The sequence below is a fragment of the Asterias rubens genome, chromosome 22 (genome assembly GCF_902459465.1).
Source record: "Asterias rubens chromosome 22, eAstRub1.3, whole genome shotgun sequence".
Taxonomy (NCBI): domain Eukaryota; kingdom Metazoa; phylum Echinodermata; class Asteroidea; order Forcipulatida; family Asteriidae; genus Asterias; species Asterias rubens.
This window is the reverse complement of record NC_047083.1, coordinates 3,535,755-3,607,843: the sequence shown is the minus strand read 5'-3', so window position 1 is coordinate 3,607,843 and position 72,089 is coordinate 3,535,755. Positions and strand designations below refer to the sequence as shown.

The following is a 72,089-nucleotide window of genomic DNA, read 5'->3' as shown; positions in this document are numbered from 1 at the left end:
ATATAATTAACAGGGCGCCCTCTAACAACTTTTTTAGATGATTAATATTGCGAAGCACAGTATTGAGCAAGTTCGGGTGGAGGGCAACTTCGTTCCCAGGGATGATGGATCTCGCCGCGCCATTCTTTTTACCAGCATGCCTTGCTCGATCATAGAGACGTACGCAGAGCTAGCGGGTGATACGGCGCGCTGCCCATGGTAACGAGGTCGGATGGAGGGGTGGCAAAAAGACACGACCGTGAGACCGACTAGACTGTACCACAAACCATACAGCACAAGGAGATTGACTTTGGGTGCGTTCGTTTAGCTTCCCTGGGTCGACCCCGGTGTGTGGCGGTTTTTTTCCCAGGACGAACGTGGGTAATTATCTGCACACGTTCGTCCTGGAAAAAAAAAAACCGCCACACACCGGGGCTGACCCAGGGAAGCTTAACGAACGCATGCCCTTTAAAGAACCATACACTGGATCATGATCGACTATGGTCACTACTAGAGCTTTACGTCAAAGTTTCTGGTCAAGTCATTAATGGTCATATCGCATTACATGACAATTTAAAGGCAGTGGACACTATTGGTAATTACTCACAATAATTATCAGTATGAAACCTCACTTGGTAATGAGTAATGGGGAGAGGTTGATAATATAAAACATTGTGAGAAACGGCTCCCTCTGAAGTGACGTAGTTTTCGGGAATGGAGTAATTTTCAACGAATTTGATTTCGAGACCTTAGATTTAGAATTTGAGATCTCGAAACCGAGCATCTGAAAGCACACAACTACGTGTGACAAAGGTGTTTTTTTCTTTGCTTAGTTATCTCGCAACTCCGACGACCAATTGAGCTCAAATTTCCATAGGTTTGTTATGCATTATGTTGAGGTACACAGAGTGAGAAGACTGGTCTTTGACAATTACCACTAGTGTCTTCTGTCTTTCAATAGACAAAACTTTGTGCTCAAAAGAGATCGTGCTAAATGTCCTCAACCGTAAAATGTAACTACTGAAGGATCGTGCTCAATTTCTAAAATTCGCGCAAATATTCCCTTTTAACACTCAAAATAAATCTATAGTTTCCACAGAAGGGACAAGGGAAGCACAGTTTTCTCGCCAAGGGGTGAACAGTTCGAGACAATTGCCAAAACCATTCCGATTGATCAACATGTTTGAGTAATATCTCCGGAGTCAAGTGCCACGGTAACTGCAAATAATGAAAGAAACGATCAAAGAGCTAGATGCAATGACATGACTTTCATCGCAGGAAATATTACCCGAAAACAAGTCTTTTATTAAAAGATGGACTATTGAGTGGTCTGGAAATGCTTAGGGTGGTTTCTATCGGATCACTTATTTTGAATCAATATATATCTGTAAAAAAGTTAAACACTGTCCCTTCTTTTACAATCTACTCACGATTCAAAGGTGCAGTAGATTGTATGATTGTCACCCTTTTTCCTTGACTAAGTACTCGAATTCATGCATCTGAAAGCACACAACTTGTGTGACAAGGGTGTTTTTTTTCTTCCATTATTATCTCGATGATCTTCGATGACCGATTGAGCTCAAATTTTCACAGGTTTGTTATTTTATGCATATGTTGAGATACACCACGTGAGAAGACTGGTCTTTGTGAAAATATTGCCAAAGGTTTCCAGTGCATTTAAATTACATACATTTTCCTTTATTCACAGTGAGTATAGGGATTCATGTCATGGCTAAAAACGTTTACAAAATTGATCGAAACCAACCCTCGGAACAAAACTAAAAATTTAACAGTTACGCACAAGAGGCAAGGAAAGAACTACACAGAAAGTGACAAAATAAGTTAATTTATGTTGGCTCTTTTGTATACATAATACTCATGTTTTTAAGTTAAGTTTAAATTATAAGTGGTGATGTTAGATTTCTTATAATATGCCAATGCAAATACATTGTAACAAGCCTTGCACTTGCTTGTCTTTACCACTCGGCCAATAAAGTCATTTCGGTTGGCGTTGTGCTTATTGGACGTAACTGATTGAATTACCTCTCGCCATAAACTGATACTCCCAAGGCGCGTCATTCCCGCAACCTGCCTTTAATAATTTCCAAACTTTCCCCGCCTCGTGTTATCGTCCGGTTTCAAGCTGGACAGGTTTTCGCCCTGGGGGTGCCCGTTACTCATAGGAACTGGTCGAAACCATTCCCGCAATTATACCCCGGGCATTTTTTTGTAACCGAACTGTTCAAATTGTTATACCTGATATAATTCGATCATAAATCAAACGGAATACAAGTATTGATTTGTATCCCGTGGACGTAACTTTGGATGGAAACCATTTTGGCCAAGACGCTGACAAATTGTGGAAAAGAAAATGGTCAATGATGCAAAAGCCCTTAGGTACGCTCGCTGATTATTAAAGGGTTGGGTACTTTTTGTAGGACACAAAACACAATGTCCATTGTAATATTTACTATAAGCTCACACAGTTTAAAAATAACGATGGTAGAAAGCTTGACTAAAGTTATTACTTGCTGAGGTGCTGCAGTTTTAAGAAACAAGTCAATAAAAAAAATCGCCCCTAGACATAGACATATGACACATTACAACTACGCCGGCCATTTTGTTTTGTACGTCCATAATCGAGGCTTTGTAATGGACTATGTGCAGTTTAGTCTAGCGTCCTATGTTCTCTCGCTTACCAGGGGTTTTCTTAATTCTATCAACCGAGTTTGGAAAACTATGGAAAGCTATAAAAGCAAAACAAAAACAGATGACCATAGTTTGTAGAAGTGTTACACAAAATAATATTCAACAATATGTTGAAGTTGTTTATAGGCAGTGGACACTATTGGTAATTATTCAAAATAATTATTAGCATTAAACCTTTACTTGGTAACGAGTAATGGGGAGGGGGTTGAGAGTAAAACATTGTGAGAAACGGCTCCGAGACAGAAGCAATTTTCCACTAATTTGATTTCGAGACCTCAGATTTAGAAACTGACAGCACACAACTTCGTGTGACAAGGGTATTTTTTCTTTCACATTTTTTTTATTATCTCGCAACTTCGATGACCCATAAATTGAGCTCACATTTTAACAGGTTTGTTATTTCATGCATATATGTTGAGATACACCAAATGAGAAGACTGGTCTTTGACAATTACCAATAGTGTCCAGACGTGTCTTTAAACAAACCAACAACGTAAGAGACAGGCCAACTCATGAATCTTTATACAAAATGTATAATTTTGTAACAATTTTGTTTGACACGATTGATAGCGAACATTCGGCCGGCCGTGCCAACCAGCGCACTTTGCTTTGTATCAAGAATGGAAAGGTCTTTGTTCTTTGCCCGAACATCTGACGTCACACTTCGAGGCTCATGAATTACTCCAGAGACCTGCCTCCAGACCGGCGTGTACTTTCACCTTTGACCTACATTTATTTCGCAGAGAGATACTGCGGACGTGACAGCAGTGTACTGTTTGGGCAATCTATGGAAAGCTCGGTGATGACTGCACGTTTATCAATTATATCACTGTAGCCAATGGAATCACTGGATCTGAGAAGCAGGGACCTGTTGCGGATATAAAGACAGGGGCCCAGTCTAGTTTGTACTGTGCACTGATGAATAACAGCGCCCTCTCGCGTGTAGGTCAAAATAAGATTTGCCAATGGGAGACTTTCTGGGACGATAGAGGGCAGCAGACTTACCGGGTAAATCCATTGTTCTCAGAATTATGCGCATGTTCAGAACTATGTAAACAATGGAAATTTACCCGGTATGTCTGCTGCCACCTAGCGTTGGAAAGTCTCCTATTGGCCATTCAGTGACGGCGCTGTAATAACATTTCCTATTACGGTTTATGGCTTAATTCGACCTAGCTTTATTATTGTATGGATATCTCCTCCCAATCAAAATGAACGTGTTCACTTTCAAAGCATGGCCGGACGTTTTGACTTGTTAAAGGCAACTATCGAAGACCAGTCTTCTCACTTCGAGTATCTCAACATAATACTCAAAATAATAAACCTGTGAAAATTTGAGCTTAATTGGTCGTCGAAGTTGCGAGATAAAAACGAGAGAAATAAACACCCTTGTCACACGAATTAGTGTGCTTTCAGACGGAACGTCACAATCTTATTCTGAGTTCTCGAAATAAATTACTTCTTTCTTGAAAACTCGTCACTTTAGAGGGAGCCGTTTCTATACTATCAACCTCTCCCCGTTGCTCGTTACCAAGTAATGTTTTATGCTGATAGTTATTTTGAGTAATTACCAATAGTGTCCACTGCCTTTAACTTGTTGTGCACAAAACTGATTTTATTTACATTCAGCCACATTACTTCGAAGTAAAATGTTTCTCAAAACTGATGTTATGATATCGAAACCCAGTTTTTGTTATTTACATTAATTTTAAGTGCACACCTTGACTATTACATTATAAAATGCATTTGTGAGTGAAAAACCCTGGGTTTAAATGTCATGACATCGTTCTAATTTAAAAGTAGAGCATCCTCAGTACGAGGGCCACATTTTCTTGCACAATCGACTTGAATTAAAACGTTGATTGTCGTGAGTAATATATGACGTGATATTTAGCTCAAAGACATTGGACACTTGTGGTATTGTCTAAGACCAGTCTTCTCACTTGGTGTATCTCAACATATGCATGAAATAACAAACCTGTGAAAATTTGAGCTCAATTGGTCATCGAAGTTGCAATATAATAACGAAAGAAAAAACATCCTTGTCACACAAGTAGTGTGATTTCAGATGCCTGATTTCGAGATCTCAAAGTTTAATTCTGACGCCTCGAAATCAAATTCGTGGAAAGTTACTTCTTTCTCGAAAACTCAAACTTCAGAGGGAGCTGTTTCTCACAATGTTTTATACTATCAACAGCTCCCCATTACTCGTAACCAAGTAAGTTTCATGCTACAAATTATTTTGAGTAATTACTAATAATGTCCACTGCATTTAAGTTTAGTTACACATTGCAAGTATTAAATAAATATAAACCCAACCATCTGGTGAAAACGGTGTACTTTAGTTTTCGAGTTGTTGCGAAACTTAATCTAAGATGGAGCTATTCCCGTAATGCAAATTAATGAGGTTTTATTTTTAGCCCCAAAACGCTCAATACGAAAGCATTGTGCCACTAGATCGCAACAGCGAATTTACGCAGTGCAACACTGCAAAACAATATTGGCTATCGTGGTGTGTGGCATCCTATGAATAATTACAGAGACCTGTCATCACTACAGGTAAATTGGAAAATAAATCAGAACGATTTGTCTTTGAAATGGTTGCAATGAAAGCAATCTATTCCACACTTCATCTCCCGCTGCTAAACACTTCACGTAGCGTAATGACATGAAACTTCAAGGGGGCCCAGTTACAAAACAAGTAACAAGTCGATTTGTTTGACACAAAATAAACACTTTTACGCTGCGATTCATCTTAATTTAGGTACAAAAACGCGAAGCAAACGAAGGTCATGTTTGATTTATTTGCCGTTCTCGCTATTATATAAGAACACTTTCAGCGTCGTTTTCATCATTAGAAACTCATCCGTGCGAGCTAGACGTGACTGCAACGGACACGAACGCACGTACTGTTTGTGGTAGTTTACCGTCAATGACACACTTATGAGACAATTAACGGGTTCTTAAAGGCACTGGTCATGTTTTGCATTGTCAAAGACAAAAAGTATTCTCACTTGGTTTATCCCAACATAATTATATGCAACAAACCTGTGAATTTTTGTTTTCAAATAGGCATCGAATTTGCAAGAGAATAATGAAATAAAAACACCCTTGTTGCATCACTTTTTGTGCTTTCATATGCTTAATAAAAGGCTTCAGCTGAAGTCTTTTATTATTTGAGACACAAATTACAGCTTTATCAGAAACTACGTCACTTCAGAGGGAGCCGTTTCTCACAATGTTTACAGCTCCCCATTACTCGTTACAAAGTAAGTGTGTGTGCCAAGAACTAGTTTGAGTAATAACCAATAGTGTCCAGTGCGTTTAACTGAGTGTGAAATATTTCAACCTTGTAGTCAACTCATCTTGTCGACCTAAACGGTTGCATGTATGAAGGAGTGACGTTCTTTGAAGTTCTGGCGAGAAGGTAATTTGCAGGGCTGATGTAAATGTTTAAAGATGAATTGGTGCAAGACTGCAATAGGCAATCTAAGGTCCTATTTTCAGAACTAATATTCGATAACTCTTATTTAAGGCTTTGGGATTTGTTGAGGGAAATAATAAGAGGAGGGGGGGGGGGGGGGCGACGCACCACAAACCAAGCAAAAAAACAAAAACCAAAACATCCAGACGAAGATGGCTGGAGTACATTTAGGTACAGGTGAGTTTAAGTTACCATGTATAGGGCTGCACAAACAACATCAAGCAAGAGTGGGCTACATTTAGGTTTGGTTTTAGGCCAAAACTAGTTCCGCGCGAGAAGGCCAAGGCTATGTTACAATGCTGGGGCTACATTTAGTCACAGTCTAGATGAAGTACGTGTTGGGGCTACATTAAGGTCGGGTGTTAGCGCAACATATAACCCCAGGCTATGGGTACAATATTGGGGCTACATTTAATCCCAGAGGTATAATGTTGGAATACATTAAGGACTAGTGTTAGGGCTTAATTTATTCCCGGGCTAGATACAATGTTAGGTCTACATATCGTAGACCCAGGCTATGTACAGTGTTGGGGCAACATAGAGGCTTGGTGTATGGGCTACATTTAGCACGTACAAGGTGGGGCTACATTTAGGTCCAAGCTACATTTACGCAGTACATATGTGGTATTATAGCTACGCTCATTTCGGGCTACACTAAATAGGTGGTTATGTACACACATACTTAATTTCTTTTGTTACATAAATTTGTTGTGTTGTTACTGATATTTTGAGATGATTTATACCTTTGAAAATTCAGTTCCACGTCTGGAATCATAAGACAAAGTTAACCACAAATATCACATTTGCACTGATTCATACCATTTTACGTTTTGGTAACAGGAAGTTTTCCACCTACGTCACAGCATACACTTTAACCAGTCCAACCACTCCACATTAAAGTTCATTCACCCCCTTGTCGAATCCAATCAATTAAGACCGTACTCTCCTTGCGAGTTAGTCCCAAATACCCATAGGCGAATCTTCCCCCACTCATCTGTGTCGCCATCCTACGGTAAACTCAACATAACGGAATTATCCTTAATAGCAATGGATACCAGTGAATTTAAAGGCACTGGACACCTTTGGTAATTGTCAAAGAGCAGTCTTCTCATTTGGTGTATCTTAGAAAATGCATAAAATCACAAATCTGTGAAAATTCTGACTCAATTGGTCGTCGAACATGCGAGAGAATAATGGAAGAAAAAAACAAACTTCCGCACAAGTTGTGTGCTTTCAGATGCCTTGAATTCGAGACCTCAGCTCAAGGTCTCTTATTCTTTTCAAATATTGTAGTGAGAAATTACTACGTTGCGAGGGAACCGTTTCTCCATTGCTCGTTACCAAGTAAGTTTTTATGATGACACCTATTCTGAGTAATTACCAATAGTGTCCAGTGCCTTTAACATAGGCGCGCATGGTAAAGTGGCGGCCGCACCTGTGAAGGCTGCAACTACAAACTATCCAAGATGGCGTCGAGCTGGAGGGTAAGGTTTACATAAGTGGTTTAGCCAGCTACGGTCGGGCGCTGTGAGCTCGAGAGACAATAATTATTATTTAGGCAACATCTGTGGTTTGGGTTCATCAACCGAATACATGGCCAAATGTAAAACAGCTTGTCGAAGACTAGTTTTAAAGGCAGTGGACACTATTGGTAATTACTCAAAATAATTATCAGCAAAAAACCTCACTTGGTAATGAGTAATGGGAAGAGGTTGGCGGTATAAAACATTGTGAGAAACGGCTCCCTCTGCAGTGACGTAGTTTTCGAGAAAGAAGTAATTTTCCACGAATTTGATTTCGAGACCTCAAGTTTAGAATTTGAGGTCTCGAAATCAAGCATTTGAAAGCACACAACTTCGTGTGACAAGGGTTATTTTTTTCTTAAATCATTATTATCTCGCAACTTTGATGACCGATTGAGCTCAAATTTTCACAGGTTTGTTATTTTATGCATATGTTGAGATACACCAAGTGAAAAGAATGGTCTTTGACAGTTACCAATAGTGTCCGATGGATTTAACGACCAAAATAGCAACATTTAAAGGGCTTGGGACACTGCCTTTAAAGGCACTGACGATATTGTTAATTATATTTTCAGATGTCAAAATAATTTGTAGCATAAAAACTTACTTGGTAACAAGCAACTGAGAGCTGTTGCTTTGTTAACAACATTGTGAGAAAAGGCAAATTTTGAGGTCCCGAAATCAAGCATCTGAAAGCACACAACTTCGTGTGACAAGGGTGTTTTTTCCCTTCCATTATTATCTCGCAACTTAAACGAGAAATTGAGTTAAATGTTCACAAGTTTGTTATTTTATGCATCTGTTGAGACACACCAAGTGAGAAGACTGGTCTTTGACAATTACTATGAGTGTCCAAATCTTTAAACGTGCATGAGATTTATCAAAATAAGTGTGTTGAGTTCAGTCTTAAATGCGTCCAGTGAAGTTGAAGCACTGATGGGGACGAGAAGGTGGTTCCAGAAAGAAGAGTGTAATATTTGATGAAGTTTGCACAGGCATAGTTGGCTCTGTAATGTGTGTCGATTGTAACCACACCTTTTGTGTCCAATTTACCTTACTCGATCAACCGAATCAATAACAACAGACAATCGTCATAGGAAAATTAATGTTCCCCTTTTTCTTCATCAAAATACAATATAATGTAGTCATGTTATACCAATGACTTCACACACTTAAGTTTCCATTTCATGCGAATTGCAGAATAAATTGAAAGAAGGTCATTAAAAAAAAATGCATTTATTTTCATCAAACATAATAACTCGAAGTTAAATATTATAAGCATTTATATTATGTGTTTGAACATTTTAAGACCCTTGACAGCACGTACTTCCTAATTATTTGATCATTAGAAAAAAGTGAATTACTTCAAGTGTCTTCACATTAGACATCCTAGTAAAACACGGGGTCAAGCTCTAAAAAGAAATTGAGTTGTTATTGCATTAGCAACTACTAGATAAAAATCAAGGCAAATAATGTGTAAAATGGCATGACATTTATTTCAAGTTTAGAACAGAGACCTCTCAAGGATGTTACATCCTGATGTTGTCAGAGAGATTTCGGAGATTGCCTCTGTCTGTCGAGTAGTTTTAAGACAACAATGCCAAGTTGTCGTCAATCATTCATCCATTCGATTGTCGGTTCCCTGTTTGTAGTTTGAATCGGGCAACAGTTAGGAACTTTTTATATGTTTGTTGGAGTGCTACATGCTACTGTTGCTAGCGGTTAGGCTACACACTTAGTATATGAATGTCCAATATTTAGTATCCAATATCGATGTACAAGGTAGACAGTGAATGTCCAAACATACGTGAATGTTCAAAGTCCAATAATAATGTACTATGTAGACATTCACTTTACAAACCTATTTGAATGTCCAATGTCCAATATTGATGTACAAGGTAGCCTGTACAAACATATTATGGTAATGTCCAATAGCCCAATATATAAAAAGCAACATCGATATTCGCTGTACAACATGAATGTCCAATATCCAATATCAAGCACAGATATATTCCTTACTCTAGCCCCAACTCCAGCTCCAACACTTTTAACATAAGGGAAAGGGGTGATCTTGATTGGCCAAAAATGGTCACGGGTTGGTAAGAGCACAACAAGGTGTCAAAATGGAACAAGGCTGGAGAACAGAAAAAAAGGAGCTCCCATAATTCAAACGTAGCTCGAAAGCTCCTTGCAGGAAAATAACTTGTGTAACCAAAGAGGAGGCAATTAAAAACCAATTAAAGGAACACAATTGGAAACCAAATGATGGACAAACAAATTAGAAAAGTAAGACAGAGTAAATTTACATTTTCTAAACCTATGTGCGGCTTTGTCACACACGCGTATTAATTGAATCCCACTAAAAAATCGATTTACATGTGATCGCTACTCTTCGTGTAAGTATCTGCTAAATTGATTTACGTCACAGGCAAGCCTGGTTTGATTAGCAGCTGATCAAGAGTCTTTCAGTGCCATTTGTTTCCAGTGTGTACGGCTTTTATTAATTAATTGAAATTATTATTCAGGAAATTAAGTGAGCATCAATAAAGGGAGAAGGTTCATTTGATTGATGATGATGTCGTGTGAATGATTAACGAGCTATTATATTCAGCACATGAGGGAGCTTGGGGAAAATTTCATCGAATCTTTTCAAACCAACAGAATTTGTTTTGGTAGTTTTTTTAGGGGTTCATGGAATTCCAGTTTATGTTTAAAGGGAAGGTACACGTTTGGCAATTACCCGTAGGTCCAGTGTGTTGTGTCGTGTTAATGCACATTAAATAACGCAGTAACACTTATCGCTTTTTTTGTTAATGCACGAATCCATGGCCAGCTTAACGCATACACACACTGACTCAAGGCCACCCAGGTATCCTCTTTTCAACATTTTTTGCCGATTTTCAACAATGGTGTTCTATATCATAGAGCTAAAAGCCAAACCCCCGTGGCACTTTGATAACCTGAGGGATAAAGCCCGGTCCATACTTCCTGCGAATGCGATTGCAAAGCGAATCTTGACGTCACAAATTCGCAACGAACAATTCGCAGCAGTTGCCCTCTGCTCTACTCCCTTGCGATAATCGCTGCGAAAGGAGGGTGTGACGTCAAATTCACGTCAAATTCGCTTCGCCCTCGCATTCGCAGGAAGTATGAACCGGGCTTATACACAGTGCCATTTTATCGCCACCTGACCTAAATTTCATAAAGGGTCTTTTGATAGTAACATTCCAAGGCACTCCTCACGGCTTTATTGTAAAAAGGAGGGTATTATATCTTTGTTAATTACTCAAGAACTTATAATAGTCTTTTGAAATGTTTCTCCGATTGTGTTTTCCAAGTATGCGGATTATTCTTCATTAAACGTGGACCAAACTGCTACATTAACAATATCATAAAAGCGCTAACACTTTTTGAAATGAATTATATGGGATTTTACAAATTGGTTTGGTATACGAGCCATTCATTGCAAATGAGAGTTAATTGACCCCACGTTTCGACCCTAGCAAACTGTAAGAATTTTTGCAAAACAGCAGTTTCAAAAAACAAAATAGTTCAACTTAAACCACTAATTTTCCACACACTTATGTGGGCCGTATAGAGCACGATACGTTGTCTCAGATAATATTTATAATGTATGTTCTTGTATGTTTATTAATATTGTTATTACTAATATAATCGGCACATTTGAATATTGGAATATACGCTATACAATGACTACATTATCATTACGGTTATAATATACAATGCTCTATTTTAACAGAAATCTAATTCGTACCTTATGCGCACCCTGCAACGATTCCACGGCTTACACGTCGGGTCCCCTGGCTGATTTTCCCCCATCATCAGGCATGAGAGATGAGCCGGAAGGGTCTCAAAAAGGGCACCATACCATTTACGGAGGGGAGAAGCAACTTCTCCAGAAGAAGGGGGATGTATACACCTTCTGCACAATAAGGAATAAAACATAAAATGATTTATAAAAAAAAAACATTTAAAGGGTGTATGTACTTTTTGTAGGACAAAAAACACAATGTCCACAGATTTACACTAAACTTACACAGTTTGAAGATAATGATAGTAGAAAGCTTCCCTGAAAATATTACGTGCTGAGGTGCTGTAGTTTTTGGGTAATGAGTAAAACAATGTTATGAAAAACATTTTCTTATCATGAGACCAAAATTATTTTAAGCATTTGCAAACGTATTTTCATTACATTGTTTTTTACTCATTTCTCGAAAACTACAGCACCTCAGTAAGTAATATTTGAAGGGAAGCTTTCCACTTTCATTATCTTCAAACCCTGTAAGTTTAATGTAAATCTATGGGCATTTTGAACAAATCCTTTAAAGACAGGGGATAGTAATGGTTGTCAGAGACAAGTATTCTGACTTGGTGTGTCCGAACATGGGCAGGAAATAACAAACATGTGAACACTTTAATTGGGCTCAATTTGTCATCGACTCGAAGTTGCAAGAAATTAATCAAAGATAATATTATTATTATTATTATTATTATTATTATTATTTTATTTGCCATAACAGTACAAAGCAAAATACAAGACAGTATACCCCGAGATGGGCAAGGGACATCAAAAGCAAATACATACTGTGATCCATGGATATGTTGCCCCACATCTGGGGTACACAATACAATTAATATAGATTTAACATAATATAGTACACAAAGCAATAATAAAAGCAGATAATTATACACCCTTGTTGTAAGCATGCGTGACAATGGACAGTACAAAAGTTACAAACTTTCATTAAAAAGAATGACGTGTCTTCCACAAGCCCTGGTCATACAAAAACTAAATGTTATTAAAAAAAGAATACTTACAATGTTATTACAAAATATTTTGATAACATTTTTTTTATCAAAAACAACCACCCCACAAGGCAAGCAGACAACAACGTGACAATAAAACAACAAGCAAACAAACTCACTCCCAATACACAAGCAAACAACGCATAAAGCAAAAAAGTGAAGTAAACAAACAAACAAACAAACAAACAAACAAACAAACAAACAAACAAACAAACAAACAAACAAACAAACAAACAAACAAACAAACAAACAAACAAACAAACAAACAAACAAACAAACAAACAAACAAACAAACAAACAAACAAACAAACAAACAGGTATCCTAACAAACAAACAAACAAACACACATCCAAGCAAACGACCCAAGCCAAAACAATCAAGCCCAACACAAACCAAACATAGCCCAGAGAAGATAAACAAGCAGGAAGACGGAAAGACTTCTGCATTTTTTAATGGACACCGCAAGGTGAGACAAACACAGGAATGATAACAAATGAATCACACTGCCAAAAAATGTCAAAGAAATTGACACCTCTTTTGGTTCAGCCCCTAATCCACTAATCCGTCCCCGATCCCAAGAGGGATAAGCTTCTTATCTCATATCGGTTAAGCAATTCGAATGAGCTTAAGTATGGATCCAAAGTGGCTGCCTTATCCATCGGCGTGTGCCTAGCCTAGGAATTGGCGTTCAGCTCCGCGCCCTTCTTTCAGGCACACACAGTACCCTTTTCCAATTTTAACAAAAGGGAATAAAAAAGCAATTTGGATCCTGACGAAACCAATATGGCATTACTTTCACATTTTGATTGCAGGAAGTACCTCCCTTGGGATGTTTCCCATTCCCATGCAGAGTTTTAACCAAGTTCCAATGATGACTTACTAATATGAATAGTAGAAAACCAAATAAACTTTCGCATTCAATCGTCTGGCAGAAAATAGTTTGGCCTGACGTTTCGATCCTAGCAGAGTCTGTCTCGAAGACTTAATGACAACACGACAAGCATGATCATTTTAATAAATGCAAATACTAAATCGTTTGCAGTACCCGCTGCTAAACATAGGATTTGAACTGCCACTAGCCACCGATCTCGGTGGTCTATAGTTGGTATGACACTGCTCTAGAATTGCAAAGGTCGTGGGTTCGAATCTCACCCAAGCAATACTAATATGCATGTGATTTGTCCACAGAACTCGGGTAAGTTGAGTATACAGTGCTAACACATATCGGTGATGGGTAAAAAACAAAACGAATAAACATGAACTTGTAACTCAATTGTCTTAAAACACAAATTCGCACACTAATTGCCATCACTCTTGCTCTGGTGTTTTTGTTCGTTGTACATCCTTCCTCCACGCACACAGGACGAGTTATTGTAAAATAAAGACTTGACTTTATTAATATTCATAAGGCTTTTAAAACACTTTAAGCCTAAAAGCAGCTGTCGTTACATTAGTTCATCATTTACATATAAATCACTGCATGCAAAGCGGCGCAAATGACACCACTTCATTTTTATACAGATCATTGCATAAATGAATACTAATGAGCCGACAGACGTTCACTCTACGCAGTGCGCATGTGTACTTCATTTATCACCACCGAGTTGCCCGTCTAATAATAGATACACCGAACTGATTGGCACATTTACGGCAAGCAGTTATACATCTGAGCTTCTAACACAAACGCTGGCAAACTGACGGGTAAGTAAAATGGTTTTCTGGTAGCGAACTTCCATATTTTTGTTTCATTTGGAGTAATTTACTGAAAGGTATTTTAAATTGTTTGACTATGGTCAAGCAGTTCAGAGCAAAGAAGGGCCCGAGTGGATATTTTTTAAATCAGAGTTTTGGGTTCGAATCCTGGTGATGACGCTTGTGTGATAAACAATGCTTCTTAAAGACACTGTACACTATCGGTAATTGTCAAAGACCAGTCTTTTCACTTGGTGTATCTCAACATAATATGCATAAAGTAACAAATCTGAAAGAAAAAACACCCTTGTCACACGAAGTTGTGTGCTTTCAGATGCTTGATTTCGATACCTAAAATTCTAAATGTGAGGTCTCGAAATCAAGTTCGTGGAAAATTACTTCTTTCTCGATCGAAAACTACGTCACTTCAGAGGGAGCCAGTTCTCACAATGTTTTATACTATCAACGGCTCCCCATTACTCGTTACCAAAATGAGGTTTTAGGCTTATAATTATGTTGAGTATTGGTAATTACCAATATTGTCCACTGCCTTATACCAGTTGTGTGTCGCCTTTTTGCTATAAGGAGTTTTAAAGGTGGTTTGGTTTTGGGTTTTAGATCACTCATTCCAGGGCAGAGATTTTATTGTGTTTTGAAGATTTAATTTCCAACTTTACCTTTTCAGTGCATTTTACATGAGTGCCCTGATCATTGGGCCAATGGCATTCCTTTAATCTTTCTCAGCTCCCCGAGGAGTATACAGCCATGAGCTGTCGTTTTGGGCTAGTGGCATTTCGATACACAATATCAATCGCAGGTAGCCATTTATACCCCTGGGTGGAGAGCAGCATTTATAGCAAGGTAAAGAACAAATGGCCGGGATTTGAACCCCAAACTCCGATGACTTTAGCATGAGTTCGATGCTCTAAACCGCGCTGCCACGACACAATATAGACTTGACTTTGAAAAACAAGTTAGAAAGGCGCTCAGTGGCGCTCAAGGCGATTCAACGTTCATTTGTTCCCTGCGTGGGACTATAAATACGTTCGAATTATGAGACCAATAGTCCTGCAGCACCATGTTATGGTTTACAAGGTGCTGTGGCGCAATATGCAGACAATCAAACTAGGAACACCAGGCGAACCCCTTCACTTTTCGATAAGTGCACTGGGTTCTTTTATGTGCGTTTACACAATACACGGGACCAAAGGCTTTACGTCTCATCCGAAGGACGAAGCCAAATATGTAACGCATTTATAAGCATATCAATCACAAGAACCATCTCAGCCCTCGCAGGTGCCCATTTACCTCTCGGAGAGAAGCTTATATGGTTAAAGTGTCTTGCTAAAGGACACAAGTGTCACGACTGGGACTCGAACCCACTGCTGATCAGAAACACTCTTAGAGCTCGAGTCCGGTGCTCTTAACCGCTTTATAGGTCACGACACGCCGTATGTTCTACACATATCGTTTGAAATGACAAATCTGCAAATGGCCATAGCCCGACCGTGTTCCAATTTCACTCCCATCATCTAAGGCACAAGTCCACCACCTGCCGTACTATAACAGGCTGCGCAAAGGTCGCTATGTTCAAATTGTGCTATGTCAAAGCGCGCGATTGTGTTCCTTTCACTAATTAATACACAGTATTATAGGAACCCCAGATTCACGCAATGTTTGAAAATGCGCAAGACTTACATTGGCTTTGATAGAAATATTGACTGTTTCGAGTGCTATGGTTAAACCTATATAAGACATCCGGAGTGTTCTCATGAGTGGTTTTAATTCCCGATTCGAAGCCTTTGTACTAGACCGCTCTGGGGATCACCAAAAGTAGAGTAAAAACAGTCAATATCATTTGTTTTATATCACATTGAAATTAGACTAGCTACTCCACTCTGCCTATATATAGGTATTACCCAGTTTCTACGGGCTTGTACGCGTGACCTTCTTAAAGGGAGGGAAGATACGTTTGGGCTCAAAGGGAGACTTTGAAACGCTAGGTGGCAGCAGACTTACCAGGTAAATTTCCATTGTTTACGTAGTTCTGAGCGTGCGCACATAACCGAGAACAATGGATTTTACCTGGTCAGTCTGCTGCCACCAAGCGTCCAAAAAGTCTCCCATTGGTGAACAAATTTTCAAGAGAATAATGAAAGAACAAAAAAACACCCTTGTTGCATATTATGTGTGCTTTCAAATAAGGGAATAACCTCTATACTAAAAAACTACTCTCTAAATGCAAAAGAGTGAAAAGGCACTCTTTGAAGAGCCATAATTTATGAGGGACAACTCTTTTTCGAGTGGTCTTCCACTATTTTAGATTGAAGTTTGCAACGTTTTGGGTGATTTTTCACTCTGTCCTGGAGTGAATTCCTTTTAAAAGAGTGAAATAACCACCACTCTTTTTAAAGCCATTATACACTTTCGGTAAACAGTATTGTCCAAGTCCCACACTTAGTGTATCACAACTTATATATAAAATAACAATCCTGTGGAAATTTAGGCTCAATCGGACATCGGAGTCGGGAGAAAATAACGGGAAAACCCACTCCTGTTTTCGCGCGTTTCGCCGTGTCATGACATGTGTTTATAACAAATCCGTAATTCTCGCTAACGAGAATTTATATTGTTTTACCGTTTTCTCAAAAAGTAAAGCATTTCATGGACACATATTTCAAGAGAAGTCTTTCACCATTACCTTCTGTAAACCCTGTAAATTATTTGTAAATCTGTGAACTTTTTTTTTTCTGTACCGAAAGGGTCCAATGGCTTTTAAGAGCCATTTAGAAGGGGCAACTCTTTATGTAAAGAGTGGTGTTTTTCACTCTTTTACATCTAGAGAGTAAATTACTTCAGAGGAGCCAATTCTCTATAAACAGCTCTCCATTGCTCGTTACCAAGTTAGTTTTTATGCCATCTTGAGTAATTACCAATAGTGACAGTGCCTTTAAACACCGTGGCCAAGTGGTTAGACTGCCGAGCTTGCAATCACCATGGTTGTGGGTTCGAATCCCCCAGCTAACTGCTGATTTCACAATGACTTTATAATAAATATTGCCATCTAGTTATTGAATCACAATTTCTTGATTCGTGCAATTTATTATCATAGACATTAAAACAACGTTTATGAGAGGGAGATTGGCTATTGCCAGCTTGGTGTTTGTATCCCCCTCTTGTGGGAGTTTGCCGAATTCCCTTGACGGAAGATTATCTATAAATATAGTGATGTTTAACTATTAGCGCATGCAGCTGCGACGGCTGTTACGTAATCAAACTTCACTTCAATTTGCAGAAAAATATTTACTCATCATTTCTTTGATCATGTTAAACGAAAGTCAATAAAGCCTTCACGCGCCCTCTTCAATTTGCACCGCGCCATTTTTAACACGTAAACGGTCGTTGATTTTTCAAGTGATTACATTTTATGTTATCCCTTTTGCAGAGCACAGCGAGGTGGCTGTGGGGTTTGTGGAGAGCGCAATTGGAGTAGATATACGGCGCTGAGCTACCGGTGAGAGAGCTAGTTGTTGGCGCAGGACCCCTGAATGACACATTTGCTATGATGATGAAGTGTATAGGAAGCAAAAGGAGTTTACCTCACGGAAGCTTTTAACAATTTTCTGCCAAGTTGAGTTTTTCAGAATTGAACTGTTCAATCAATAGTGCTTGGATCGCGACAACTCCTACACAATTCCAACCGGATCGCTCTATTCTACGACAATACGACCATCCTGTCGGTATCAACATCATGCGAACAAGGAACTAGGAACTGGTAAAGAAGATTATTAGGATTTAGATCTCATAATAGCACCATTATCGTCTGTCGGTATAAACATCATGCGAACAAGGAACTAGGAACTGGTAAGAAGTCTTTTGAGGATTTTAAAAGATCTCATAATAACACCATTATCATCTGTCGATATAAACATCATGCGAACAAGGAACTAGGAACTGGGAGAATTTTTTTACAATTGAGATATCGAAAACGTCGAATCTCGTGACCGATGACCACCATTCATCTGTCGACTGTATGAGTACATCATACACCTTACTGTCGGTATAAACATCATGTGAATATCAATAAAGTCAGTGTATTGGAGCGACTGACAGCATACAAATCCTTATTGAGAACTATGGTTGAAGAATTACGTTATTTAAAAGATATCGGGTGAGCAACTTCACGTATACCCTAGAAAACGCACTGCGTAAAAATGCAAGCTCTTGTCGATGGAGAAAGTGTTTTGTGTTACTCGTAAATTTAGTTGGCTGGTGTTGCTTTTTAAAAACGCAGGAAAAGTTGCATGGATATCGCCATGATGTAAAGCTGTGCTGGTGTTTGCGGCACACAACTTAAAGCTACTATTGATTCATACATAGCAACATAAGTTTAGGCTTCAAAGACGCCATCATGCATTGCTAGCCCAAGTCGAATTCATTTGACAAAAGATTGCCTTGGAGGAGTGATCAACAATATACCTCCTTTATGACAGTCTACATACACAGCTGTTAAGTAAACATGGCAAATACAACAGAAGTCGTGACTATTACAATGGAAGTGTTTACATGTGTTAACGACAGTAGTGGTATGTGCGATAACAGTACCGAGACACCAGACGGTGACGTCACGACTTTAACTGGATGGGATATAGCGTTACGTGTTCTGTACGCGCTCATCGGCTCTTCGGGAATCCTCGGAAATGGACTCGTGTGTTTTGTGTTTATCAGCAAACGCAAATCATTCAGCTCCATTACGAATCTATTGATTTTGAATCAATCCATGATTGATTTCTTCGATTCGATCGTTTTTCTGCTGATTCGCTTCGGGCCGGTCGTCTTGTCCGACGAAGTAAGTGCTTGGGATGAATTCGTTTGCCGCTTTTGGCTGTCCGAATATTTAATGTGGGTTTTATTCATCGCGTCGACTGTGAACTTGGTGTTCGTCTCGCTGGAGCGATACCTGGCGATATGCCACCCAGTAAAACACAGGAATTTCTTGACAAAACGATTGGCTAAGCTCGGCATGGCGCTAGTGTGGTTGATCGGCCTGACTTATCAGTCATACTGGCCGGCCATACAGTTCTACACTCTGGGGACGTGCTACCCAAGCTGGCCGAGTGTTATCCTACAGCGAACTATGGGTGTTGTGCTCTTCCTGTGTGAGTTCTTACTCCCTCTGTCTGTGATGACGTTCTCCTACGTCAAAATCATCATCGCGCTAAGCGGGCGTGGTAAGATGAACTGTAAAACTACGAACACCTTTCAGAAGGCGAAGAAGAATGTCACTACTACCCTTTGCCTCGTCTTCATGTCTTACGTAATCTGCTGGACACCGACCGAATTCACTTTCTTGCTCTTCAACCTTGGACGGGACTATGACTTCTCTAGCACCACACACCAGATCGTCACGCTACTTGTCCTATGCAATATGTGCGTAAACCCCTTCATCTACGCCTTCAAATATGACCATTTCAAGAAACACGCCAAAGCGATGTTTTGTAGATGTTGCCGTGGCAACAGAGTGGATGTTGAGAACTCATTAGCAACACTGGAACCACCGGCTGTGTCATCCCACGTACCCTGAACTTTGACCTTTGATAGGTTAGCTGATCTAGGGGTCAACGAAACCTGACCTCCTTCCAAACTTATTAAAACTCATTATTTTGATGCCTAACTTTCACAGACAACGAAATTAATTGAACCTTTTGGTAATAATAGTGTTTCCCTTCTTGTGTGTTTTGTGATTTTCCAGAGCAATTTATCTGACAATCTTTACAGAATTGTTTTTTGCTAACAAAGCAGTTGCTCCCAGTGTAAGCACTTTATGCAATCCACCATCCATTACATACATACACTGACAAGTTTGAGATCGATCAGCCGAAAAAAAAGTGAAAAACAGAGACATTTTGTGACATCGATTAATTGTTTTTATAAAACACTTCTCATCAAATATGACCGTTCGGACAGAAATATTTCAAGGGATGCTTTCTACTAATATCATCATTAGATCGTGTTAGTTTTATGTAAACCTGTGATCTTTCAGACGAGTTTTTTTCTTCTTACCAATTCTGTAATAACTATTCCTTTAACTTGACCGTCAGTATATCTGTTCATGGTATTTCATCATCCAGGGTGTTTATTACTTTGTGAAATCGATCCTTGACATCGACGCCCAGAACAGTGGCGTGAGTTCGCAACAACCCTTAAGGGACCGGCATACTGCCCCTTAGACACAGGGACCGACACTGCTGTCGGTTTGCACACCCCTTAAATATTCATCTACGAGAACCAGTTTAATTAAAAAGGTCAACCAAACTAAATGAAACATTAATTTCTATATTTTTATGTGGATCAACATTTTAAATCGATACCTTAATATTTGTTCAGCGTACGTGAGACAACATAGCAACGGAGAAACAAGTTATTTAAAACCCCCCAAACGCATGCGTTAAGAGGATAATTTATGCACAAATCCATAAAATTATAAGCATTATTAACAATTTTTACCATAGTTCGCGTGACCTTCGAAACTATTTAGTTATTTACAGCTTTTGTTCATCCAGGGTATTATTAAAGTCGATTTCAATTGGTCAACGCATACACTACCACATTGTTAATTCACAATACTTGCATAATTAACTATTATGGCATACCAGCTGTAAGGTATAAATTGTACTCTATGTATGAGTTTCCCAACAATTTAATACATCTTATTTACTTCTTGACATTGAGCTATTTTCTAAGATTATTTGAGTCATTTAGCGTTACCCAGTAATGCTGCTCTCACACTGTGGCGAATATTCTTGCGAATATGAATAATGATTTGAAATTCGCAAATAATTCGCCCAAAAAATTGCGATTGGATAGTGAATATTTTTGTGGTCGACCCTCGACCTCTCCTTACCAAAATTTTACGAATATTGTTTTGATACGCACGCTTTACCGACGTTACCAATGGCTTACCAATGCTTACTAAAACGACGGCACATTACCGTCTTCACAACATTTGTTGAAATTTAGGAAGCGCTTCGTATTGCCCCTCTCACACTGTGGCGAAGATGAATATTTGAATTACGCGGTGAATCCGTCCACAAATGGCGTTGATAGTGATTTTTTTTCAATCAATCAATCAAAGGTCATTTGTAGAGCGCCAAAATCAGTTTATTCTACGGCACTGAGGCACAGTTGAATGGTCAGTAAGCCTGCTGGAACAGGTGAGCTTTAAGGAGTGTCTTGAATGAGGTGAGTGATCTGGCATTTCTGATCTGTGTAGGAAGCTTATTCCACATGTTGGGGCCATATACAGAGAATGATCTCTCTGCAAAAGTAGAATAGCGAGTTCTTGGCACAACAAAAAGGGAGCATGAGGTAGTTGAACGAAGATGTCTTTATTGACATCTTAACTCGAGCATGACCATGATACATCCAGGAGCTTGCTTATGGTACGCTTTATACATCAGGATCATAACATGATTTCATAAAGCACTAACTTTCATCTTGAGGAATTGGGATGGATGTCATTTAGAGTTAAGACTAGTCTTCTCTCGAGTTATAACTCATCCTAGAACCAGGTAGTCTCTAATATCCCATAGAACTATTCCTAAGTCCCCTCGACACCTTTGGTAATTGTCTAAGACCAGTGTTCTCACTTGGTATATCCAAGCATAAATGAAATAACTTATCTGTGAAAGTTTTATTCGGCATCTAAAAGCAGACAAATTTGTGCAACAAGAGTGTTTTTTTCTTTTACTATTTTCTTGCAACTTCGATGACCAATTGATCTGAGTTCAAATTTTCACCGAGTTGTTACTTTATGTATACTGTTGTGATACACCCAGTGGAAATAATGGTCTTTGACAATACATGTATTACAAAAGGTGTCAGTGCCTTTAAATCTTTTTGTGTGCTTTATGTACAACATCTATGTGACAAGACACACTAACGGACTCATACATGCCTGTGGTATATAAACGCTGAAAATTGCCTAACAAAACCAAAGTAAACTGAAGGATCTAAATTAAGTATGTAAATATTTATCGACGTGAGAGTTGTTTGTTTATGACCACAGAACTTAAAATTAATGTTGGTACAGGAGTGACGTAGTTCTTGTTTTATAATTACATATACCAAAATTAATGCTTGTTTCTAATGATATTATCGGGCATAATAAATTTGATGTCTGAGAGGGGACAAAATGTATCATATCTTATATCTTGTCTGATATTAATATGTGTATGATTGACTATTGCTTTTGAACACAAAACGTATTGGTAATTACTCAAAATACTTTTTAGCTTATAAACTTATTTGGTAACGAGTAATGGAGAGCTATTGATAGCATAAAACATTGTGAGAAACGGCTCCATCTGAAGCAACGTATTCTTAAGTAATTTCCTCGAATTTTGATTTCGAGACCTCAGATTTAGATTTTGAGGACTCGAAATCAAGCATCTGAAAGCACACAACTTCGTGTGACAAGGGCTTTTTTTCTTTCATTATTATCTCACAACTTCGATGGCTGATTGAGTTCAAATTTGCATATCAGGCTAATTGTTATTTTATGCATATGTTGAGATACACCAAGCGAGAAGACTGGTCTTTGACAATCACCAATAGTGTCCAGTGTCTTTAAGGGTAGTTACGAAAAATCATCAGAATTAAAACTATAAAAGCTGGTTCTACCGCCCACCCGCCCTCGGCTGCTGTCTGAGGGTTAACAGTGCATCAAATCGACTCGCGTCAAGCTCACGAAGTTAGCAAAGCAACATTAAATATATGCTTACCAGAAAAATTACTTTTATTAGGAAAATATTGAGTCATACGTACCATTTTCAACTAAAATCTTGCTTAGTCTTCGCTTAGCATTAATCATTTTTCAGCATTCTTGTTCAAGCAGCTCCCATGTGAAACTTGACCCAGTTCTGTTACCCAAAAGCAGATGGTGCACTTTCACTAGAGCTGTCAATCGGATAGGTTCATTTTAGAATAACTGAGGCTGAACTTTGGAATGCACTTCCTAAAAAAAGGGAAAAATAAAAACGTCGAGAAGTCACAATCACTCCATTGCATCAGCAAAATGTAAACAAACTTGTTCGTGCTTGCGTACCCAACCACTTAAAATGTTTTTATTTCGTACTTGTGAAAACCGGCACCTTTGAAAGTTGATTTTACGCTATGTTTGTTTGCTTGGTTTTATTGACAGGAAAGTGCACATTGCGATAATTTCCTTTATCGTCGTTACTATTATTTATATATAGATTTTTTATCTTGTTATCGAATTTTGTAGAGGAGCTGTAATGTGTTATTTTTTTCAGTGGAAAAAAAAACCCTCAGAGTTAGAGTTTAAGGTCACGAAATCAAGCATCTGAAAGCACACAACTTTGCGTGACAATTTGTGTTTTTTCTTTCATTATTATCTTGCGACTTCGACGACCAATTGAGCTCCAGTTTTCACAGGTTTGTTATTTTATGCAAATGTTTGTGTACACCAACTGTGAAGACTAGTCTTTGACAATTACCAATAGTGTCCACTCTCTTTAACTACACAACCAGACAGGGGTCCCATCTCTAAAAGGACAACCACTGCATATTGCGTTAATCCTATCCCACTCCACCGGACAAACAATTTACCTGATTGTAAATTTATCCCCAAATTTAAATGTTTATCTTATGAAATTGCATCAGCTTTTCATTTGCCGCACCAACAATATTATTGTGGTTTCCCAAACATCCCAGCCACGCTGATTAAAAAAAAAAATCAAAACACGGGATTCGTTCGCCCTGGGGGAAACGACGCGTTTAACGGCGACACTGTTTCGCACACATCGTCGCAGTTCAGAATTTAATGTAACTTGACAATGCTGTTCTTTCCGATTGCGTAAGCATTTCAAAAATACCGAACTCTCTGTGGGATAATATAATATCTGATGTTGTCCCAGCTTCTGCAGTGGTTAACATTTAGTGGTTAAGGTGAAGGTTGGAGGCTACGTATCAGACTAGTTTGTTTATTCCCTAAGTGCTTCAGCCTACTTTTTATAAAAACGACAGCTACGCCCATCCCTAAATCGGCAACCGCTTTTAATACACTTATAGTGCAGATACTGGATTTGGAAAATTACATTGATGTGGATAGGCCTTTATGATTGTGATTTAAAGGCAGGTACTTTCGGTAATATTGTTTATTTCTTAGTTATCTCGCAACTTCGACGACCAATTGAGCTCAAACTTTCACGGGTTTGTTATTTTATGCATAATGTCGAGATACACCGAGTGAGAAGACTGGTCTTTGACATTTACCAATAGTGTCCAGGATCTTTAAACTTGCGCTGTCTTATCTCTTGCTAGATTTTTATAGACTTTGCATTGTTGAAAAACAGACCGCGCTGGTTAGCATGGACAGCCGAAATTTAACAAAACATCGATTGTGTTAACCTGAACTGTGATCAAATTAAACATTTTTTGATTGGACGATGACAAGAGCAAGCTAGTCACTCACTCAGCGGTGTAGGGTAGTAAACAGAAGTCTCCTCGATCCACTAAGCGAAAGTACCAGTTCCACCCATGAGTAGTGGTTTGAAAACAGGGCAGTTCTTTTAAGAACTGAGAATTCTCCCAAAGTCCGAAAATCTGCTATGCGGTAGTAGAACATAAAGCAAGACAGTTCTCCAAGGAACATACTGTCAAGTAGATATATCACACATAAAGCAAATAACTATATATTCTGCAAACTAAAAAACAAACACATGATCGGTTGCTTCGTATTCAACACCATTGCCTTTCAAATTGTTTATCAAGCTTCATCAAACTGTTGGACAAAAGATAGCTCCGTAATATTAGTATCCCTCAGAGTTTTAAATTATCAGATAATTTGCATGCTTGATTTGGATAATTTCTTTACAGCGGAGTCGATGAGGCAGGATGCCGGAAGATCTATACGACCGGGAGCCCGCGGCATACGCAGTGAAGATGTGGTCTGGTCATACAACCCGAGAACCCGGAGGATGAAACGGTGCCGTTGTCAGATGCAATTGTGTCCGCCATGCAATACTGTCCGCTCCGGACACTTTTGCATATGCAATCGTGTCCGGGCTATGCAAAAACCGTCCGGTGGACATGTACATGATACATGACTGCATGCATCATGAATATTCAGGTATTTTATGATTGCAGTGAATTCCCAACGGCCGAACATTTTCCATGTCATTAATGACATGCACTTAGTAGCTCGTAAAAAGATGCCGAGTGTTCCGTCGGCGACCAAGGGCGTTTAATTTACTGCAAGGACGGTTTTGCACGGGGGCGGACACAACTGCATAGAGGACACAATTGCATGCGACCACCGGCACCCGACCCCTCCCCCCCCCCCCCCCCCCCAATATGGCAAACTGTGTACAAAATTCTTCTGGTAGCGCCCTCTTTTGAATCACCTCTCTCTAGCCCATGTGAATTTCCCATACGGGGGGACAGAATTTTTGGAGGACAGAAATCCCTGGGACCCCGGTCGCGATTTTTGTTCTTTCCCAAACGACATTGCAATATTTTTTTCCCCCTGTCGCTGTGATTGGCTTTTTCCGTCAGATTACGTCATAATGAAGTTGGCCTGCTCTTTTTTTTTATCAAATCCTTGCCATGTCTTTTGGGAACAAAAAATTATGTAAAGAAAAGGAAAGTTCAAAAGACAAACACTTTTGAATGTCCCACGGACAATACACAAAACACATGAAACATGTTGTTGTACATGATGGCTGTTGGACGTGATACAATGTTTCGCATTAATCCCCCGAATCTGAAGGCTGTATAACTATCTTAAATCGATGACAACAAACTTCTTCATTAACAGTGGGAGTCGTGTCATGGCAAAACAAACTTGGTCTACAAAATGTATCAAAACGCTTTAATGGCAAAACTCCTGAACATAAAAAACTAATATACATTTCGTACCTTTAATGCATCATTATAATTAGGTTGGTAAATACAAAGCTATTCTTTTCTCAATCTATAAAAAGCACTTCTTTTTGTTTTTCGATTAAACAAAGTCTCTATTTGCTCCCCCTCAAAGACGTCGAACAAAGGCGCAATTCCCAGCCTCTTAAAAGCAAGCCACAAGGCCGAACAGAAACGGAGTCCTCACTCACCGTTTAACAACTAATGGACCACTAATTGTTTGCAATTCCTTAAAAAAGAAAAACAGGATTAAAGACACTGGACACTATTAGTAATTGTCAAAGACCAGTCTTCTCACTTGGTGTATCTCAATATTTGCATAAAAGAACAAACCTGTGAAAATTTGAGCTCAATTGGTCGTCGAAGTTGCCTTGTCACACGAAGCTGTGTGCCTTTAGATGGTTGATTTCGAGACCTCAAATTCTATATGAGGTCTCGAAATCAAATTCGTGGTTACTTCTTTCTCGAAAACTATGTCACTTCAGAGGGAGCTGTTTCTCACAATGTTTTATACTATCAAACTCTCCCCTTTACTCGTAACCGAGTAAGGTTTTATGCTAATAATTATTTTGAGTGATTACCGATAGTGTCCACTGCCTTTAAAGCAAAACACTTCAGATTTAGAAGACGATACTGAATTTGTAGTGTAAGCTTTCATGTGGGAAAGATTTCCGGGAAGAAAAAAACAAGAACATTCCACCCATTAGCAGAACTAACAATGAATTACGAATTGCATTATTATAAAGTATACAAACTGGATAGCTTTACAAAACGTAGGCTACGTCATATTCTTCAGCCTGATATCGTTTTGGCATTATTTTGTCAAAATTTCCCAACACAATACAAACTCAAGTTAGGAGAAAAACATTGTGACAGACATTCAAAATTACAATAATTGGTATCTGTTTTGTAAACCAATAGTGGTCTTTTTAAAATGTAGGCGTGCACTTTGGTTTTGGTGACTATTATAGACAATATTCATAAATACCTCAGACAGTTTCGCTATTCCTATTGGTGGAGAACGCGTCACGTTGGTGTGTATAAACCTTTGTCTATGACCGGTAAAAAGTGTTAATTCATGGGCGTGACACGCAACCTTGCACCTGTTCTTATAAGACAGTTTCTTCATTCCTATTGGTCGAGAGCAACGGCTGAAACAGTTGTGCCACATCACGCGATACGCGCGACGCGCACAGAATTCCCTTATAAGGAGTTGTTTACCCCAGGGCGGCGGAGGGCTTTACCATTTCATAGCTGGAGGGGTGTTGTGTTGAAAGAAATCATTTAACAATTATAGTTTTGCATTTATTTTACTTTTTGACCAAAAAGTGATGATGTTTTTGACCGAAAAGGTATTTATGAATGGGAATCAAAGTGTGTTGAATCGGTTCTCAACTAGTAGTTTAAACCCGCCGAGGCCTGGTTCTTTATAACTTACCTCGGCTTCGTCTCGGTAAAATTATCAAGAACCTTGCCTCGTTGGGATTAAACCACTAGTTGAAAACCTCTTCACCACACATTGATTCCCTTATTTAAAGGCACTGGACACTAATGGTAATTACTCAAAATATTTGTTAGCTTAAAAAAACTTACTGAGTAGCGAGGAGTAGGGAGCTGTTGATAGTATGAAATATGGCAAGAAACGGCTCCGGATCTCTCTGAAGTAACGTAGTTTGTGAGAAAGAAACAATTTTTCACTAAAATATTTGAATTGAATTCGAGACCTCATCACCTCACCATGCATGCAATGCTTAAAATTCCATGTTTTATTTATGGTTAAACACTTACAGTATTATATGGGGCTTGTTGCTCGGTGAACCGTGTTCACTTCCATTCACGATTGCAGCTATATACTTCGAAATACACCATACAGCAAGACACCATACAACAAGAAAAGAGAGCGCCTGGCATAACAAGCTTGGCAGTCAGCTTGGCTTAGTGGTTTTTGTCCCGGCCGTTCACCTCTGTGGACCCCGGTTCGACACCCGGACCGGAGCCTTGCATGTGGATTGGGTTTTTCAGTCCCTGACTGACTGCATGGGTTTTCACATTAAAGGGGGTTGCCTCCCAGCAGGTCTACAATTGTTATATCTTCATTGTTTTCTCCATAAAAAGTTGGTGTGATATTTCCATTTTGGATGCTTTGCCGACTAATACTTCAGTTCAGATCTAGAATTAGGAGACGCGAGCTGTGTTCTCAAGATTTCTACACACATGCGATGCAAGTATACCGACTGTGGTGTTGAGCAGTCAATGGTGTGTTGCACCAAAACTTTCAATAAGCTATTGTGATTATGCAACAGGGCGTTCATTTTAAACGCTGGTGGTTTCTTGAAGGCACTGGACACCTTTGGTACATGTAAATTGTTGAAGACCATTATTCTCACTTTGTTGGGTGCATCCAAACAAATGCAAACAATTAAACTGGGAATTTGGACCCAAAATTGTTCATAGAAGTCTCCAGGTATAATTGAAAGAAAAACACCCTTGTCGCACAAAACTTGTGTGCGTTCAGCAATTCAGATGCCCAATAGAAAGACCTCAGGCCCGAGTCTTTTAATATTAAGTGAGAAACCCTTTCTCAAAAACTATGATACTTCACAGGGAGCCGTTTCTCACAATGTTGTTTACTGTCAATGCTCCACATTGCTCGTTATCAAGTAATTTTTTATGCCAACACTTATTTTGAGTAATTACATAACAATGTCCCGTGCTTTTAAAGGCAGTGGACATATATTGGTAATTATTCAAGATAAATATTAGCATAAAACCTTACTTGGTAACGAGTAATGGGGAGAGGTTGATGGTATAAAACATTGTGAGAAACGGCTCCCTCTGAAGTGCCATAGTTTTCAAGCAAGAAGTAGTTTTCCACGAATTTGATTTCGGGACCTCAGATTTAGAACTTGAGGTCTCGAAATTTAAAACGTACACAACGTTTTTTTCTTTCATTATTATCTCGCAAGTTCGATGACCGATTAAGCTCAAATTTTCACAGGTTTGTTATTTCATGCATATGTTGAGATACGCCAACTATGAAGGCTAGTCTTTGACAATTACCAATAGTGTCCACAGCCTTTAAAATTACTTTTGCAGTGAAGTAAGCCATTGGTAAAACATAAAAACTCACACTTGAACACATCTCGCCATCCAATGTGGTAAATATATGCTTCAATAACACAATTACGAAATCTAGGGCCAAGAAATAACAACCATAACGGGAAATCTTTAGTATTAAAATCAGGCAAATGGAATTTAGAGTGGAATTTGCTGACCGAGTTTTAGACTGGTCACTGCTTGCCGACGGAGATGACACATTCTGACATTATTATTACTAGGGCAGATGAGCAAAAGTACGGCGGGGTGGAGGTCGTGTCCTTAAAGGGCATTGGACACTATTGGCAACTACTCAAAATAATTACTCAATATTGTATTAGCATAAAACCTTATTTGATTAACGGTAATGGGCAGAGGTTGAAAGTATAAAACATTGTTATTTTGTGCATATGTTGAGATACACCTCAAATTCTAAACTTGAGGTCTCGTAACCAAATTCGTGGAAAACTACTTCTTTCTCTAAAACTATGTCACTTCAGGGAGAGCCGTTTCTACCAAGGTTTTATACCATTAACCACTCCCCATTACTCGTCACCAAGTAAGCTTTTATGCTAATAGTTATTTTGAGTAATTACCAATAGTGTCCACTGCCTTTCCTCCCCACCAATCCCGCATAACTCAAGGCACTGGACACCTTTGGTAAAAGACCAGTATTTTCACTCGGTGTATGCCAACATAATAACAAATCTTTGGAAATGTTGACCCAATTGGTCATCGAAGTTGCAAGAGAATAATACAAGAAAAAGCACCGTTGTTTCACAATTAATTTGTGTTCTTTCAGACGCCTATTAAAATGACTCAGGCCCGAAGTCCACACTGTGAGTGAACAATTTCCCTTTTCTGAAAAAAATTCCCCTTTCTCAAAAAAATACGTTACTTTAGAGGGAGACGTTTCTCACAATGTTTTATACTATCAACAGCTCCCAATTACTCGTTACACAAGCATGGTATTAAGTTTAAAATTATTTTGAGCAATTACCAACTGCCTGCAAAGTAATCCTATCACAATTTCCCCCCCCCCACCAAAAAAAAATAAATAAATAAAAAATGAAGGAGACAGGATACACCTCAGAAACTTTGTTTTTTTTCATGACTGTTTATAATTTCATATGACCTGTACTGACTCACTTATATTTAAATTTGAAAACCTCTAAACGTTTAATACAAGGCAGTTTTTTAAACAGACGAGGAAGCAGGTATGACCCAATAATCAAATTGTCAAGAACTATGATAAATAAATAATAATTTATTGTGAATACCATACCATACCATACGATCCTCTCCAACAGTTTTTGCTTTCAAACACAACCTCAAAACTTATTTATTCGAGTGTATTATAATTGCTATTGTTTTGTGTGTAAAGCGCATTGATCATGTGTTTGGACATGAGCTATAGAAGAGCTGGTTTTATTTATTTATTATAATAAAGACATGCATTACAAAAATGCACAAAATAAGAAAAATGCTAGATTTATGAAACATTTCAACACTTTCTATAGCTACTATAAATAATACAAACTAAACTTCACAAAGCACTAAGGTTCTGGTTAGCACATTTTTTTCGTCCAATCGATTTCAAACTTCTACAGTTTTGTCAGTTTATATATATGGTGGATTACATAAAATGCTTACACTGCCAGCAACTTTTTTGCTAGCAAAACCAATTCTGTAATGTTCCTTTAATTGGATCATGCACACACCAGCAGGGCTGCTATGACTACCCCACGTAGATAAACTGCTCATCCATTAATTCCAAGAACCCAATAAATTCAACGTAAACAGACCAACTTCTTGAAAATTATGTGTACTTACCGAGTTTTTATGGCCAAACTCAGAAATTTGTGAATGGAGCTTTTCGAACTGCAGACTAGGGGTTTATTTATTGATGCCTTTACAGACTAAAAAAAATATGAAGCTACTAAGACATCTTATCTCAACCCTCAACCACACCTTCTTTCCCAACCCCTCCCTCAACCCCTTCCGCTCTACACAAGCCCTTGTCCTTTACTGACTAGGGGTTTATTTATTGATGCCTTTACAAACTAAACAAAATAAGAAGCTAGCTGAGACATCTTATCCTTAGGTGCCTTCCCCCCTCGACCACGCCCTCTTCCCCTACCCCTCCCTCTACCCCTTCCCCTCCCACCACGCCCGCCCCTTCCTCCGCGGCGGATGCTGGCATGTTTGGCTTCGATTAACGGAAGAAGTACTGGATCACAGAACATGCATCCTGAGTGATGTGTCTCGTTGTTTGCTAACGGTGTCTTGGACTGGAGGACAAAATAAACACCAAAGAGAAAGACATTATTAAAAGTAACAGTTTTTGTTGTCCCTTTTAACTCAATACGGGATTTTCTGAGTTTCCTACAAAAACTCAGAAACTATAATAAATAATAATAGTTATATCAACAATCTTATATAGCACACGCATCTACCAAACAAGGTACACAAGGCGCTGAGTATATACAAACTTTCAGAAAGATAGGTTATTGCAATGATGAATGTTGAGACCCAATTCTTGACAAGGAATTACATGGAGATAACATGTGTTAGTTGTCAAATAAAAAGGATGTTTTATTCTGGCCTCTTTCTTTAATGGACCTTTCCTGTCATGTGATCCCTGGCAATAGGGCAGTTGAAAGTGGTGTGGCTTCAGATTGGCACCTCGAAAGTTCCCAAAAGCTGTACAGGTCTACGGGTGCAATGTTTGCTTTTATCTGGTTTTTGAAAATTAAAAGTTTGCAGCAGTTTGGTGTAAAAACATGTATCACATCTAGTGGTTAGCAAGGTGCTGCGGCACAATATGCAGCCATTTTGGCGCCCCCTTCTCTTTTTCTTTTGATAAAGGCACTAGTTTCCTTCAAGTGCGTTACACAACACATGGGACATACGGCTTTGCGCCCCATCTGAAGGACGCAGCAATTATGGTTAAGTGTCTTGCTAATACCCCCATAACACCGGGCTCGTTCCCACCGAGTTCTGAATAATGTAGTCTTGGTGCAAGACGTTGCTACTTACACTATCACTAAACTATCGCGACCCCTGCTCGTCGCGCCTATTACTATCGTCTTGCACCGAGACTAAAGTTTTCAGAACACAGTGAGAAAGAGGTTGGTGTGATGGGGGTAACACAAGTGTCACGACCGCGACTTGAACCCACACTCTGCTCTCAAACAGAAACACCAGAGCTCGAGTCCGTTGATCTGCTCGGACACGACACGCCATCTCTTGGCCAATTAGTACTAAGTGCTTCTAATCTGAAGGTTTCTTAGTTTGTTTATCGAGAAGGTATTAACAATAACAAGAGGATCAAGATGGAACTTATCTCCCTGCTCATTTAATCACAACGTGCTTAAATGCTTCGTCAGGGTTAAAATTAGAAATGTTTTCAATGGTGTTCAAGGACAACTCTTAAATAAAACATGTTTAAGCTTCAATATTTGTGTAGTTCGCAGGACAGCACCCTTTTCTTCTCTGCAATCCATTCAGGACATTTTATTAAGTTATCGTCCCCCAAAACTACAAGAACAATTATCAGACACTTAAAATGCAGTACTGCTAATTCATTTAGCGTCGCTGGAGGGCATTTTAAATGTAGATAATCGGTAATTTAATTATGACGCTTTGCTTTTATGTGCGGGAGAGGCCCGGAAGCTTTAATTGTTTCTATTCAATGTTGTCTCACATGAATACTAAAAAAAAAAAAATCGTTGAATCGAACATTGACAATTCAAAAATGTTTACAAAATAGTGAACACAGTCTTCCACAAGCATTAGGGATTTTTTTGTGTTAGTAGAGACATCAAGTTACAGGAGCCTTAAAGGGGCATTAAAGGCAGAGTATACTTTTGGTTATTGTCAAAAACATTTTTTTAAGCTTAAAGCCATTATACACTTTCGGTACAGAAAAGAAAAACAAAGTTCACAGATTTACAAATTACTTACAGGGTTTACAGAAGGTAATGGTGAAAGACTTCTCTTGAAATATTATTCCATGAAATGCTTTACTTTTTGAGAAAACATTCAAACAATATCAATTATTGATAGCAAGAATTACAGATTTATTTTAAACACATGTCATGACACGGCGAAACGTGCGGAAACAAGAGTGGGTTTTTCCGTTATTTTTTCCCGACTCCGGCGACCGATTGAGCCTTAATTTTCACAGGTTTGTTATTTTATATATAATGTATAAGTTGTGATACACGAAGTGTGGGACTTGGACAATACTGTTTACCGAAAGTGTAATGGCTTTAATTAAAGGGTATATATGTACTTTTTCCTAACAAAAAACGAAATGTCCACAGATTTACATTAAACTTACACACCTTGAAGATTATGATAGAAGAAAGCTTCCCTTGAAATAATTTGTGTCTCAGTTTTAGCATGATTGTAAAAAGTATTAACCAGTTATGCTATGGTTTGGGTATAATATCATAACAGGTTAAGGGGATTTTACATGCTAAAATAATGTTGGTCTCATGAGACCAAAATTATTTTGTGACTTGTTTTACTCATTTCTCAAAAACTACACAACCTTAGTTAGTAATATTCAAAGGGAAGCTTTCCACTATCATTATCTTCAAACCCTGTAAGTTTAATGTAAATCTGTGGAAATTTTGAAAAAGTACCCGAATCCTTTAAAGGCAGTGGACACTACTGGTAATTACTCAAAATAATTATTAGCACAAAACCTTACTTGGTAACGAGTAATGGGGGAGAGGGTGATAGTATAAAACATTGTGAGAAATGGCTCCCTCTGAAGTAATGCAGTTTTCGAGAGAGAAGTAATTTTCCACGCATTTGATTTAGAGACCTCATATTTAGAAATTGAGGTCTCGAAATCAAGCGTCTGAAAGCACACAACTTCGTGTGACAGGGGTGATTTTTCTTTCAATAATATCTCGCAACTTCGACAACCAATTGAGCTCAAAACTGCACAGGTTTGTTATTTTATGCATGTTGAGATACACACAGTGAGAAGACTGGTCTTTGACAATTACCAATAGTGTCCATTGTCTTTAATCTAACAGCCTCATACTTGTTATTTTGGATTACTAATAGTTTAACTATTTTCCCTCCGTCCTCTGTGCTTATTATTTTGTTGAGCCATGCCATAATTTTGGTCTCAGAAGACAAAAGCTATTTTAGCCAGTAAAACGTACCCAAAACGTTTACAGTCTATTATATTAGGCACTATTGTCTTTACACCACACCGCTGAAACCTTTTACTTAAAGCCATTATACACTTTCGGAACAGAAAAACAAATAAAAGTTCACAGATTTACAAATAACTTACAGGGTTTACAGAAGGTCATGGTGAAAGACTTCTCTTGAAATATTATTCCATGAAATGCTTTACTTTTTGAGAAAACATTAAAACAACTTGTCAATTCTCGTTGTCGAGAATTACGGATTTATTTTCAACACATGTCATGACACGGCGAAACGTGCAGAGACAAGAGTGGGTTTTCCCACTATTTTCTCCCGACTCTGATGACCGATTGAGCCTAAACTTTCACAGGTTTGTTATTTTATATATAAGTTGTGGTACACGAAGTGTGGGCCTTTGGACATCACTGTTCACCGAAAGTGTCCAATGGCTTTAAAAACCCAACATAAAACAAAACTTGCACATCCACTGGACAGCTTTGGGGATCGAACATCAACGGAAACAACCCATCACATTACCCAACACTTGAACGAGTCTGACAGAAACACACCTGTGAAACAATTAACTACATCACCCTCACTAGAGCAACTCCACCATGTTCAAATGTGATTGCTTTAGGTAGCCAAGTTTCCTTAATCAATCGTAATTAAATTTATATTTTTTTCAGAAATCTGTGAGAATCCAACACACCCTCCAGGTGCACAGGGCATATTGAGTTATATTTGATGCGTTGTCTAAATTGTAACGAGGGAATGAGTGATGTAATGGCAGATGCTGGATTAAATTTCCGCTTGTCTCATTTGTGTAGGTGTTTAGTTTTGTTTTTTAAATTCACTAGACACTAATGGTGAATACTACAAATAATTGTTAGCATAGAACAACTTACTTGGTAATGAATAATAGAGAGCTGTTGATGTCAGCAAAACATTGTGACAAACGGATCCTTCTTAAATTTCAGAAAGTGGTAACTTCTCACTCAAATATTAAAATACTTCAAGCCTTAAGCTTTTTATGAGGCATCTTATCTTATGAGGCATCTTATTTCTCTTGCGACTTTGATGACCAATCAAGTCCGAATTTTCATATATTTGTTATTTATTATGTTCGGATACACCAAGAGGGAATACTGGTCTTTGACAGTTACCAAACGTGTCCAGTGCCTTTTAAAGCCATTGGACACTTTTTTCGGAACAGAAAAAAAAAAGTTCACAGTTTTACAAATAACCTACATGGTTTACAGAAGGTAATGGTGAAGGACTTCTCTTGAAATATTATTCCATGAAATGCTTTACTTTTTGAGAAAACATTAAAACAATTATCAATTCTCGATATTGAGAACTACAGATTTGTTTTAAATACATGTTCATGACACGGCAAAATCGGCGTAAAACAAGGGTGGGTTTATCCCATTATCTACTTGCCAGGTAGAATTTGCTCTTTAGAGAACTGTCTTGCTTTATATTTGGTTTGCAGTAACACCATGTGTGTATCTACTTGCCAGGTAGAGTTTGTTCTTAGAGAACTGTCTTGCTTAATTCTACTACCATAGTAGATTGTTCTGGTGTTTGGGAGACTTCTCAGTTCAGCTTATAATTATGATCGTAATTAACTGTACTACCGCGGGTCAATTCTTGGTTGGTCTCAACGTTTCGACTAGGTTGCTCTAGTCATCGTCAGGAGACAATGTGCTTACGAAAATGTTAAGAAAAACCTACACTTACACGCACATACATGTACCTTCAAACATTGCCAAGTCAGAAATAGGAACATTATAGTCAGGGCCCAATTTCATAGAGCTGCTAAGCACAAAATTTGCCTTTCGCATGAAACTTTTTTGTCGATAAAAACAGGATTACCAACCAAATTTCCGTGTGATTTTCAGGATAAGCAAAGTAATTTGCAACAAATGGAAATTTGGTTGGTAATCCTGTTTTTATTTCATGCTAAGCAAATTTGTGTGCCTAGCAGCTCTATGAAATTGGGCCCAGATGGGCACCTAACAAAATATTTTAATGAATTCAGGCATTTGTTACATCCAGAAAATTAAGATCATGGCTATAAGTTTTTATGAAGGACAGTTTCGTTACCAAATTCACATCATATTTTTAAGTTGCATTTAAAGACACTGGACACTATTGGTAATTGTCAATGACCAGTCTTCTCACTTGGTGTATCTCAACATATGCATAGAATACTAAACCTGTGAAAATTTGAGCTCGATTGGTCTTCGAAGTTGCGAGATAACTATGAAAGGAAAAACACCCTTGTCACACGAAGTTGTGTGCTTTCAGATGCTTAGTTTTGAGACTTCAAAATCTAATTCTGAGGTCTCTAAATCAAATTTGCGGAAAATGAATTCTTTCACAAAAACTACGCTACTTCAGAGGGAGCCCTTTCTCACAATGTGTTATCAGGGCTGTATGCTTCGTTTTTGAAAGGGCAAGGGCACCAAGGCATTTTCTTCTGTGTAAAGGGCTCCCTATGATGAAATTGCAAATTTGTACTGGAGCATTTCACGGGCACCAAGGCAATGACCAGGGGACACGGAGGCAATCGCCTTCGTTGCCTCCGTGAAGTATCAGGCCTGTGTTATACTGTCAGCCTCTCCCCATTACTCGTTACCAAGTAAGGTTTTATGCTAATACTTATTTTGAGTGATTATCAATAGTGTCCACTGCCTTTCAGTTGCATTTAATATTACAAGATATTCAGAAATAGGGACTGTCGCTGTTTTTGACATTGGAGTTCTCCAAAATAGGGACAGTCTCTAGAAAATAGGGACAGTCTCTAGAAAATAGGGACAGCGGGAAGATGTGCATGCAGCAAGAAGAGCATATTGAAGTTTCGTGGCCAAGCAGTAAAGAGCAACAAATTCAAACTCTGGTGTTTCTGATCAGCAGAGTGTTGGTTCGAATCCCCAGCCATGACACTTGTGTCCTTTTAAGCAATACACTTAACCATTGCTTCGTCCTTCAGATGGGACGTAAAGCCGTTGGTCCCATGTGTTGTGTAAAGCATGTAAAAGAACCCAGTGCACTTATCGAAAAAGAGAAGGGGGTCCACCCCGGTGTTCCTGGCTGTGGCTGCTGTATGCGCCGTAGCACCTTGTAAACCCTTATAAGGTGCTAAATAATTGGGTCTCAGAATCCATCACTGCAATAACCTGTCTTTCTGAAAGTTTGTATAAGTTTGAGTACCTTGTCTGGTCGATACGTGCGCTGCATGTATATTAGACTCCGGTTTTATTATTATTATTATATTATCGGACTGATTGCCAGGTCAATAATTACAGGAACAAGAGAAGCATGGCAGCTCCCTTACCTTATTGAAGTCGACGTTGAGTATTGATGCTTCGCACGTCTCACAACGGTTCTTGTCAACTGTTATTCGATGAGCATCTTCAAATATATTCATGATCACATTGCACCTGAAACAAAAAAGGAGCAAAACAATTTATCGGAAATGTTCATCGGGCTTTTTTTTTTTTTAAGGTGTGGTACAAAGACTGATTTTTGTCAACTTAATGCTGTGTGAGACCTTTTCCGATTAAAATTTGTTGCATCAGGGATAAAGAATACAATATTTTTTTACCCGCACACCTTAAGGTACTTGACAAATTTCGTAATCACTTGAAATTAATTTTAGCATAAAAACTTACTTACTTTCACAAATTCTGTGAAAAAAAAAAAAAAAAAATCCACAAATCACTTGGGTGGGATTTGAACCCAACACCTTTGCATTGCTAGAGAAGATGTCTTACAACTAGACCAACGAGCGAGCCCGATGACTGGAGGCAGTTCAAGTTCCGAGCAGCAGTTATCGATTAAACAGATGTTACTTTTTGCATCAGGGATATAGAATATAATTTGTTTTTACCCATACGATGTGCATTGGACAAGTTTGGTAATTTCTATGAAAAATATATATTACCATAAAAACTTGCTTGGTATCAAGCAACAGAGAGCTGTTGATAGTATGCAAAAAAACACACTGTGAAAACGGCTCCCTCTGAAGTAACATATTCGAGAAAGAGGTAATTTCTCACTAAATGGTTGACTTCTGCAAGCACACATATTGTTGTAAAAAGGGTGTTTTTTCTTTCATTATGTTTCGAGCAACTTTGTGCTAGTTGAGCCCAGATTGTCACAGTTTCGTTATTTTATGCATAATGTTTGGATACACCAACCATGCCAACCGAGAATACTGGTCTTTGACTGTTACCAAACATGGCCAGTGCTTTTAAGCAATGTTTACTCAGTACTTTCTCAAATTCTGTGAGCATTGCTTTAGATTAGTCACCCTTACAAAAAAATCAGAACACATAACGCCCATCATTCGCTCTCTTCATTGGCTTCCAATTCACCAACGCATCCACTTCAAAATTCTTCTTCTTGTGTATAAAGCTGTTCATAATTTGGCTCCGGTATATCTCCAAGACCTCATAGCCCTTCAGTCTTCTTCACCTTCGCTCTTCTTCAATAGCTCATTTCCGGCTTTCCCCGGGACCCCGCACCATGAAACGCTATGGCGATCGGGCCTTTTCAGTCATAGCTCCAACACTTTGCAACAAGCCACCCACCCACATTCAAGCAGCTCCTTCATTGGACACTTTCAAATCTCAACTTAAAACCCATCTGTTTTGTCAATCTGGTTATAGCGCTTAGAAACATCCATATTTAGCGCTCTATAAATGTTGTAATTATTATTATTATTATTATTATTATTATTATTATTATTATTATGTAAAGGAAATCGTAAGTCTTAAAAGGAGTTTTGAAAAAAACATCCTAAAAACAAGTAACAAAAAAACAAACTTACTTATTGCAAGCGAGTCTCCACTTTGGCGCTGATGAGGGATCTAGTACCATGACTCCGTTCTCACACTCAATGCACTGAGCCACGCCCAGTTTGATGATTGAATGGGAACAGGTTGGATGAGTGCATTCGTTGCACCCCATCCCTTTCCTCATCTCAGGGAACGGGGGGTTGCTGAAGCAATACGGGCAGACTGGGTAACTCTGGAATGGGCGAAAGATACAGAAATAAAACAGTTTGGTTACTTCAGGAATAGATATTTGCGCACTTGTATACATAACAAAACAAAAATTGTGGTAAAAAATAAAAGTACCAGTATGTAAGTTTTGTGAATTTGTTGTATAAGAAGGCCAAAATGAATTTCCCATCTGGGATAATATAGTGAATTGAATTGAATATTGGGAGGAAGTAAGTGCTTGTTCAACTCATTTTGATTTTGGTCTTTAAAGGTTATTGGACACTATTGGTAACTGTCAAAGACCAGTCTTCTCACTTGCTGTATCTCAACGTATGCATAAAATAACAAACCTGTGAAAATTTGAGCTCAATTGGTCATCGAAGTTGCGTGCTTTCAGATGCTTGATTTCGAGACCTCAAAATCTAAGTCGGAGGTCTCAAAATCAAATTCGTGGAAAATTACTTCTTTCTAAAAAACTACATTACAACAGAGGGAGCCGTTTCTCACAATGTGTTGTACTATCAACAGTTCCCCATTACTAGTTACCGAGTAATTTTTGTATGCTGATAATTATTTTGAGTAACTACCAATAGTGTCCACTGCCTTTAATTTTGAGGGTGTTTTATTTCTGGGGCTTGAGTCGGAACTGTATTTCTTACCTTTCCTTTTGGTCCTGAAGACCACATTACAAGCTCAAAGTCATCAAGTGGGCACGTGATCTCCTTGTAAAGCTTGATGGTTCCATTCTGGGGTAGAGTGTAAGTTTCCTCACATTGTGCGCAATGGAGACGACAAGGCTTGGCCGAGATGTACTTCATGAACCGATGACACTTACCACATCTGTAGGATAGAAAAAAACATAAATCATAATGATAATAATAATCATAATCTGGATGTTGCAGTCATTGGGTGCATTCGTTTAGCTTCCCTGGGTGTATATGGGTATATTGGTTGTGGGGGGGGGGGGGGGTGGTGGGGTGAGTGGGAAGGGGGTTGCAAAAGGACATCATCTGTACCTTGAAAGTGGCTTTCCGGTAGCGGCCAACGGAGAGAACGACACCTCAAACAGTTCATCCATTCCCTGAATCTGCTCCACAAAATACTGAAACTTCCTAGTGAAGATGTCCAGAGTGTGGCGTAGCACCACGTGGTAGTCGATCTTCCCGTGAGCTATCAGGTTTAGCTGCTCTTCAACGTTCGAGCGCATCGTCGGCAAAGACAAGTCCGCATCGATCTAAAAAAATCAAATACGTCAATACATTTAGGGTGTCATGGCTGAGTGGTTTAGAGCAGAGCATCGAATTCAAGTTCTGATGAGAAACAGAAGGAGATCAGAGCATACTGATCGAAATGTCGAGTTGAAACCAAAGGTTATTTTCAGAGCCACCCCAACTCATTTAGAGATCATCGTTACATGATTTTATCGCAAACCTTACTATATCCTATTTCTACAATGCAGAGTTTCAAATCCTACTCAAGTTCCGATGGTTCGGAGTGTGGGTTTGGGTCCAGGTCGTGACACTTGTGTCCTTGAGCAAGTTACTTTACTACAATTGCTTCTCTTTCACCCATGGGGTGACAGGTCTTTTTCTTCAGCTGCGCCACGCATCTGGAACTCTCAACCACTTAATCTTAGATCTTGTCTTTGTACCACAAAATTCAAATCTCTTTTTAAAACTTATCTTATGTCACAGGTTTTCAAGGATTAATTTTGTTGTGTCTGTTTTTCTTTGTTTTTGTTTTGTTTTTGGTTTTACTGCGCCTTGAACACCCAGCAGGGTGGATATGTGCGCATTACAAGTCTTATTATTATTATTATTATTTATTACCCATGGGTATAAACGGGTACCTGCAAAGGTAGAGGGTAGAGGTTAGGGGCGACCTTTAAAAAGAAGTGGGTGGGGACGCTACACTTGTTTTTATTTTATTTGATAGGTTACCTTTTGGTATCCATGAATGAGCACAATACCCAGCCTGGTGGGTACCAGTCGTCGTCCACTCTCCACCTTAACGTAGTTACGTTGGCAGATGTTCTCAATGTGTACCGGTATGCTGGCGTCGGTCCCTATACCATGTTTCTCCATCAATGTAATCAATTCACTCTCTGTAAGGTAGTCTGGTGGACTAGTCTGTCGCTCCACGAGCTTAGCCTGAAATAAGCGTGAAAGACATCTTAATTTGGTTGAAAGCTTTTTTGCGTACTTTGTACGGCACTAAGATAATGATGAAAGAAGGCTTCCTTTAAAAAAATATTTGCTGAGGTGCTGTAGTTTTTGAGAAACGAGTCATTGATGTTTCTAATACAATTTTCGACTCATAAGACGAAAAGCATTTTTTGCTCGCACAAGGAGTACCCAAAACTTTTAAGTGTAGCCCTCACCTTGAAGCGGCTATTTGGCTAAAAAAAAATAAAAAAAATAAAAATAATAATAATAATAATAAAAAACAATAACACACACTACCCCAAGGCTCCAGAGCAGGATCCAGTTTCACCACGCATCACCGAGCTCCATTTCCCGCCTCTATTTCCCGCCTTCGTGCATCACCAAGCTAATCTGCCTCCACAATACTTAAGCAGCATGCAGCATCATCAGAGTCCAGCTTTCTCCAGAAGACGATCAGAGCATACTGATCGAAACGTCAAGTTGAAACCAACGGTTCTTTCAAAACCACCCCAATTCTTTAGAGATAGTCATTACATGGTGTTACCTCAAACCTTGCCATATCAAATTTCCACCATGCAAAGTTTCAAATCCTACTTAATAATAAGTTACCTCGTTGAGGGTGCAAACATCTCCTGTTTGAACCACAGGAAGTGTCTCCATCGTGTTCATTGCTTGCCATTTCATGAACGTCGTATATCCAGGATCGATAACCGTCTTCCCCGTACAAGAAAACTTCTCTTCGTTGATCAGGAAAGTAATGGTCTTCTGGAGATACTTGCAGTCATAACTGATCTAAATAACAAATAATGATGTAGGACAACGCCTGAAGTATTAAGTTTCTGCTCCGTTTCGTATACTTATAGGCACTGGACACTATTGGTAATTACTCCAAATAATTGTTAGCATAAAACCTTACTTGGTAATGAATAATGGAGAGCTGTTGGTAGTATAAAACATTGTGAGAAACGGCTCCCTCTGTGAAGTAATGTAGATTTCGAGAAAGAAGTAGTTTCTAAGTATAATATTTGAATTGATTTCAAGACCTCACACGTGACGTCTCGAAATCAAGCATCTGAAAGCACACAACTTCGTGTGACAAGGGTGTTTTTTCTTCCATTATCATCTCGCAACTTTGATGACCAATTGAGTTAAAATTTGTAAAGGTTTGTTATTTTGTGCATATAATGAGATACACCAAGTGAGAAGACTGGTCTTTGACAATTATTAAAGGTGTCCAGTGTCTTGAACTAAATATCACATAGAATACAGAGCCCTCTTGTCATGCTTGTGACACTACTTACCGTAGCAATAAAATGTAAGACGATATATTCGTACAGTCTCCACGCCTCCCCTCCGATCTCGCTCTCGGTTGCGCTTCTCATAGGTGTTATGGGAGGATGGTCCCCTGCGTCGTTCCCTTTCCTCGGTCGATTGATACCTTTGTTGAGTAGATCCCTGATCTCAGAGTTCCATGGGCCAGAGAGTTGCTGTTTAAGAGTTCCGCTGAAAAATATCAAAGTTAAGACCTTTCAAAGCTATCACCATCTCATACCCTTCAATGAACATTTCAGTGACTGGCTTTAAAGGCACTGGACACTATTGGTAATTACTCAAAACAATTGTTAGCATAAAAACTTACTTGGTAACGAGCAATGGAAAGCTGTTGATAGTATAAAACATTGTGAGAAATTGCTCTCTCTGAAGTAATGTAGTTTTTTGAGAAAGAAGTAAGTTCTCACTAAAATGATTGAATTTGTTTCAGAATGCAAGTGATAGAACAGGATTTTTCTAGACAATGTCACAATGCGGGCAGTGTTATTTTGGAGGCGTTGAAGTCGGGAAATCTGGTTGTTAGGAAGACTGTAGAGAAGTTCATTGCCATTGTCAAGACGAGAAGTAACAGATGTTTTTAAATAAAATTGCCTTCATCAACACTTACCTGAGATCAAAGTTTTCCGGGTAGTGCGTTGTTTCAGTACGTGGATAGCTGATGTAACCTTGAATATACAACCTCTCGGCAATCTGCATTGCGTGATGGGGACTCATACCTAACGAGGCGCTCGCAACACGCATCAACTCTACCGTGTTCAGTGCTTGAGGGCGCTGTTTAACCTTCTCCTTTTGTGTGACACCAGTTACCCTGAAATAGACAGAGTGTTTAAGGGTTGTTAAGATTTTCTCGTAGAAAAGAAGTGTTTTAAAGAACAACATAACACATGATAAATTTCTCAGATGAATTTGATCCTCTCACATACATCACTAGTCTCATCTCACGAAAGCTGCCTTCTTCATCCATGAGCCTTCGATCAACAATCATCTTCAAGTCTCCAATGGCCCACGCCTGAATACCCGCTATGGTGATAGAGCATTCTCAGAGGCTGCACCAACCTGCTGGAACAAGCTCCCTCTTCACATCTGTGACTCATCCTCGATCAGCTCATCCAAGACTCATTTAAAAACACATCTTTTCAAACTCAAAGTTAGAATAAACTGTAACTAACATGCTACAGTTCTCGTTTGAGGGAGTCTGGCACTGAAAAGAGCCAGTTTGGTATTGACGTTTCGAACAGTAACTCTTCTTGTCTTCAGGAGTCAAGACCAAACCAGCTCTTTTCAGAGCCAACACTCCCTCAGAGCCAACCCCCCCCCCCTAAAAAGAGAATTATTACATGGTTGTAAACGCAAGTTTACTAGTTATTTATAGTTTAAGGCCTTTTCACACTACCTCCATTTCGAACCGCGTTGAAACCTACCCAGGGGTCGATTTCACAAAGAGTTAGGACTAGTCCTAACTTAGGACTAGTCCTAACTTAGGACTAGTCCTAGGAGATATACACATTGCATGGATAGTCCTTAGTTAGTAACTGCTCCTAACTCAAGATAAGACTAGTCCTAACTCTTTGTGATCTCCACCCCCCCGGTCCTCTCCTGTTCAGCCTTCTTCTTTTTTTTTGGACACGGATCAGAGATAAGCAACATTCACACTGGTCTTTGCATGAACCGGCTAACGGTTCACGCCGAAAATGCAATTTCGATACGGATTGAGATTTTCAACCCTAGTCCCTGCCAGGGTTGATTTCTATCCGGCTAGAGCATGCTACCCGGAATGGAGGCAGATTGAAATTTTTACAGTGTCAAACGGGTTGAACAAAATCTCACGTTCGGAAACCGGTTCCGACCCTTGAGATTTTGGACGGTGTGAAAAGGCCTTTATTCTCATCCTTCACACCAAGCAAAGCTTTAAACATCCCCAACATCAAAGTGTTTCTAATTAATTTTTAAAAATCTTACTTTGCGTCTTTTTGTCCCTTGACCAGGTTCAGGAACATCTGTGCGATATCTCGATCAAACATCCTAACTCTGTCCCAATCCAGAGTCAGATTCCTACCACTTGGATGGGCAACCTGAACATAATCAAATCAAAACGATCTTTAAGAAAAGAAACATTCTGGCGAACTTCATATCAGGGGACAAGAAACACATTTTCGGGACTGTTGTGTGAAGATTTACTTTTTTAATATGGTGCTTCCACAAACCTCACCTGATTAAACTCCCACTGTGCAAATTTTCAAATCCTACTTATAATAGGGAGTTCTCGTTTTTCGTGATGGTTCTGCGACGGTAAAGATGACATTTGGCGTCGTCTGCGCATGCCTCAGGGTTGAGGCAGTGGTCCCTCAATTTCTACGACAGAACTTGGGATGAGTCTGTGCTAAGCTGAAACGACAATGTTTGGCTGAAAACTACTAACCGTCGCAGAACCATCTGTCGTCGAAAAAATTAAAACTCTGTAATGAAAGTCTTGTACCCTACCTCGGTATGAATGATCCAGAACGGCTCTGGCTTGAACTCCTGTATTTTATCATGACGATTGACGCACAGACCCAAGGTAGGAGTTTGGCACGGACCGAATGAGATAAGAGTACTGTCTAAATCTCCGTATTTACCCTGAGGATCAAAGAAATAAAGATTGAGTGACATTACCGCTGTGTTGAAACTAGCCTCTCCTCAAGGCATTTGTGGCAATCTTTTTAGCCATTGAACACTTTCTGAACAGAACAAAAATTAAAAGTTCACAGATTTGCAAATAACTTACAGGGTTTACAGAAGGTAATGGTGAAAGACTTCCCTTGAAATATTATTACATGAAATGCTTTACTTTTTGAGAAAACAATTATCAATGCTCGATATCGAGAATAACAGATTTATTTTAAACACATGTCATAACACGGCCAATACATGCGGAAACAAGGGTGTGTTTTACCGTTATTTTCTCCCAATTCCGATGACCGATTGAGCCTAAATCTGTTACAAGTTTGTTATTTTATATCAACCAATAAACATTTATTTAAGTTGTGAAACACAAATGTGGGCATTTGGACAACACTGTTTACTGATGTTGTGCGATTGCTTTAAATTGAGAAATCGCCTTAGATCACTGGAAATTTCATCTATTGCGATAAAGGTACATGTAGATGTTAAAGGCATGTACACTCATCAAAGTCTCCTTCTTTTTTTGAAAAGGAGGAGGGTTAGGGTTAGGGTTAGGGGTGCTGATAGGTTGGATCTGTGTAAACTTTTGTGTGGGTCTTTGAAAGGCAGACAAGGCCGGACCGCCGCTTCAAATTGAGGGCTACTCTTAACTGATTGGGCTGTCAACCCAATCAACTGCCACAAAATATTTAAAGGTTTTGCATTTTGACCTTGCTAGTGTCTAAAAGGCATTTTTTGAACTTCTTCAGTGCTCGCTTTTTATTTGCGTTTTGGGCCTAAAATGTCAGGCTATTTGATACTTTAAAAAAAACGTGTAAGAGAAAACAAAGTCATGCCTCAAACAGTCGCAACTAACTATTATTTCCAAAGATGCATTGCGGCATATTTATAGCAGTTGTGGCGGCAGCAGCACACGTAACCAGCTAGTTGACAAATGGTGGTCGCAATTCGACTAAGCAATTAACAGTCTGAACTTCGACACTAGTCCCACAGTCTTAATCACAATTTATTTTATCTCAAAGAATCTCTTCATTCTAGAAAATTAATAAGTCCATACCTGGAAGAATTTGGTTTGGTATCTGGTGAAGGCGCAACCAATCCGAAGGTCCAATTCCTGCCTGGCGTCGACGGACAACGCCTCGTTCTTGTTTGGTTCGACAAGTCTGTCCATTGCTCCCCTAACGTCAGTATCGGTGATGGCACTAAAACGAGCTCGGAATACAGTCTGTTGTAAAACAAACAAACAAAAATTCAAAGTAATTACGGATTCATGTCAAGGCCAAAAACTTGATCTACTAAAAAGGTATTGATCCTGTAAGTGCGACAAGATACAATTACATTCAGAAGCACTGTAGTACGTGTACTTTCCAGAGTCCTGTGAACAAAATCCAATGAATATTACTAGGGTGGGATTCAAACCCATGACCTTTGTCATTCTAGCGCAAATGTCTTACTACTAGACGACCGAGATTGCCCAATAGCTAGAGGTTGTTATGATACACATTGGTGTGTACATGTAGATGGTGTTTGGGTGAACAAAACAATATTCTTTATCCCCACTATGCCCAATGCAAATTTACCATCTACTAAAAACACACAAACGTTTACAAACTGGTGCATTTTGCTCCATATGGAAGCTCAGAGGTGTCGATAATGCCTAAGCATTTTTTTGTTCTGCTTAGTGATTTGTAAGACCAGACGTTTGCTTCAAGCATCTTACCTGTTGGCTCATTGAGGTTTTATTCATGAAGGGCTGAACACAGTCTACAACCTCAAAGCAAATATTCTCCCCTTCTTTGTCACAGTCAAGCCATAAGATCAGGTAGTCCACCCCTCGACCCTGTAATGGAATAGTCCAAACACTATCAGATAAACCAAGATGGAACAATCCATGCAAAGCATAATGGGGGTGAGAGTCAACACTATATACCTCAACATGTTTACTGGCCAACAACTTATTTTACAAGAGCTGGGCAAAATTTCATCAAGCTGTTTACCGGTAAGCAAATTTTGTGCTTAATGTAGCACAAAAATATGCATTTGTAAGCATCAAGCATATTTCACCATGATTTCTCAAATAAGCAGACAAATTCTCACTGCGCATGCTTGTTCACCATGGAATTGTAATGTTATGTCACTTGTTTGCTAGATCGCCTAAATCAAAGGTTAGCCCCAAGGTGTTGATGAGGCCCAGATGAAATTAATAAGTCATTGATGGTAGGCCTCCTGAATTAAATGGGCTTTCAGAAGTGATGGGACGCTGCGGGATGTTGTGTCCCTGATGTGATGTTTTACACCATAGCAACTTGTAAACCATTAAATGGTGCTAAGGATTAGGTCTCATAATAATTCAAACAAAGTTCTACATGCCTTGCTGAAAATACTGTATGGTTACAGCACCAGCCGTTGATTTCACAAAGAGTTAGGACTCGTATTATCTCGAGTCCAGGCCTGATACTTCACGGAGGCAACGAAGGCGATTGCCTCCATGTCCCCTGGTCATTGCCTTGGTGCCCTAGAAATGCTCCAGTACAAATTTGCAATTTCTTCATAGGGTGCCCTTTACCAAGAAGAAAATGCCTTGGTGCCCTTGCTCTATCAAAAAACGAAGCATACAGCCCGGTAGGACTAACTTAGGATTAATCTTAAGGTCTGCATGCTACAGTACATATGCATGGTTGGGACTCGCCCTAAGTCATAAGATTAATCCTAAGTTAGAAAGAGTTATGTGAAATTGACGGCGGGAGCATCACTAATAATGACAGATAATGCTCGCTATAAGGCCAAGTAAAAAAAAAAAACATGTTCGCGTCCCCGCCCGCTTCCTTTTTACAGGCCGCCTCCTTTTTTATTTTATTTTTTTATGCACATTATTTTTTTATTTTTTTTTAAATAGGGTTATTTTAAATGATCTCAGCAAAAACAATCTGAATGTCTTGTCTGAATGCCTCGACTAAATTGATTCATTTATGTTTTGTGTATTTCAGCAGTAGAAAAAACATTGGATATTTGACATTTTAACAAAGAATGGCGGCCATCTTGAAATAAAAAATAAAAAATAAAAAGCCCCTCTTCCTCCTTTTTTTGAAAAACCCGGACGTGAAACATGTTTTTTTTTTACTCGGCCTAATAACAAGCCACTACTATTAATAAATGTTGTTTTACAGAGGTTCAAAAAAGTTTAAAGCCACTGGACACTATTGGTAATTGTCAAAGACCAGTCTTCATCGTTGGTGTACCCACTCAACATATGCATAAAATAACAAACCTGTGAAAATTAGAGCTCAATCAGTCGTTGAAGTTGCGAGATATTAATGAAAGAAAAAAACACCCTTAATCGCACCACGATCACACAAATTTGTTTGCTTTCAGATTCTTGATTTCAGGACCTCAAATTCTAAATCTGAAGTCTTGAAATCAGAGGGAGCTGTTTCTTCAGAGGGAACGTTTTATACTATCGACCTCTCCCCATTACTCGTTACCAAGTAAGTTTTTAGCTAATAATTATTTTGAGTAATTACCAATAGTGTCCACTGCTTTTAATCTGAGAAAGGTTTCTGCATAAAATATTTCTGCACGTTTTAGACACAAACCTCTTGCTGTAGGACTCTTGGGATCGACAACTTAGCGTTGGCTTCCTTCTGCTCAGTTGGGGCGTCAAACAACTCCGCCTATATGTACAAAAGGAAACATTGTATTAAATGCCAGACACTTAAAAACTTATTTTTGGGGTTGAAACAAGAATTGACTAGAGTGGGATTCGAACCAACGACCTCCGGATTAATGCCTGGCGCTCTACCAACTGAGCTATCTAGCCCTATATTGACGGTGTCCCTATTTTGTCAATGTCTTTGTTCGGGGGGTGCCAGTCAGAAGCCATACAACCGTTAACTTCCGTGTAGCCAAGGATCACACCCAAATTATGATACAACCTGGGAAGCGGCAGCCAGGGGATCACCTACAGGGGATGCGACTTTTTGTTTCAGATATCAATATAAACCACAAGGGAAACTGACTGGGTAAATTTTGAAAACTGATTTAACACAAACAGACAATGCAACAAAATCAATTTGGTATGGTTCTCATTCCAACCGTGTTGCAATCTGATGTATTTGGCAAGGTATGTAGATAGGGTGTACTTACCGGATCAACTCTGTCCCAGTTATTGAAACGGGAATTGAAGTCCAAGCCCATCACATGGCCACACACAGAGGTGAACTATGTACAGATGTAGAGACAAAAACACAAAGAAGATTGAACCAGTATTAGAACCTATTAACATGTCATTGACAACACACCCTTTAACTTGCTAAAACGTCTGACGACAAAATGATGTCCAATCCCATCACTGTATGTTTAAAAAGCCTTCCAAGGCATTTTCATACAGTATCATTTCTGAAGATTCTGAAGACCACATGGCCACACACAGAAGCAAAAACATGGCCACACAAAAAATGGCAAAAATATAAACACACAGAAAAAAGCAAAACAGTAAGCCTTTCAGACAGTGACACATTAACGACAACTCTTTAAATTTGCTAAAATTTCTGAGCTAGACCAATTTTAACATTCATGCGTGATGGCAAGCATGAACATAAAATGTGGAAGTGTCGTGGCCGAGAGGTTAAGAGCACCGAATTCAAACTCTGGTGTTTCTGATCAGCAGAGAGTGGGCTCGAATCCCCAGCCGTGACACTGTGTCCTTGAGCAAGACACTTAACCATTGCTTCGTCCTTCGGATGGGACGTAAAGCCGTTGGTCCCATGTGTTGTGTAACGCATGTAAAAGAACCCAGTACACTTATCGAAAAGAGAAGCGGTTTGCCCCGGTTTTCCTGGTTGCGGCTGCTTAATGCGCCGTAGCACCTTGTAAACCCTTATAAGGTGCTAAATAATTGGGTCTCAGAATTCATCACTGCAACAACCTATCTTTCTGAAAGTTTGTATATACTCAGCGCCTTGAGTACCTTGTTTGGTAGATACGTGCGCTATATAAGACTTCGATATTATTATATTATCATTATAAAATACAGAAAAGTTTCCGTAATCCCACCACACCACTTATTCATTCATAGTGGAACCGACAGTTCGCATGTAGCCTACCTCCTTACTTTAAAATGAGAGAATGCTGATCAACTACGCATGCAAACTCCTACGCACCGACTCATTCACTCACCATTCCACCTTGTACACAAGATAGAGCAAATTGCTCTATGAATGATCGCTATGTTTTCTGGAGCCTTGTACTGGATCTGGATATTATACTCCGATAAAAATGGAAACCCGCATCGCATCAGAGTTTGATGACCTGACCAATGAACTAGTGGAAATGTCTAAAGTGAGCTTTGATCACTGTCTTGAAGGCTTTGTAGTCTTTTAAGTCTAGGATATTGTGGGGGAGTCCATTTCAGTGTGGTATAGTCCATGGGAAAAAAGTGTTGGCGTAAATTGTAGTCCTGGCTTGAAGTTGCATGAGTGAGAGTGGATGGGTTCTTCTAGTAGGGCGTGTTGGTTTAGTGAGGTGGGTTTCCCAGGTTCAATCGACGAGGTTGTGAAGGATGTGAAACATCATGTTTTGCCGTTTTTATGCAAAACAAAGTGTGCAAAGTAAATAAATAGTAAGTTGTAGGCCAATTGACCCCTTTGACGCACGTCTTACGCGGCGCCTGTGCCACGCTCACCATTTTGGTGGTCAATAGGTTTACATGTAAATGCCACCACGTCGCTTAAAATGCGCATTTCACTGAAATAGCCTAACGCATTTGGTCAATACATGTATGTTACTTTTCATATTATGTTTAACACCTAACTATTAAACTTTCCATTGTTTGGAAATGTATGCCTTATTAATATTATTTAAGAAAATATTAAAATATTTATGCGCACGTTTTTTGCTATAACTTTAATTAGTAAAGTGAATTATAAAAAAGCCAAACAATAATAAGTTCAATCAAGCATTCAGCAAAAATAATGGATGTTATTATGATTTAATTTTGAATTTATAATTCCCGGTATATAGTAGACGGTTCATTTCCAAACACGTAGAAATGTACCGGGCATGATCATGATTATCGTTGTATTTAGCCCACCTTGTTGAGCTGTTTAATAGTGTTAATGGCTCCGCTTTTTTAACAACGGTCTTTACAGTGATGAGACCGATGTTAAAAGCGAAGCCATTTACAGCTCAACAAGGTGGGCTACAATACATTGTATTGCACAGCACACTGCGTTCGAGTTTGTGCATGCACAACTTTAGTTGGCGGCGGGCGCACGAGTTGATCAATTATTTGTGTTCAGGTTCATTGGCAGGCGTACTAGTTTGCATGCGTACACATACACTACATGTTGACCTGTGAGTGTTCCCAAATTGAGATATTCATTATTCCTTTTTAAATTTTATAAAAAAAATTAAAATATAATTATAAAGTGAAAATTTGATGGCAGAATTGAGAGGAAAGGAAAGGGTTCTTCTGTGTTCTAGGAATCTAAATACTTCTTCTTTAACTCTGGTATTAGTCGGCAGAATCTATCAACAATAATTAAAGAGTATATACCTTGAACTTGCACGACTCTCCCCTGAAGACTCCAATGTATTCATGCACGGAGCATACGCCATTTGACGCCTTCCTCGAATTCAGATTGCCTCGCGACAAAATTTTGGCCAAGGCATGAGCAAGTTGAGGCTTCTCAGCCACCATTAAAGCTGTTTTCATTCTGGTTTTCCCAAAATAGAGACGTCTTGCAGAAAAACTACAGGAAATTATTTCCTAACCAGCTTCTGAAACTGCGTAATAAGGTGAAACTATTCACAGTCGAAATGCTTAACACGTTGATAAATACTGCTCCATGGAAGCCGCCATATTGAATAACCGGTTGCATGGTGGGAAATACCATTCTGATTTAAATTAAGAGATTGCTCCATATGCAGACGCGTTCCTATTGGTCAGAAGTTACAGACCTTAAAAAGTAATAGTATAGCGTAATAAATATTTTGCAAACACAGGAAAATCCGTGACTGGAGAACTAGAGATAGGCCTATGAAGAAGCAATATAACAAGAATGGACCATCTTTAGAAAACATAAAATTATGCGACTGCATACAGGAATTGAATGTAAAGAATGTGAAAAAAGTGAAAAAAAATCATGGCAAAAACTTCCCTCTTCCAAAGATTTGCAGAAAAAAAACCACTTTGATTCTCCCAAGGATCCACAAACGGACAGGCTGCACTGATGGGCAGACAATTTAAGAACTGACCCCTCTAAAAAAAATCTACTGCTTTCAGGACAGGCTTACATTGAAAGCTAAAGTAAAGTAATTTTTCAAAATAAAGTAATATACTTTCAGGCCTGAAGGCGACCTTATTAGGTATCAAGCGGAAATTTAAAGCAGACAAAATTGTGCAGAATTTGTTTTACTTTTTCAACTTATGATGGTCAATTGAGTCCACATTTCAACAGATTTGTTCTTATGCATATGTTGGGATACACACCCAGTGAGAATACTTGTCTCCATGGGCCTCCAACGTGCTACAGTATATTGCTGCACGCTGAGACCAGGGCTGATTAACGGTCGATTTTGTGCTTAACGGGTGCACCTATCAAGTTTTTCATTTCATAGCCTTGCTTAAGCAAGGTTTTTTGCTTAAAACGGCGAGCCAAGCAAGCAAAAAGGGTCCTTAAAGACCCATTGCTTTAAGCACCCTGTTTAAGCGCCGGGCCCAGTTTCAAAGAGCTGCATCCCGTAACGGTCGATTTAGTGCTTTATAACGGGCGCACCTAGCAAGTTTTTCATTTCATAGCCTTGCTTAAGCACGGTTTTTTGCTTAAAACGGCGAGCCAAGCAAGCAAAAAGGGTCCTTAAAGACCCATTGCTTAAGCACCCTGTTTAAGCGCCAGGCCCAGTTTCAAAGAGCTGCATCCCGTAACGGTCGATTTTGTGCTTAACGGGCGCACCTAGCAAATTGTTCATTTCATACCCTTGCTTAAGCAAGGTTTTTTGCTTACATAGGTAAGCAAACAAAAAGGGTTCTTAAAGCCTCTATTTTGCTTAAGCACCCTGATTCACACAGCGCATAGTGCAACACTAATTGCAAACGATGTTATTGTGCCGGCACAGCGGTGATTGTACGTGTGTTTGTATGGTAGGTGTATGTAGCGAATAAACGAGTGTCTAAAATGGTTCAGAATCATGCTGTACAATGTATTATCTTCTTGTTTACTTTCAAGTTAGTGTGTAAACCTTTTGAGGGGCACTTTGAACCATTACAAATAATACATATCAGACACAGAAGGTGATGAATTTTTTTTTATCGCCACTCGAGTGCACTCCGCATTTATTTCGCCCGCCATTTTGTCAGCACCTTCTTCTTTTTCGCTTAAGCAAACGATCTAAAATGTTGCGCGCGCAGTTTGTTTACGTGCTTAAGCTATCAACCGCTGGTGAAATAGGTTTACGCTTAAGCAATTTTGTTGCTACGTTAAGCCCACATAATATTTGCTTACCGTTAAGCAGCCCTAGGCCATGCACACAGTGCAAAATACACTGCCTTCTTCTGTTTTGCTTAAGCAAACGATATAAAATCTCCGCGCGCAGATTGTTTACGTGCTTAAGCTCGTGTACGTTTAGCATGGAATCCGAATGGTTTTAAGCAATTATTTTTGCTACGTTAAGCGAAAAAATTTGCTTACCGTTAAGCAGCTCTATGAAATTGGGCCCTGGGCCCAATTTCATAGAGCTGCTTAAGCAAAATATTCTGCTTAAGCAAAATAATCCATGCTTAGTAAAATCAGAATACCGGCCAAGACTCCACTCAATTGTTATGCTAAGTAAACAATAGCTCAATACCAGTCACAAGCAAATACGGCATGACATTTTGGCCAATAACGTGTGTAAAATAAGCAAGCCATTTTTGTGCTTCATAACCAAATGTTTTGCTCAAGCAGCTCTATGAAATTGGCCCCTAAAACGGGGCCATTGTAGTTTGTAAGGACGGAGGGTGGGTGCACAAAACCCATGGACTCCCGTCAGAGCATCTAGCAATTTGTTTTGGTCTAACCTTGGTAAAATTTTAAAGTGAAAGCAATGGGAGACTTTCTGGGACGATAGAGGGCAGCAGACTTACCGGGTAAATCCATTGTTCTCAGAATTATGCGCATGTTCAGAACTACGTAAACAATGGAAATTTACCCGGTATGTCTGCTGCCACCTAGCGTTGGAAAGTCTCCTATTCATTTGCATCTGCATCGATCATAGTGATATTGAAAAACATAAACAAATTTGGGGAACAACAATTATTAAAAAGATGGATACTTCAGTTTATTAACTTCTATTCCAAATTTACAAATTATTTTTTATTGAAATGCATAGATAATTTTTATGCAATTTAATAGTAAAATAAAATAAAAAATTGGCCTATCTGATAAAACAAAATATCATAACACCAAGAGTATCACAGATATATAATTAATTTTAAACGTTTCCTTTTACTATAAAATATTTACAAATTTCAAACAATATTAAAATGTGCTTGCTTAAAAGCCAAGTTGCTTCCAAACCCTTGAAAACAGCACTTGGATTGAAATGTAAGTAGAATAACAGTTTTCTTTTTAAAGTAGTACAATTTCTGTAATTTTATTGTAATCATTTCACATCTGCATCACTATGGATGCTTAAGTTTATCCACTTCTATTCAAATATATACAAGTTGCATTGAGTTGCATAGATTAGTTTGCAATATTAGTTCCAAATAAAATACAGTAACAAAAAACAACAACATTTGTATCACAAAATATACACCTAACGGGCAACTCACAAATATCTGTTGATCCCAATACCTACCTCTGTTAACATAGCTTTATTTTATTACTTGCATAGTTCAATTTCGTTTACTAAAAAACTATTAACATTATTTCAAAAGTTATTAAAATTTCCTGTCTTAAAACAGTCAGTTCATTTGTTTTCCCCAGTTACTTCCAAACACTTGCGAAAATAGCCCTTGGTTTTCAATTTAAAAACACAATGCAACATTATAATAAAAAAAATGGTTTTAAAGTACGGGGGACATTTTGAGAACTGAGAAATTGGAATGTAGGCCCAAAACAGGGGATATTAAAATTACAAAAGCAAACAAAATACAAAACAAAATGTGGGAATTTGAAACGAGAGCTCCAAAAACTTCACTCATGACTCATGCCAAACCCTCAGCCTTCTTTTTCGTTTAGAAACATAAAACATATAACACACTTTTAAGCAGAATACGTTTTTAGTGTACAAATAAATGTTTCTAAAACAGGGGACTTTAAAAAAGCAAAAAAACAAATACAAAACAAAATGTGGGAAATTTTAAACAAAAATACAAACGAAATTCATGCCTCATGTCACACACTTTAGCTTTTCTTGTTCAATTAGAAAAAAACAAAACATAAAGCATAATTATTATACCACACTTAAGAATACATTTTAGTGTACAAATAAATTTGAGTAGCAAAATTACTCCGATTTCTTACTTCTATGAAAAACTGAAATACTTCTTTTAACAATTGCAATGGCTTTTCTATTATAATATATATATATATAATGAATAGGGTAGATGGCCTTAGCTTTCGATCCAATCCGGACCTTCTTCAGAGGCATAAAACAAGTACAAACAAATACATATCCATTTATAGAAAAAGAGAGGGGGAAAGGGATTAAGGAAAGGATCCAGAAAGAAGCGGGAAAATAACAGCCAATCAAAGTTTCTATTTCAGAAACAATATTGGTGGCTATGAACCAATAGGAGTGAAGTGGCGAGGACAAATAATAATATATATATATATATATATATAATATATATATATAATATTTAAATCTTTTCCCAAGATTATTTGATAAAAAAAAACAATAGTTGATCTTAAAAAAACACTTTACTCGCATCATTTTATTTTATGTCCAACATTGAATTACTTTGAATTCTCTGAATTCATGTATAATTCAATCAAATTGAAATATTGATGAAAAGACTTTAGAAAACAATCTTTGGTCTTCCTCTCTAAAAAACACACATATAGTTTTGTTATTCTCTCTATTTCCATGTACAAAAACAATGTTTAATACTATCAACAGCTCTTCATTGAGTTAGTTTTTATGCTAACAATAACATTGAGTAATTTGAGGTCTCGAAATCAAACTGGTGGAAAATTACTTCTCTCTCGAAAACTATGGCACTTCAGAGGGAGCCCTTTCTTACAATGTTTTATACCGTCAACCTCTCCCAATTACTGGTCACCAAGAAAGATTTTATGCTAATAATTATTTTGAGTGATTACCAATAGTATCCACTGCCTTTAAATAGCAGTCTCTTTTAACAAGTTCCTGTTGGTAATTTCTTCCAGAGACTCGGCAATCTCAGTGAGCTCACAGCTTCTCAATGCGCTAATGAGCACATTGAGAGTCGCAGCTCGGCCATGACTTCGTGTCCAACTCAGAAGAGCATCATGTTTGTGTTCGTTAACGTCAGTTGGGTTTCTTGCTACGATACATTGGATCTCGTTTTCCACATCTGTGCCCATCAGCTTGCGAAAGAGACGACGCCAATCTTTAGGGAGTAGCTTCCTCAGAACAACATCAATATGGTTTTCAATGACGCGTGTGCCTGTCACAAGGATAAATGACACATTTTTACAGTTAAAGGCATTGGACACTATTGGTAATTTCTCAAAATAATTAATAGCATAAAAACTTACTTGATAACGAGCAATGAAGAGCTGTTGATAGTATAAAACATTGTGAGAAACGGCTCCGTCTGAAGTGACGTAGATTTCGAAAAAGAAGTAATTTTGCATGAATTTGATTTTGAGACCTCAGATTTAGAATTTGAGGTCTCAAAATCAGGCATCTGAAAGCACACAACTTCGTGATGACAGGGGTGTTTTTTTCTTTCATTATTATCTCGCAACTTCGACAACCAATTGAGCTCAAATTTTCACAGGCTTGTTCTTTTATGCATAAGTTGAGACACAGCAAGTGAGAAGACTGGTCTTTGACAATTACCAATAGTGTCCACTGTCTTTAAAGACAGTGGACACTTTTTGTAATTGTCAAAGACAAGTATTCTTACTTGGTGTATCTCAACATATGCACAAAATAAAAAACCTTGGTGAAAACTACTTCAGAGGGAGCCCTTTTTACTTTCTCACTGAGAAACGGCTCCCTCTGAAGTAACGTAATTTTTGAGAAAGAGGTAACTTCTCACTCAAACATGAATGACATCAGCTGAAGTCTTTTATTATGCATCTGAAACAAGGGTATTTTTTCTTTCACTATTCTCTTTCAAATTCGATGACCAATTGAGCCCAAATTTTTACAAATTTGTTAATTAATTTTGCATATGTTGGGATTCATCAAATGCGAATACTGGTCCATGATAATTACCAAACGTGTACAGTGCCTTTGTTAAGGATAATGTTTTTTTTTTCAACACCTTGCTGATTGATAATTATATTAAATAATAATGATAACGACAAAGACTCGTAATGCGCACATATCCACCCTACTGGGTGATCAAGGTGCAGTAAAACCCCAAAACAAAACGAAAGAAAAAACACACAACAAAATTAGTCATACAAAAAGATAAGCTCTGAAGTGAAGAGTTTTGGCACAGCAGAAGGAAAATACTTGTCAACACAAGAGTGTTGTGACTTGGGTTCATTGAGGAGAAGCATGGAACTGGATCAAAGATTCCTTGAAGGAGTGTGAACTTGAACTAGTTCTGAGATAAAGGGGGAGCCTTGCCATTAAGTGCTTTGGGGACAATGGAGCCTGTGAAGTTTCAAAATGGGGAAAGTAACAGGATTTTCTAGACAGTGTCATTATGCGGGCTGCATTTGTTTTGAAACAATTATAAAGAAACATATCATGACAGTGGACAATGGAGCCTGTGAAGTTTCAGAATGGGGAAAGTAACAGGATTTTCTAGACAGTGTCATTATGTGGGCTGCATTGTTTTGAAACAATTATAAAGAAACATATCATGACAGTAAAATGTATCAGCTGAATACAGTGCTTTTATTTCCCCCTTTTTTTTTTTTTTTTTTAAATTGAATGACTTTGAGAGGTTTTTGTGGTTCCATAATTTATTTTGCAACAGAGGATAGTCATCGGCAAGAACCACAGAAATGCTTTTGAAAAAGAAAGAGGGAAAACTGACTTTAAAAAAACACGTATGTTACTCACTTCCAATGCTCCCTGTGTTTCTTGCACTGCTAAGCTGTCTTTGAAAGCACTACACATGTCAGAAAGAAGAAAACTATTTACAGTGTATGAACAGTAAAGCAATTCAAAAGGTTGTGGGTTGGAATCCCACTCGAGTGATTTGCCTATGAATTTGTTTTTTTTGTCACAGAAATCTGGAAGGTACTGAACATAATATACATGTGCCTAATATACACATCAAAGGTACTGAATATATGTGCCTAATGCACATCGCTGTCAATGTAAACAAGAAATTCTTTGTAATTTTTGATGGGTACTTTTTGTCTTATACAACTTCTATTTATAACAATGTCAAACGTTCAGTGACTGGGTTGACGTTGGGCGCTGTATAAATCTTGCTTACTATAGACCTTTACAGACCTTTTCGAAAATACCAATGCGCAAGTGCAAACTGTTGAATGAGGTGAATTGTGGGATAGCTATGGATCAAATTTGATCACCAGGTAGACCACAATACACCTAATTCCTAGCTTTACGCGCGCGCCCAAGTATTTGCCAAAAGGTCTATAGACCTTTTCGTAAATAGCGGGGCGCGCGCGTAAAGCTTGTAATTAGGTGCATTGTGGTCCAGCTGGAATCCAAATTTGATCCATATCAATCCCACAATGCACCTCATTCAACAGTCTGCGCTTGCGCATTGGTATTTGCGATAAGGTCTATGCACATGATGTCATATGAGAAGGGCGCCGTCACCTCGAGGTAAAAATGCGGCAGTTTATTTGCCAAACCTGTGCGTCGCGAATACATGCTGGGCATTTTGATAGTTTTTTCATCAGTTTACCGTTTCTTGGTGGCTGGATGACATCCATTCATAACGTCTATTATTACTATTATTATTATTATTATTATTATTATTAATATTAATATTATTACGAACCTGGTCTGACAATGGCAGGGTTACGACGAATTTGACTGGTTCCCCCAGGGGACCCGCGTTCTGGTGTTGTTGTCTGAAGGACAGCATCGCTTTAAACACAGACAACGGCTCCTTCATTGTGCCAGGTTTTAGTTCCAGATCGAACGTATGTAGGAACGGACCGAGGCAAGAACAACACCGAACAAGATGTTGATACTTGATTAACTTTAACGACCAAAAAAAAAGTACAAAGAAAAACTTATTAGACACTTGATAATATTGATAGTTCATTCCTATACGTATGTAAAGGGAGAGTCAAAAAGTTGACCGGAGATTTGTGATTTAAAAACAAAAAAACAAATGACACTCAAAACCCCAGTGAAGTACATATATTACAAAAACAAGCATTCTTTCTTGCTTATCTGTAAAACAGAAAGAAACAAATTGATTATTTCTAAGAGAAGTTATGCCTGTTTTACTGAAAGCAGTCATGTTTGAAGCTGTCCATGGAATGTTGCTTGACTGAATCCAAACATCTGAGTTAGCAAAGGGTATCAAAAAGTCATTCATTTGTTTTGTCAAGTATTCCATGGGCAGTTTGCAAAAATGAGTACATAAGGAATGATCAATTTCTTTCATTCTCTTTTCATCTAATAAGCAGGAGAGTGTTTGTTAAATATATGCTTTACGGAACTAGCTTCGATCGATACGCACTCAACATTCGGAACGCATCAGCAATACTGAACTTAATCAACGAAGCAACATCAAAAGCAAAGATGACAGCTGAAAGCACACACAACTAGGCATATGACACTCCTCTCTCAATACTCCTGGAGGGTCCTACTACTTGCTTTCAACTCGCCGTCAACTCACTTGTGCCGTCAACTCGCCGTCAACTCCTCCAATATACATTTAAAATCCACAAAAGAAGCATACAACTGTAAAGTATTAGCTAAAAGAGCATTTGTGTAAGTTTTAGGTTACATTTCGGAATACAAATTGAGCTTTTTTCTCGTAAAAAAATTATCTCGAAGCAGCAAAACCGTCGGCCGCCATCTTGCTTTTTCACATTGATTAGTCTTGGCCCAAGATGTCAAATGATTGGTACTATTTTTTTTATCAACACAAAGTCGTTTTTGCAAATGAAATTTTACCGAAAACCATGAGAAATATGTAGTTTAGCCCAGACTTAACACTTCCATGCCCTATTTCTAAATTTTGGATGTATATTTAATGAGTTGACGGCACGAAACTGAGTTGACGGCGAGTTGACGGCAAGTAGTAGGACCGCTCCTAGACAAGAAGACCCAACCTACAGAATCCTATCGTAGAGGCAGAGCACTTATGCGAGCCTATCAATAGCAACTCTTTGACGACCGGGGGGATGGTTGGTATTGGAACAAAGCAGTTTCACCAAACCACTCATACATGCTGAACAATGGAAACCAACAAAACAAGCAAAATGTACTTTGTAGCCACTGACCAATGGAAGCGCTTTGAGACACCCGTCGGGTGCGAAAAGCGCTAGTTATAAAAATTGTTTTTTTTATTATAATTTTTGTAAAAGGTACTCTTTCCCTTCCTAGGCTTACCTGTGTGCACTTGACGTGGTTTTCGTACTGTAGCTTCCATTGCCAGTCATCATTCTCAATGCCATCGATCAGCGTCACCTCCAGAGAATGATTGTCTTTGCTCTTCTTGTTGTACTCCAAGATAACTGAATGGTAATCGGACACTCGGCTACGTGGAGGATTAGCCTCTCGCTGTTATTGCTCCACCATTTTACGGCAATCCTAGAATAAAATCACAAAAAAATCTGCAGAATTAACGATAGGGATGTAATAATTCAACGTAAACACACCCACTAATAAGCGAAGAGGATTATACTTTCAGTGTTTTTTTTTGGCGAGACTCGAACATTCTTTAACAGAGCTTTCCCATTAAAGTAAATACTTCAACATCTGATGATCGTGAAAACTTACTTGGGGGAATGCAGCTGTTTACAGTATAAACTATTACGAAAAAAGAATTCTCCTTTAAGTAATGTGTTTTGGGAAAATTTTCCAAAGCAATTTTTTTTAATGATTTGGGTGGGCCAGGTTTGAAACAAAGAAAATTGACTAGAGTGGGACTTGAACCATCGACCTCGGGATTATTGACCGGCGCTCTACCAACTCAGATACCTAGCACTGTGTTGGGGGTCTCCCTTTTTTGTCAATATGTTTGTTCAGGGTTGCCAGTCAGAAGCAATGTAACGCCTAACTGCCGTGTAGCCAGGGATCACACCCAAACTACGATACAACCTGGGAAGTGGCAGCCAGGGGATCACCTTCAGGAGAGGCAACTTTAACAAAATAAATAAAAAAAATCTTCTACCTTGATTGGATCCATAATGTAAATGATCAGTTTCACCTCCTCCTTATCTCCGACTTTCAAGTGGCTGGCGTAGACGACAGTTTCAAAATGCAGAGGGTGGTTCTTGTGACATCCACTACAAGCGTATTTGGAAAAGTGTGGCGTAGAGATGTTGAAGTACCTCTCATCAACTGTGCAAGATACGCCCCTATTCATTGACTCGGACCTCCTTTGGCTGCTTCTTCCAGACTTACTCATGTGGTTCTTCAGATTAACAAAGTACCAGGGATCACTCAAAGGAACTTTACATGTAGTAGCAGGAGTGGGATTTATTTTGGTTGCAGAGGTGGGATCTGTGAAGTGGGCGCGGAAGGACCAACTGGGGTCGTAGGTCATGCAAGCTTTATGAGGAAGTCTGATCAGGACATTCTCTCTAAACTTATCGAGCCCTGGTGACTCAAACTCGACGACGGGTGTGAGACAAAGAAAATCGGGGTTACTTGCAAGTTCCGGAGCTGCCGCACTCGGGGTTAGCGATATCTTAGCTTGGATGAGTTGATGGGGATGACTGGTTGGAATAGCTCCAGGAGGGATCTCCAACACAACGTCTGAATCTTGACATCTGAGAACACCTCCTTCTGGACCAAAATGACCCATCATTACCAACCAGTAGGGTGATGTACCTTTTTAAGAAAAAGAAAAGAGTTTGTATAAGAGCACCGGACTCAAGTTCTGCAGCCGATTTCACGAAACTTTAAGCAACTGCGTAAGTCCACTTGCGCAACGTTTATGGAGCAACTTGCGCCATAAACGTTGCGCAAGTGGACTTACGCAGTTGCGTAAAGTTTTGTGAAATCGGCCCCTGGTGTTTAAGTCATTGTGATGCTGGTTTGAATCCCGGTCGTGACACTCGACTCCTTGAGCAAGACACATGTTACGTTACCATAAGCTTCTCTCCATACCAGGAGTAAAATGGGTTCCTGTGAGAGGCGGGGCAGAGATGGTTTATGTGAATGAAAGCTTGGAGCACGGTAATTTGCAACACCAGCTGTATACTAATTAAAGTATATTAAAGGGCGTTATTGGTCCGATGACCAGGGCACTAATGTCAAGCGCATTGAGACGGTTATTGAGAAATGTGCTTTATAATCATTGGTATTATTATTATTATTATTATTATTATTATTATTATTATTATTATTATTATTATTATTATTATTATTACCATTATTATAACCAAAGGGTGTCTCACAGTACCGGTACTCATTTTTAAAGGATGCATGTTCTTGTTGTATAATCTTTTAAACGCAATTCAGCCCTTGGGCTGCGATGTTTGAATTTTTAATTAACCAATCATGATAATAATAACAAGGTTATTTAGGATTTGAGGCATTGCATGGTGAGGTATCAATGTATATTTGGTTTGCGGTAACACCATGTGTGTATCTACTTGCCAGGTTGAGTTGTTCTTGGGGAACTGTCTTGCTTTATTCTACTGCCGCGGAGTAGATAATCGGAGGTTCGGGAGACTTCTCAGTTCTGAAAAGAACTGTCCTGCTTTTTAACTATTACCAGGGCGGATGGTATAGAAATTAGACTGGACTACTACTTTAGCTTATAGGATCGTAATTAACTGTACTGCCGCGGAGTCTGTTCTGAATTTGTCTCAACGTTTCGACTAGCTTGCTCTAGTCATCGTCAGGAGACAGGGTTATTATTAGCAAGGTTATTATACCTTTTAAAACAGAGACTGCTCCGTTGACGATCTCATCATGACTGTTTTCCTGGTTATAAAAAGTCTCCTGCTCTCGCTGTATCCCCAACTGACTCTCCTGATGATCCAGTGAAACTATCAAGTCCTGCGCTAGGCCTACCTCTAGCTGACATCTTGAAGACTCATATGTACGTTGAGGGTTATCGATTACTGTAACAGTCGAGTGAGATGAAATCTCCAAAGAAGACCTTGGTATCGCTCTTCCTCGTTTAGACAACCTTCAAGGAACGTTACAGAATTGGTAAGAAAACAAAATCGTGAAGATCACAGATTTACATAAAACTTACAGTCTAATGATGATGATAGTTGAAAACATCCCTTGAAATATTTCTGCCTGAAATGTCATATTTGATGAGAAATAAATAATTTAACTTTGCGTATGGAGTTTATCGCTCAATTTATCGCTCATGACCCAGATAGCCGATCGATCTCAAACTTCTACAGGTTTGTCAGTTTATGTACATTTGTGTAATATGCTGGATTACATAAAGTGAATACACTGCTAGCAACTGTTTTGTTAGCAAAAACCAATTCTGTAATGTTCCTTTATAGGGAATGTATACATTTGGTTATCACCCCTTAAAGGAACATTACAAAATTGTTTTTTGCTAACGAAACAGTTGGTGGCAGAGAGGGCAAGAACTTTATGTATTCCACTATAACATAAACTGACAAACCGGTAGAAGTTTGAGATTGATTGGCAAACTGGGTAATGATAAGAAAAAAAGTGAAAAACCGATCACACATTTTGCTTGACATCAATTCAAAACAGATGAATAAAAAGCTCACTGAGCTATAAACTCCAAACAGGAAAGTAGTTTTATTTATTTCTCATCAAATATTACATTTCAGACAGAAATATTTCAAGTGATGTTTTCTCCTATCATCAACATTAGACTGGTAAGTTTTATGTGAATCTGTGGTCTTAGACGATTGTTTTCTCTTCTTACCGAAGCAATGGTTAAGTGTCTTTTTTAAGTACACAATTAAGTGTTATGACTGGGACTTGAACCAACACTCTGCTGATTCGAAAGACCAGAGTTTGGTTGAATTCAGTGCTCTTAGCCACTCCGCCATGACACTAGTCTTCCTCTAGTAAAATTTGTTCAACCCAAATTGTTTTTAGGCTGCATACGATCCCCACCGGGAAGCTGAGATGTTTTAGCATTTAAAAAGTGAATTAAGGCCCAGTGACCAGGGGTAATAATTTTGGAAGCGCTTTGAGACGCCCTCTGGGTGTGAAAAGCGCTATATAAAAACTGGTTATTATTATTATTATACTATAAAAATATTATTGTTTAATTTTTTTTCTTTTTTTTACCTTCTGAAGATCATCGATGCTACTGCCATGAGGGTTAATAGAGTAATGCACACTATAAGAAGCAGAACAGCGAATATGTTGACATGACTGCCTTGAAGTTGTGGCTGGATAACATGGTCAACCTCATCCCCGATCTCTATCTCAGGTACACTTTTTATTGCACATCTGACTGGAGGTGGAGTTGTCATTGGAGGCGTTGTGGTGCCGCTACTTTGTGGAACTTTGACTAATAAAAGAAACAAACACAAACACAGTTTGAGAGTCTCTGCCGGTAAGAATGTACCAAGTGGTGATTCATGGGTTCATCTTCTTCTAAACAAATCGAGTAATACATTCCCATCATACCAATCCAATAAATCCAAAATATTAATTTGGTGACTCTCTCCAACAGTTCAGGCTTTAATGCTTTACTTATATTTTGTTAGAAGAAGATCTGAGAAAACCCATGAATCACACCCCCTCCCCCCCAATTTACTATATTCTTACAGGCAGAGACTGTTAAACACACCGCCACTGTTTTCACAAAGTGACGTATCATTTAAAACTTATAGGTTTGATGGTATGTCTCTCATAGGGTGTGTTCCTTTAGCTTCCCTGGGTTGACCCCGGTCTGCCCCCGATGCGTTCGAATAGATTTGACGTCATTCCAGGGGCTCAGCCGGGTCAGCCCCCAGTGCCCTGCTTGTGGAGTGGGTCACTTGGGGTGACCCGAGGAACATGACATCACCACGAGTGGGCGAGTGTGATCGTTCGATTAGCTCTTGTCAGGAGCTCACCGGAGGGAGCACAGGCGGGTTCGACCAAGGTAAGCTAATCGAACGCAGCCCTTTGTTGGGAAAATCAGCTGCAAGCACCCGAATGTCCCTAGCAACTGCATTTGTATAGCTAAGCTTCTGTCTTCCCCTGTTTCTCCTTCAATGTTTTGGTGACCAGGTGACAAGCTGAGAGACAGGTTCTTTGATGTCTCTGCGTGATGAGTACCCTGCGAGTCTGAGACGGTGCTGTTGTGTTTTAGAGGATGTGTTTTGGTTCGTTGCCATATAGGCCTACAGTTCGGTAAACAGTTTGCAGTTCTATAAAAAAAGTTAAATAAATACAATATTAATTTTGATGATGGACTACTCACAGCAAGCCCTTTTGTAAGGGTCGAAGAAGTCCTCTGGGTCGATGCATTCCGAATAACTACACACCGTGTTTCTCTTGCTAGTACAGTGCCTGAGAATTCGCACACCAGCATTGCAGATAGAGCATCTATGGCAGAAATAATATCTGCAGAAAAAAAGTAACAATTTATCTTATAATTAAATTTCATAAATACCTAAGACAGTCCATTCTGATTGGCCAAGAGGGCATCACGTGGGGGGTGTTTAAACGGATGATAACACCAGTAAAAAGTGTTTATACATGGGTGTGACAAGCGAGCTTGCTAATGTGCTTGAAGGACGGTTTAATCATTCCTATGTGATCAAAAATACATCAGTGAAATTTGTCCCAGAGGCTTCACTTTGACACATCCCTAGAACCAGTCGGCGTGCAGGTTGAAAGCTTATGAGAATAGAAGTTTCTTAGTTGCATGGTTTATTCATTCCTATGTGATCAAAAAATACATCAGTGAAATTTGTCCCAGAGGCTTCACTTTCACACATCCCTAGAACCAGCCGGCGTGCAGGTTGAAAGTTTATGAGAATAGAAGTTTCTTAGTTGCATCCCCCCTGTGTGGAACGGCTTGCCTCTCACCCTTAGATCACAACCCGACATTTCTTCATTCATATCCAATCTCAAAACTTACCTCTTCAGTCAAGCCTACAATTAATTGTTTCCCTTGGTCAGATTTTAGCGCAGTCATAGTTTTTTCTAGATACCAGCGCTTTATAAGATTTATTATTATAAACTTTCATAGTTAAGGGGTGGTTCGATACGGTCTAAATGAGCAAGCAAGCAGGCGGGCAAACCTTATTTCACCATTGTTACTCTCGAAGCGTAGCATCCCCGGGTCGTTAGCCTGCGAAGGTGGAACAATGACCGCATACTCGTGGTGAGCAATACACTCCGGCTCGTTCGGAATTGTTCGCTGCAACCGATCAAAGATAGTTGTTGTCGTCAGAGAAGTTGGTGTCTCATCACTAGTGTGATTCGTCAGATAATCACGCCTGCCTCGCCTGTCTTGAAAAAACGTGTTCTCTTCCTGTCTTTCACTTAGTACGCTCCTCAAATGTCTTGTCATCCCGTCGTTGGCTCTTGAAGAGAAACTGATCGGCAAAGGACTGGACATGGTGGACCAGCCGGTCACAATCAGGACAGCAGCTTTGATTTGGAGCATGTAGGTCAACTGCTTACACGTTATCATGGTAAATGTTTATGAAATTTGAACGCACCTGAGGAAAAAATGAGACAAGTTATGATGTAATAATTAAATGGCTTTAAGAGATTATCCGTCACTCAGGGTGACACTCAAGGCACACTCTAGGCACTTCCATCATTCAGTATGTTCCGTCAAGGTATTGTGGAGCTATTTATTTGTTTGAGACCTGTTCTTTTCCATAGCATCATGTATAATGGTTTAACTGGGGCCACCAACTAAAACTGTACAAATCAAGATCAAACCTCAACCTCAGGAAGTTCTGGTTTAGCCAGAGATAGACCCAGTAACTGATGGGGTGCTGTACTCGTTTATTTAGAAATGTTGACATTCTCTGTCGAACTAGCTAGTACAACCGAGAATGTCAAAATTTGCGAAAAAAAGGAGTACCGGTACAGCGCCCCAGTTCTGGGTCTTAGCCAGAAAGTGGTAAATTACTGAAATATTCTCCCTGAGAGGAAGCTATAAGTGTGTGAACACTTTAAAGGGCATGTGGACAAATTCCTAGAGAACGTCGGGGGCTGTACATAAGCTTATCTAAGCTGTCTGCCCCAGTAACCAGAACCACCTTCTCCTCCCCAGTTGTAAGATGGCGTCGGTGGATTCAAGTAAGCTCAAGCATGGAGGAATAAATTATTTATAATTTATTTTATTCCTCCATGGCTCAAGGTAAGTTCAAGACTTTCTGTGATATGCCCGAGGAGCCTAGCTAGTGCAACGTTCCACAAAGTTATATTTTGAGACTCTGTGCACACTAACACTTTCTAACGAGAGCGAAATTTCAATTATTAGGGTCGAAGGAAACGCAGTTAAAACTATTTGGAGCGAAATTTAATACGAAATGTCGACCCATCCATGTTGTTCTTTTTTGAGTTACCAGATTTGCCCCATTTTTACCACTTTCGAATATCATTCTATCTAACTAAGAACACGAACCTTAAAGGCAGTGGACACTATTGGTAATTGTCAAAGACTAGCCTTCACAGTTGGTGTATCTCAACATATGCATAAAATAACAAACCAGTGAAAATTTGAGCTCAATCGGTCATCGAACTTGTGAGATAATAATGAAAGAAAAAATACCCTTGTCACACGAAGTTGTGTGCGTTTCGAGACCTCAAGTTCTAAACTTGAGGTCTCGAAATCAAATTCATGGAAAATTACTTCTTTCTCGAAAACTATGGCACTTCAGAGGGAGCCGTTTCGCACAATGTTTTATACCACCATCAACCTCTCCCCATTACTCGTTACCAAATTAAGTTTTACGCTAACAATTATTTTGAGTAGTTACCAATTTTAAGAGTAAGAACACGAACTCCCCCCACAACACTCACAACACCACTGAGGAAATATTTTGAATACAAATGACAACAACTTACCAGCTATATATAGGAAGATCGGACCGAGCTGAAGTTAGCTGAGGAGGGTTAACGTTATCGCAACTGGCTGTACGTAGCACCTACCGGTAGCTACCGTGCGTGACGTGCGCCGTGTTTGAACGTCTAAACCTAATAAATAAAGGGCTCACAGGGGCTGGCAGAATGTGGCCTGAAGTTCGATCAAGTTAACGCAGCGTCTATTGTGTACTACTACTACTACTTATGTAGTACAGTCATGACAGTTCGATAGTTTCTTTATAATATAAGACTGTCGCTTGTCGATTCTGCCTAGAGTTTAAAGTTAGGAACGGGAGCACAGCTAATTTAGTTTGTTCTGCCCATAGAGTCTTTGTCCTTATGTCCCTCCACATGGTCTGTCTAATAATAGTACACCGGAAATACCAAGCTACGCGGGGTACCAACTGTTACACACACAAGGGTTTACAGTATTCCAACAGCCGCGGAACTCGTGTAAACCAGTCAAACAAAAGCGCGCTGTTGTGAATGAGCGTAGGGGAATCCCCGTTTAACAACCTGTTTACAAATAAAACATGACGACGCAGGTCGTTATTATAGTTTCGGTTTAGTACAATCAAACACTAATAAACAAGACTCAAGGTTTTTTTTTTTTCACAATAAGGTTACTTCCGTCTTTATGCAACACTGGTTGATGATGTCACCAAATATACAGCATTTCGTCACAGACGAGTTTGAAGGTGTCAATATGTCAACAAGATAGCTCTCGAAATGTCTGTGAGGTTTTTTCTTCTAATTGCCACTTTCCCAGATAGACGTGCAAGACCATCGTGGTTCGGGCTCAGAGGCCTACTTGGGTAACGGGGTGGGGGGGGGGGGGGGGGGGTAACGACTCGATCCTAATTATTCGACTATAAGACACTGTATTCGATTATAAGACACTGTATTACCTTGGTGATTATTGTCAAAGACCAGTGTTTTCACTTGGTAGGCTCATCTCAACATATTGCATAACATACACCTGTGAAATTGAATCAATTGGTCGTCGAAGTTGCGAGAGAATAATGTAACAAAAAACACCAAAATAATGGTTGCACAAGTTGTGTGCTTTCAGATGCCTTGAATTCAGTGCATTGTTAATGGTGTTGGTTTCATGTCATCATGGCGCATGTCCTCAAATGAGGAAATTATTTTGAATAACTCATTCACGGATCAATTTAAAAATAAAAAAAAATCACATGACTTTAACTACCCGATTTAAATCGAAAAGCGGATTTTTCTTTTGAACACTTAGAAAATAAATTGCGCATGAGTGGGTTGGTAACTTCCGAAGACAATTGGCTCTCATCTTCCACCACGACTTGAATACCGTGGAGAGGACACCTAATAAGTGACCGATTACACCATGGAAGGTTAAAGGCAGTGGACACTATTGGTAATTGCTCAAAATAATTATTGGCATAAAACCTTACTTCGTAATGAGTAATGGGGAGAGGTTGATGGTATAAAACATTGTGAGAAACGGCTCCCTCTGAAGTGCCATAGTTTTCAAGAAAGAAGTAATTTTCCACGAATTTTATTTCGAGACCTCAGATTTAGAACTTGAGGTCTCGAAATCAACCATTTAAACGCAGACAACTTCGTGTGATATGGGTGTTTTTTTCTTTCATTATTATCTCGCAAGTTCGATGACCGATTGAGCTCAAATCTTTACAGGTTAGTTATTTTATGCATATGTTGAGATACAACAACTGTGAAGGCAATTATCAATAGTGTCCACTGCCTTTTAAGGGAGGGGAGAAACAACATCAATGAGAGCTTACCTTAAAATATTACTAGCTGGAGGTGCTGTAGTTTTTGAGAAATGAGTGAAAACAAGTCACGACAATAAGTTCGTCTCTAAAGACAAACATTATTTCAGCATGTAAAACATTATGTTCGTGACCTTGTGTGACTCATTTCTCAAATACTACAGCGCCTCAGTGAGTAATGTTTCAAGGGAAGCTTTTTATCACCACTTCAAACCGTGTAAGTTTACTTAAGATAAGTGGACATTGTGTTTTGTGTTCTCAACAAAAAAGTACCCAGCCCCTTTCTCTCAAACCCTGGAGAAAACTGTTATAAAACTACTCTATAATAACATCTAAATCAATGGATAACGAAACTGAAAAAAATGAAAACCCAGTTTGCTGAATTTGTCAAAAGCTTGATTCAGATTGTGTTTCCCACGGGTTACAGTTTTCCCCAAAAACGAATGAAACACGAACTTTGATGCGGTTTACTTGGCTTCCTGTCTTTACAATTTAAGGGGCGATCTTGTGTCAAAGAAATATCATTAACAAAAAAAATTACACACCTTCCTCGTACCGTTTCCTTTGATTCCCTGGTTCAATAAAAGTAAAGTTCGTACAACGTAGTCTTGAAGCTCAGTGTTTGGTAGCGTGCTCTTCGCTAGAATATTTTGTTATTAAATGAAATTATGAAAACTAAATTGTAGCTTGGCTGCTTTGCCTGTTTTGTTTGTAAATAAAGTTAGGGCAGAACTAAAATGATGATGTACTTCAATGGGTGCGTTCGTTTAGCTTCCCTGGGTCGAGCTTCCCTGGGTCGACCCCGGTGTGTGGCGGTTTTTTTTCTCCCAGGAACAACGTGGGTAATTATCTGCACACATTAGTCCTGGAAAAACAAAACGCCACACACCGTGGTCGACCCGGGGAGGCTAAACGAACGCACCCATACTTGAACTAATTTGCTTGTAGCTGCGGTGCGCCCCTGAAAACGTCATAATGGTAAAAATGAACGTTGATCAATTCAACACTTCCTATCTCTGAGAACCATATAATATGCTACAACACAAGATCGAATCACAATGAAAGCTTTGCATGCCTTGTACAAAGTGTGACCCCATTGTGACTTCACTTTGAAACCACAAGTTGGATACTGACGACATCGATGATGTCACTAAATTTAAACCGACTTTGGATATTATGAAAAAATAAATCGCAGCTGGAGAACCGTATTTGCAACTTCCACCATCTTTCCATTATGTTATTAAAGACACTGATGGACACTATTGGTAATTGTCAAAGACCACTTGGTATATCTCATAATAATATCATAATTAGTAACAAAGCTGTGAACATTTGAACTCAATTGGTCGTCGAAGTTGCGAGATATTAATGGAAGACTGAAAAACACCATGAAGTTGTGTGCTTTCATG

General features: G+C 38.9%; 3 protein-coding genes across 3 annotated transcripts; 1 reads left to right on the top strand and 2 right to left on the bottom strand.

Moving 5' to 3' along the window:
- Positions 1-18,648: 18,648 nt before the first annotated feature.
- Positions 18,649-20,116, top strand: LOC117305264 (galanin receptor type 3-like). Its single transcript, XM_033790096.1, has one exon. The coding sequence runs from the start codon at positions 18,734-18,736 to the stop codon at positions 19,796-19,798; it is 1,065 nt and encodes a 354-aa protein (XP_033645987.1). The 5' UTR covers positions 18,649-18,733; the 3' UTR covers positions 19,799-20,116.
- A 10,255-nt stretch (positions 20,117-30,371) lies between these two features.
- Positions 30,372-52,447, bottom strand: LOC117305279 (DNA topoisomerase 3-beta-1-like). The gene is made up of 16 exons (XM_033790120.1): positions 52,152-52,447; positions 49,742-49,816; positions 49,192-49,269; positions 47,319-47,438; positions 46,656-46,823; positions 45,419-45,553; positions 44,897-45,009; positions 43,545-43,745; positions 42,907-43,108; positions 42,215-42,397; positions 41,381-41,590; positions 40,457-40,674; positions 40,100-40,280; positions 39,266-39,465; positions 37,769-37,874; positions 30,372-31,544 (listed from the first exon to the last, which is right to left on the bottom strand). The coding sequence occupies exons 1-16, from the start codon at positions 52,308-52,310 to the stop codon at positions 31,317-31,319; spliced, it is 2,577 nt and encodes an 858-aa protein (XP_033646011.1). The 5' UTR covers positions 52,311-52,447; the 3' UTR covers positions 30,372-31,316.
- A 4,412-nt stretch (positions 52,448-56,859) lies between these two features.
- On the bottom strand, positions 56,860-68,980 carry LOC117305398. Its single transcript, XM_033790269.1, has 10 exons — positions 68,894-68,980; positions 67,108-67,530; positions 66,282-66,424; positions 65,156-65,381; positions 63,796-64,052; positions 62,082-62,743; positions 61,298-61,471; positions 59,727-59,930; positions 58,811-58,859; positions 56,860-57,230 (listed from the first exon to the last, which is right to left on the bottom strand). The coding sequence occupies exons 2-10, from the start codon at positions 67,500-67,502 to the stop codon at positions 56,923-56,925; spliced, it is 2,418 nt and encodes an 805-aa protein (XP_033646160.1). The 5' UTR covers positions 67,503-67,530; positions 68,894-68,980; the 3' UTR covers positions 56,860-56,922.
- Positions 68,981-72,089: the final 3,109 nt, after the last annotated feature.

Coding starts and splice junctions, on each gene's coding strand:
- LOC117305279 (XM_033790120.1), bottom strand. CDS start 52,310: ATGAAAACAGCTTTAATGGTGGCTGAGAAGCCTCAACTTGCTCATGCC. Junction 45,554..46,655: donor ACCAAACCAAATTCTTCCAG/GTATGGACTTAT, acceptor TTTGATCCTCAG/GGTAAATACGGAGATTTAGA. Junction 40,675..41,380: donor TCATTCATGGATACCAAAAG/GTAACCTATCAA, acceptor TGATTTTTTTAG/ATCGATGCGGACTTGTCTTT.
- LOC117305264 (XM_033790096.1), top strand. CDS start 18,734: ATGGCAAATACAACAGAAGTCGTGACTATTACAATGGAAGTGTTTACA.
- LOC117305398 (XM_033790269.1), bottom strand. CDS start 67,502: ATGATAACGTGTAAGCAGTTGACCTACATGCTCCAAATCAAAGCTGCT. Junction 65,382..66,281: donor CCCTTACAAAAGGGCTTGCT/GTGAGTAGTCCA, acceptor TTCTTTTATTAG/TCAAAGTTCCACAAAGTAGC. Junction 61,472..62,081: donor ACATTATGGATCCAATCAAG/GTAGAAGATTTT, acceptor GTGGAGCAATAA/CAGCGAGAGGCTAATCCTCC.